Source organism: Triturus cristatus, chromosome 8, assembly GCF_964204655.1.
Source record: "Triturus cristatus chromosome 8, aTriCri1.1, whole genome shotgun sequence".
NCBI lineage: Eukaryota > Metazoa > Chordata > Amphibia > Caudata > Salamandridae > Triturus > Triturus cristatus.
The window spans coordinates 899,477,294-899,549,382 of NC_140591.1; positions in this window are offsets into that span (position 1 = coordinate 899,477,294).

Sequence of the window (72,089 nt, forward strand, 5' to 3'; positions counted from 1 at the left end):
AGGAGAAATTATATAATCAGCATCTACAAACATGTTAGAACCATTTACTAAAGTATACATACTAAGGTAGTGAAATAATAAATAGAAACAGCACTGGCAATGCCAAATGGTCTGGCTTGTAAATACAAGTGCCTCTTTAGTCAGTGGTGGATTCAGGGAGTTTTTAAGTCATCACACATGCACTTTTTCCCTCATCCCATTTATGAACCCAAAAGCCTCATTCTTGCTTTTACCCACTTACACAACCAGCATTAAACATACACAGGGCGTGTTTGCACACGTCACCTCAGGCCCCGCCCCCTTCCTTTACCATTGTACAAATATTCCTCTAAAATCAGCCGAACTACAAATTCCGTTTTACTCACCTGTTATCAGGAGAAAACCCAGGGCTGCATCTTTTAAACCAGCACTGACCCTGAAAAGTAATTCTAAGCATACTTACCAGTAACTTGTATTTTCTTCCATAGGAATCCATTGTGTGGTTTTCACCAGAAAAGTTTCTAAGTGTCCATTTTTGGAACGTACAACTATTCCTCTAAAATCAGCCGAACTACGAATTCCAATTTACTCACCTGTTATCAGGAGAGAACACAGGGCTGCATCTTTTAGCCCAGCACTGACCCTGAAAAATAATTCTAAGCGTACTTACCAGTAACTTGTATTTCCTTCCATAGGAATCCGTTGTGTGGTTTTCAACAGAAAAGTTTCAAAGTGTCCATTTCTGTCTATTTTCACAAACTAAAAATATTCCTAAAAAATCGTCTGTATGACTTAAACACATTCTTTCAACTGTTTACAGGAGATTCACCTGTGCTGGATCCAGGATCCACCACTGAGTAAGAAAAAGTAACGATAACACTACTTACCTGCTAAGTGAATTTTCTGCCATAGAATAACATTGGTGATTCTATGTGAAAAAATGTTCCAAGTGTCAACTTTTAAAATACAATAATAATCCTTAAAAATCACTACTGTATCCAAAACGCTTTTACTCAACTGTTTACAGGAGATGTCCAAGGACTGAATCTAGCATCCAGTCCTGTGGTTAGAAAAGTAATCCATAAAGTAACTAATTGCATTTGACTAGAAATTCACATTGAGCTCAATGTTGCTTTGTGTTTGGAATTGTGTTGCCCATTGCAACAACTGTAACTACTGTACTTAAAAGTCTATTGCCTATTTGCAAAGTATTTAAACTAAAGTAATTAATTCTGAGAAAGTATATTTTGTATTGTAATGGGAGGTGAGAAACGACAGCCTGGGGCAAGCCCACCTTCAACAGCCAGTCTTCGAGATAGGGGAAGACTGAAACCCCTGATCTGCGCAGATGAGCTGCGACCACTGACATCACTTTCGTGAACACCCGAAGGGCACTGGTAAGGTCAAAAGGGAGCACGGTGAACTGAAAATGCTCGTGGCCTACAGTGAACCGTAGGTAATGCCGATGGACAGGCAAGACAAGGATGTGAAAGTAAGCGTCCTACAAGTCCAGCGCTACCATCCAGTCTCCTGGGTCGAGGGCAGACAAGACCTGAGCCAAAGTCTAACATCTTGAACTCCTCCTTCCGGAGGAAGCGGTTGACATCCCTAAGGTTTAGGATAGGACGCAGGCCTTTGTTCTTCTTGGGCACCAGGAAGTAGTGGGAGTAACAGCCACGACCCACTTCTGGTACAGGGACGCGTTCTATAGCTCCCTTAGCCAAGAGAGCCGTAACTTCCTGGTGGAGAAGGGCCAAATGATCCTCCGACATGCGTTGGAGTGTAGGTGGCATGGAAGGGGGGGTAGTCTCGAAGGGGAGGGAGTAGCCCATTCGGACTATCTGCAAAACCCACCTGTCAGACGTGATTTTGTGCCAGTGGGGAGGTGATGGCGGATCCTGCCGCCCACTGGCAAATGGTGGCCCTGAAAAGTCAGACTAGGAAGGTTTGGAGGTTGCTGCGGGGGGGAGGCATTGGTGGACTGGCCCGCCCGCTGGCCCCCAGACCCACGACATTGGGTCCCACGTCCCCGGCCACGCAGATACTGTGCAGGCCTGTGGCTCTGGGTGGAGCACCCCTTACCTAGCCACGAAAGGGGCGAAAGGCAGATTGCATAGGGCGAGAGGAGGCAACGAGGCCCAACGATCTGGCCGTAGCCCTATAGTCCTTGAAACGCTTGAGCGCGTTGTCCTTCTTGTCGCCAAACAGACAATGGCCATCAAAGGGCATGTGCAAAAGGGTCGATTGAACATCCCCAGAGAAGCCAGTGGACCTCAGCCAGGCGTAGTGCCCCAGGGCTACTGACGTTAAAATCGTTCTACCCAGCGAGTTGGGCGTATCTACCCCACAACGGATGGCAAACTTTGCTGCATCTTTACCCTCTGCGACAGCTGGGGTGAGCATGGCCCAGGCCTCCTCCGTGCACTGCGGCAGCACTTGGGCAACCGTGTCCCACACAGAGTGTGTGTAGCGGCCCAAGAGACATGCGGTGTTCACCGACCGCAGTCCTAAGCTGGCGGAAGAAAACATCTTCTTCCCAAGATAGTCCAGATTCTTGGATTCCCTATCTGCTGGAGCAGTAGGGAACGCACCTTTTGATGTTGAGGCTTGGACCACCAAGTTCTCTGGGGTAGGGTGTTGGGAGAGGAAAAGTTGGTCGCCCGGGGCCGGGCGGTGGCGTCGGGCAACCATCCTATCCACAGGAGCCCCTGTGCTGTGTTTGGACCAAGTGCCCAGAAGGATGTCAGTGACGGCCTCATTAAAAGGCAGCAGGGGCTCCAAAGAAGTCGCTGCCAGCTGATGCATCTCAGACAGGAGGTTAGTCCTGACTGCCACCGTAGGAAGCTCAAGGCCAAAAAGCTCAGCCGCACTATGCAACACCACAGTGTAGGAGCCCCCTCCTCCGTAGCCACAGTAGGGAGAGAAAGCATACCAAGGTCTGGTGAGGTATCCAGCCACTGGCTCAACCAACTCCTCTCGCAAGTCTGGCTCCTCTAGTTGGTCTGCTAGAGGGTCACCAGACCCCTCCCAGTCTTCTTCACCCTCCTCTGTCTGCCAGTCAGGGCGGTAGGGACCCCAGGAATGAACAGTGATACAAAAGTACCGGTCGGCGCCGGTACCAGCACCGGTCGACGCTGGTACCAGCGCCGGTCGACGCTGGTCCGGCTCTGTGTCCAAGTCGGGGTTGAGGCTGGGGTCGATGTTGGTGTTGGGGTACATCCGGCACGGGAGAAGGTACCTTGAGGTCGACCGGCACCAATCCAGATCTGGATACTCGGGGGCCCTCTGGTGCAGGAGCCGAAGCCGAACCAGCCGGCCTCGAAGGCTCAGGTCCCCCAGCAGAGTTCGCTGGGCCCGAAGGCGCGCCGAAAGAGTCGAACAAGTTAATTCCCTTCGGTAACGATATATCTGTAAGAAACATAGGTTAGTTATAGATTCCTTACCGTAGAATTACCCCCAAGCGCCAGACTGGATCTGGAGAATTTTTGTCAGCAGTACCCCTGCACATCGGAAGGTGGCGTCGGTCGACTCCGCGTCCGTCGTTGGCATCGTGGTTGCCGGGATGATGTCGCGGTAGCTACATAGATGCTGCCCTCGCGCACTGACGTCAGTTCTGTACACGACTTTTCACGCCAGAAGAGCGGAGCCATGCAAGATCCTGACCACTGGTGCATAAAACTAACGCCCTGAAAGGAAGTCCTTAACCCTAAAAGTTCTGTTCGCAGAACGGGGAGGATGGTTGGGGCGGTAAGGAATCTATAACTAACCTATGTTTCATACAAATGCCCAAGTTACTTAACTTCGGTAACAATATATCTGTAAGAAACATTAGTTAGTTATAGATTCCTTACCTTAGAATTACCCCCAGGCGTCAGACTGGATTCGGAAAGATTTTTCGCCAGCAGTACCTCTGCGCGTCGGAAGGTGGCATCGGTCGGCTCTGCGTTTGTCGTCGTGGTCGCCGGTATGATGTCACAACAGCTACTTAGACGCCGCCCTCTCGCTGACATCAGTTCTGTACACGACTTTCCGCACCAGAAACGCAGAGCCATGCAAGACACTGACCATTGGTGCACAAAAACTAGGGCCTGGAAAGGATGTCCTTAACACTAGAAATCAGTTCGTAGAACGGGGAAGATGCGTGGGGCGGTAAGGAAACTATAACTAACTAATGTTTCTTACAGATATATCTTTACTGAAGGTAAGTAACTTGTGCATCTGAATGAAACACGTTAGTTAAAGATTCCTTACCTTAACATAGATACCCCAGCAATACCAACCCCAGAGGTGGGTCTGCGAACCAAAATCACACCAGAAAGTCCTGGAGAAAAGAACGGCCAAAAAAGCCGTCTCTCCGAACTTGGCTGTCCAGGCAGTAGTGTTCGGTAAATGTGTGCAGCGATGCCCACGTGGCTGCCTGACAGATGTCATTCAGAGGCACTCCTCTTCCCAAGGCAGTAGTGGCTGCAGTGGCCCTGGTGGAGTGAGCGTGTAGCCCGACTGTAGGCTCCTTTTTAGCCAGAGAGTAACAAGCCTTAATACACAACACGATCGAGAAATGGTGCGTTTGTGTACGGCCTACCCTTCTTTGAACCCACGTAGCCACCATCCACCCGGAACTGTTTTGTGCGATCCAGATAGAAGGAGAGCGCACGCTTTGGGTCCAGACGGTGGAGCCTCTCTTCTTCCTTTGAAAGATGCGGAGGCGGAAAGAAGGTGGGCAAAGTAATGGTCTGCCCAAAGTGGTAGGCAGTGACCACCTTAGGAAGAAAGGATGGACGGGTCCTGAGAACCACCTTGTCCGGAGGGACAGACAGGAAAGGAGGTTTGGAGGAAAGAGCCTGGAGCTCACTCACCCTACTAGCAGAAGTGATGGCTACCAGGAAAGCAGTCTTGAGAGTCAAGAGACGTAAAGGAAAGTTATGAAGCGGCTCAAAGGGAGCGCACATCAAATAAGTCAGCACAAGATTCAAGTCCCACTGAGGCATAATGAATGGAATTGAAGGAAAAAGATGCGTTAAGCCTTTCAAGAAACAGTTAACTATCGGGGACTTGAAAAGAAAAGGCTGATCTGGCAGCCGAAGGAAAGCAGAGATGGCAGAAAGGTAGCCCTTGAAAGTGCCCAGAGCAGAGCCCTGCTGGGCTAAAGAGAGAAGGAACAAGAGTACTTCAGAAAAAGGGTCCGAAAGAAGATCCGCAGCCTTTGCTGTGCACCATGCCACAAATGTGTTCCACCTGCAGGCGTATACTGTGTTTGTGGAGGGACGCCTGTCTGCAAAAATTACATCCCAAACTTCAGGAGGCAGGTCGAAAGACGTCAACTGCTGCCGCTCAATCTCCACAAAAGGAGGTGGGGACTGGACAGGTTCGGGTGGAGGACCATCCCCTGCTGCTGCGACAGAAGATCTTCCCGAAGAGGCAGTCTGATCGGAGGATCGATGGCCATGTTGAGCAGCTTGGGATAAAAGACTCTGTGCCCAATCCGGAGCCACCAGATTGACTTGGGCCTGGTTGCGCCTGATCTTCAGCACTCTGGGCAGAAGTGGTATAGGGGGAAAGGCGTACAACAGACCGCAACTCCACTCACGGCGAAGTGCCGCATAGGAAATTCCAACGCGCAGAATTGCTGACATTGCGCGTTCTCTTCGGTGGCGAATAAATCTAACCAAGGCTCTCCCCACTGTTGAAAAAGACCTTGCACCACCTCCGATTGAAGAGCCATTTGTGATCCATCATGCAGCTGCGGCTGAGTTCGTCCGCCCTGGTGTTCAGAGCACCTGCCAGGTGTTGAACCACCAAGGAAAATCCTTGATGTTCCAGCCATGTCCAGAGGCGAAGGGCTTCCTGACATAGGGTCCACGACCCAACCCCGCCTTGTTTGTTGCAATACCACACGGCAGTGGTGCTATCCGTGAACACCTTCATTACGCTTCCCCAGACAGAGAGAAGGAATGCCTTCAGTGCAAGACTTATCACCCAGAGCTCCAGAAGGTTGATGTGAAGCCCGGACTCCGCCGGAGACCAGAGGCCTCTGATCTCCGCCTCTCCCATATGGCCGCCCCATCCCAGAAGGGAGGCATCCGTCACCACAGTGTGGTCTGGTTGGGGAAAGGAGAGGGACCTGCCACTGACCCAATCCTGGTTTGTGAGCCACCACTGCAGTTGTTGAACAGTGTCCTCCAAGATCTCGATGCAATCGGACAGATTGCCCTGATGCTGTCTCCACTGGAACTTCAGGTCCCACTGCAGAGCCCGCTTATACCACCTGGCATGATCGATCAGGAGGGTGCAGGAGGCCTTTAGGCCCAGCAGCCTCAGTGTCATTCTGATTGAAACCCGGGACAAGGGCTGAAAGATCGGAATCATAGCCCGAATGTCCCGGACTCGCTATTCAGGAGGATAGACCCAAAAATGCATTGTGTCTAGAACCGCTCCGATAAAGAGGAGCTTCTGAGAGGGAATGAGGTGCGACTTCGGCACATTGATGGAGAACCCCAGCTGATGCAGGAGGTCGGCCATAGTCTGGCGGTGGGAGACGACTGCCTGGGGCGAGCCCGCCTTCAACAGCCAGTCGTTGAGATAGGGGCAGACAAACCCCTGACCTGCGCAGATGAGCTGCGACCACCGCCATCACTTTTGTGAACAACCGAGGAGTGCTGGTAAGGCCAAATGGGAGCACGGTAAACTGAAAGTGCTTGTGGCCTACCGTGAACCGCAGGTAACGCCGGTGGGCCGGGGATGTGAAAATAAGCGTCCTGCAAGTCCAACGCTGCCATCCAGTAATGTGCGTAGAGGGCAGACAAGACCTGAGCAAGCGTCAACATCTTGAACTTCTCCTTCCGGAGAAAGCGATTGACGTCCCTGAGGTCCAAGATAGGACGTAGGCCCTTGTTCTTTTTTGGAACCAGAAAGTGGAGGGAGTTGCAACCACAACCTACTTTTGGGACAGGAACGCGCTCAATGGCCCCCTTGGCCAAGAGAGCCGTAACTTCCTGCTGGAGAAGGGCCAGATGATCCTCCGACATGCGGTGGTAACGAGGTGGCATGGCTGGAGGGGTAGTCTCAAAGGGGAGTAGCCCCTTCGGACTATCTGCAAAACCCACCTGTCCGAAGTGATGGTGAGCCAGTGGGGGAGGTGATGGCAAATCCTGCCACCCACTGGCATTTGATGGGCCTGACAGTTCGGACTAGGAGGGTTCGGAGGCTGCTGCAGAGGGGGGTTGGTGGACTCACCCGCCTGCTCGCCCCCTGAACCACGAGGCTGGTTCCCATGTCTCTGACCGTGCGAAGGTTGGGTAACTTGCTGCGGCCTATAGCCCTGGGTGGGACGTAGTGGGGCACCCCTTCCATAGCCATGAAAAGGGTGAAAAGCAGACTGCGCCGGACGGGAGGAGAGACCTAAAGACTTGGTCGTAGCCCGTGAGTCCTTGAAGCGCTCTGGGGCTTTGTTTGCTTTGTCGCCAAAAAGGCAACAGCCATCAAAGGGCATGTCCATCAAGGTGTTCTGTACATCCCCCGAAAAGCCAGTGGACCTCATCCAGGCGTAGCGACGGAACTCTACCGACGTTGAAATGGTCCTGCCCAGGGTCGGCGGTGTCCAGCCCACAACGGATCGTAAACTTAGCTGCATCTCTCCCAGCGGCGACAGCCTGGGAGAGCACTGCCCGGGCCACTGAGGCAGCCCTTGCGCCACCATATCCCACACTGAGTGCGAATAATGTCCCAAGAGACATGCGGTGTTTACGGACCGCAGTCCTAAACTGGCAGAAGAGAAAGTCTTCATCCCAAGATGATCCAGCTTCTTGGATTCCCTTTCCGGTGAAGCGGTAGGGAAGGTGCTTTTGGAGGTGGAGGCTTGGACCACCAAGCTCTCCAGGGTGGGGTGTTGGGAGAGGAAAGTGGGGTCGCCCGGAGCCGGGCGGTTGCGTCGGGCGATCATCCTGTCCACGGGAGCCCCCGTGTTGGGCCTGACCACGTGCCCAAAAGGACGTCAGTGAGGGTCTCATTAAACGGCAGCAGTTGCTCCGAAGAACTCGCAGCTGGTTGAAGCACCTCAGTCAGGAGGTTAGTCCTGACCGCCACTGTAGGAAGCTCGAGGTTGAGAACCTCGGCCGCCCTACGCAACACCACAGCGTATGACGCTCCCTCCTCCGTAGCCAAGATAGGATGAGACAACATGCCAAGGTCGAGTGAAGTGTCAAGACCACTGGCATCCCCCAGTTCCTCTATACAGTCCTGCTCAGGCTCAAGCTGGTCAGTTAAAGGGTCACCTGACCCCTCTCAGTCCTCCTCATCTTCCTCTGGGTGCCACTGTGATTGAAAAGGGGCCCCAGGAGTGAACAGGGGCATGAAAACCCCACCCGGCGCCAGATCCGGCATCGGTTGATGCCGGTCCGGTCCCGTGTCCATGTCGGGAAGGAGGCTGGGGTCGACGTCGGCCAGGGGGCCAACCGGCGTTGGGCACGGTAGTGGTGCCATTGGAAGCGGCGTCGGTGAAGGTGTAATAAGGTCAACTGGCGCCGATCCGGATCCAGGCTTGGATCCAAGGGGGGCCTGCGGGCCTGAGGCCGGAGCCACTGGCAGCGAAGACCTAGGGCCCCCAACCGAGTCCGCGGGGCCCGAAGACACGCTGGCGGGGTCGGTGCACCCAAAGATGGCATGCATTGCCTCATAGAAAGTACGAAGGTGGGTGGGGGTCGCTCCGGGTCCCGGAAAAGGAGGGAAGCTCGGAGTTGACCCTTCAGGTACCTTGCGCGGAGCCGCAGGAGTGGTACTACCTGCACGCCTCCTCGAGTCGGCCGACCGACGAGGAGAAGGCAAAGAGCGACGATGCTTCTTCGACTTCTTCTTATGCTTTGACTTACCCGAGTGCGAAGACTTGGATAACTTCGAGACAGAATGATGGTGGCTCCACGACCGGTCCCTCAACCTCCCTCTCGACCGGGACCCCGAGCAGCGCGGAGCCGACTGCCGTCACCGACGCCAGTCGGTTACAGGAACCGCAGGCCTTAAAACCGGGCATCCCTTGTGCACCTATTCGGAGTCGGAAACTCAAAACAAGATGTCGACAAAAAGTCGAGAAACCGCTCTTCCTGGATCTGCGCTGGCTGGCGCGGAAAAAGAAAGAACTGACGTCAGCGCGCGAGGGCAGCGTCTAAGTAGCTGCTGCGACGTCATACCGGCGACCACGACGCCAACAACAAACGCAGAGCCGACCGACGCCACCTTCTGAAGCGCAGAGGTACTGATGACGAAAAATCTTTCTGGATCCAGTCTGGCGCCTGGGGGTAATTCTAAGGTAAGGAATCTATAACTAACGTGTTTCTTTCAGATTGATCTGTTAAAGGGTCTCCAGACCCATCCCAGCCCTCCTCAATACTGTCTACAGTATCAACAGGTAGGAAGAAATGAAGCGCTGGGAGAAGGATGTATACATGAGTACTGGGAATTACTGTACAGATTTAGATGCCGATATGGGGACACTGACATTTTTCGCAGCGGTTCTAACTGTAAAAGTATTTTAAGTGGATCTCTAGTTTGCAAAGACATTTTGCTTCACAGAGCTTGTAATGCTTTGGTTGCTAACTTGTCCTGTCATTTCAAGGGTTCCCCAACTGCCGTGATTCATCCGGTATTTGAACTGCTCTCGAATGGGAGATATCTGATGCTGAACGATCGAGGCTATTGTGGGATGGTACCAGGCATCGTATATCTAGTCACAGTAAGTTCCAGGGTTACTTGTTGTATGCAAGTATTGTTTCCACCAACCCACACAGTTAGGGAGGCAACACATTGGCCTTAATTGCATGTTTCTTTTATATGGTTTGATTCTCTGAGCAGACAGAAAACCCTGCTTTTACAGGTTGCTCCAGGTCTTTATCTGAGATACAGGCACTAGTCCGTACGAACTTCCCACTCCATTTCGAGGAAATGGTTCATCATATCTTTAAAATGTATGATACGAGAGGGATTGTGCACCTATTTAAAAACATAGGTTCTGGACTATTGAGCACCTCTCAGACAATCTTCGGAGTTATTCCAGCATTCATACACTCTGAATTGGGAAGCGTTTTTAGAGGGCTTCCACTGGTCCTAGTACTTGTAGTGGGTATCCTGGTTTTAATTTTCCTGCTTCGAAATGGATGGCCCGGTTCATTGAGGGATGAAAAAGGCACTGCTGGTGTGACATTGCCGTGAAAACATGGTACTCCATCTGGGCACACCTTGCCATCGGGAGCTAAGTGAGTATTGGTTCCTGTCGGTCAGACCAGTCTGGGTTGACTGCATCTTGCTTGTACTGCACTGCCTATTCTGCGAATATGAATGCGTGTTGGACATATTTCTAACCCATCCATCGGTTGCGCCACCGGACACAGACGTACGACTGGACTCCTTAAAGGCCCACGTGTATCAGTATCCTCAGCGTACTCCCATGTTGATGACAGCATTTTTAGAACCTCCACGGGATGCTTCAGCTCCTGTCAGAACGGACAACAGCTCTACAACAAGCTCACTGGTTTCGAGTTTGTCCTCAGCTGCTGCTGTGGGAACAGAAGAATATCACCTTTGCTCCATTGACCTGATACAAGAGGTGTTACAGGGACCGTAGTCTGTGAATGCAAGCAACAGTGATGTTGCGTCTCCCACACAGGACACAAACATTTGGCTCTCCGTGTGTTGAGGACAATTTGGCCCTTTTTTCCAAAACAAGCCAAATTGAAATGTGAAACATCGCTTGGTTTTATTTTTTCTGTTCACACTGAGCACCATGGCTTTTGGTGTGCTCAGTCAGTCTGATCATATATTGACTCTTTTAGTGGATTTATAGAACTTTTTTTTAATTTTAGCAAGATCGTTTCTACATATGACAATGTTTTTAGCTTTTTATCAGGCATATTTTAGCATTAGTTGACCTAATCAACATTCGGGTGAGGAGTGGGTGTTATGTACCCCAGTCTAGGCCTAAATAGCTAAATGTATCTCAAGAAAAAAGAGAGGGACCCAACAACCAAAGGAGATGGGTGCCAAAATAGACCTTAGTCTACAAAGGTCTATAAAGAAGACTTTGGGTAGATACACATACATATAACCACACTTGCAATAGACACACTATGTCACCAATGCATAAACCACAAACAAGAGAATTTAGAAATCAAATAGCTGATTCAAATAAAAATAGTCCAAATTTAATATGCAAATATATAGGCATTACAGTGTATCATGTTTACTCATAATAAAATATACATAGACAATTCATCATAAAACAATTTTAAAAAGTCCAATATGTGATCCAATATGGTTAATGCAATTAAAAAGACATGCATACAAATAATACCAGAAAAATAATAAAAAGGAGGAAAAGAAGAAATGGGAGAACAGGCAGGAAAATAATTCCTTTACTCAGAAGGAACTACTAGATATCAAATAGATCAGTTGTTAATTTATAAGAACATTATTAATCTTAACAGTTGTCTATATAGATTTAAAGTAGGTCTTCGTTAGATTGCATCAACGCGTTTCGGTGGGCAATATGTTTAAGCTGTCACCTCGCAATAACTCCCAAACACTAAAAAACGATTCTTAATATTGTTGATGAACTAGGCTAAAACAGCCTCAATTCAAACCACGAAGTACAAAACAAGTTCCTCTTTTTCTCTCTTACTCCTATATATGTCTTAGGAAAGATGTCGGTACAAATACCTAAGCGCGTCTCGCTTCAAGTATGCACATATGTTCAAATGCGATCCAATTTGTCATATTGATATGGCCAATACCTCTAATTATAAGGCCTTTTTGCAAGAGATAGATGGCTCGTATCATCTCTAAAATCCAGGGTTCCTAGATGGTCTAAAAAAGTCACTTCTGTTGTCCTCACATCCACTAGTGCAGTCCCGTCAGTTTTTCAGAATAGGCACTCCACCTCCGATGGTCTTGAGCGGCCTGCGGGGTATACACCTCCTTGAAACTAGCCTCATTTATTATGCAAGAGGATTTTTAGAAAAGTCTCTTGCACATGACTTACATAACAGGATTAACATACTTTGTGTAAAAGTCATGGTCATCTTCATCCTAGGGCGAAAGAACTACTTTGCAAAATTGCAGGTATTGATTTATGCTCATTTACATAATTGTACGCACAACATATCGATTGTGTTAGGAACCCCAAGGATACCTTTATGGTATGAAAGAACCATACCTTCACTAGATAGACAGAGGAGAAGCTTCCACGCTGACACAAGACACTGAGGTCCCAGCCTGCAGAAGTTCCAACACGCAGTGGTCTGAAATCCCTTGTGGGGTGTCTAACTCGAGACCAAAGACAGGGTCCTTCGCTCTCTCCCATCAGGTAATGGGGTTGGCTCTTTCCTAGGGATTCTTGGCTTCACACCCAGATACATGTTAGGTATACTTAGGTAGGGTTTGCATTGTAGGATAACGCTTGATTACTGTCATGTCTATATGCCTGCATATATTCACTGTTTTAACACCATGCTAAAATTCTACCTTTTATTTACTCTGTTGGTGCTTGTAATCGTATACATTTGCTACTGTCTAATGATTGTTGCAGCAGACATGTTTTATACTAGAATGTCGCTGGTTCAATAAATGCTTATTGAAAACATCCCCACCGTTTATTCTGTGCATCTTTCTGAGATCAAGTTAGCACGATTGACTGAGCGAAAAGTACTGTACTGTTTTCACGATCCCTGAAGGATCAAGGGTTGTCATGTTCAATAGTTGTCAGAAACGATTTGCTCCTTGGTAATGTTAGGGGGCTCACTGTGACACTGTGTGCTAGCTGGTCTAAAGGCTAACATATTCTATGGGGGTGTCTGGAATCAGTCTAGACACCAATCCCTTTATGTTGTCTAAACTTGCAGATCCTATGTATTTTTAGGAACTACACAACACCAGTGTGCAGAAAAGGGAGGTGGGAGGGCATAAAGGAATCTGTAAATAGAAAGGATATTTGCCAGAAAGAGGAATACAGAAGGTAAGTAACTTGCTTTTCTGATGGATACTTCTAACTGCAGCTTCCTCACTTGTGAATAGATACGAAAGCAGTACCTTTCAAGGTGGTGGATCTGTGGAATGGCTCAAACTATAAAGTCCTAAAGGACCAAACAGTCCTGACTATCTAGCCAGTACTGCTTCAACAACATGTGTGCGGATGCCCACATAGCCACCTGACAGCTATCCAAGACAGGCACTCCATGTGCCAATGCAGTGGCAGCAGCCTTGAGTCTGGTGAAGTGAGCCCTAATGCATTCTGGAGGCTGTATCTTAGCTAGCACATAACACCTCTTAAGCAGAAGACTATCCATCGAGTGACGGTCCATTTCTGCACTAGCTTGCCATTCTGTGCCCGAGAGAACCCCACAAAAAGCTGATGATCCAGCCAGTGTACTTTGGTACGATCAATGTAAAACCTTACTTCTGGTCCAACCGATAGAGTCTCTCTTTCTCTTTTGAGGGTTGAGGCAGAGCAAAGAAGGTTGGAAGCATGATGGCTTTTCCAATATGAAAAGGCATCATCAACTTTGGGAGAAGCCAAGCTAGAGTCACTAGTTTGTCCTTGTGGCTCACGGTGAACGGCAAGTAGCATTTGAAGAACTGCAAAATGGGGATGGGAAAATAAGCGCCCTACATGTTGAATACCACAATTCACTCTCCAGGGTCTGGGCATAAAGACCAAGGAGAGGACCCCTGAGAAAAAATGAATGTGGATCCAGGGGAATCTAGACCACAAACTGGAACAAAACCTCCTACCCCACACATTTACAATTGCATACTTCTATTAGGTATTAGTTTCAAACATCTATGTTGAGCTCAACATGTGATATGTATACACTTAATATATTTTTCATTTCCTTATTATTCATTATTTTTCTGAACACATATTTCTTTTGATGCATACACTTCTTGTATGTACAATAAATATTGCATAACAATATATATTCAAAGATTACTTCTACAAGGCTACACAAACCCTTCTCCACACAGCATAGTATTAAAAACTCAACCAGCATTCATACATGTACTCAGTCATGGATCAAGCATACTACAATCACATCCACCCATCAGAACCACAGAAAGGAACTTGTAGGTGGGGGTGAAAAAGAATGGCAGGGTGTAGCCCCTTTGGACAATCTGCAGGATTCATTTGTTGGCTGTAATTTGTTGCAACCCCTGCAGGAAGTAGCTAATTCTGCCTCCTACTGGATGGTTGTGTGCTGGCTTGACTCCCTGTCAAGAAGCGTTGTTTAACTCTACTGTACCATTAGGCTTTTGGGTATTGGATGCTGTGTTAGGAAATCTGGATCTCCTAAAGCAGGTCTATGGTTGCGGGTGACCTGTCGGTTGACTTGGGACCAGAACATGATTTAACCCAAGTGCCCAGCAGTGTGTCAGTGAAGGCTTCATTTAAGGGCAATAGAGGTTCAATCGGTGTCTGACTAGGGTGTAGGACCTCTGTCAAAAAGTTTGTGTTTATCTCCATAGAGGTGAGGTCAAGGTCCTCAGCAACTCTCTGGATGAGTTTGTAGCAAATGAAGTACGTTCCTCTGTAAGTGGCCCAGGGAGGAAACCAGTCCAGTATTGGGTAAGGTATCCAACCCACTAGCATTGTGTAGGTTCATGTACCGGTGCTCTCACACTTTCTCTGGAGAAAGAGAGTGACGAAAAGGGGCTGAATCCCACTTGGACTTCTTTTGTTACGTCTTCTACTTACCTGAAGACTTCGACAGCGAGGAAAAACTGCCTCTGGAACAACTTGCAGAATGGGGCAGGGGAAGCGAGTCCTCAACTACAGTTGAAGACGGACCAGCGTGGAGCTTTCCTTTTTTTAAATTTTTTTTTTTTATTAAGTCAGTAAACCGATACAGAACAATAAGACTTACCTTCGGTAACGATATATATGTAAGAGACATATATTAGTTATAGATTCCTCACCTTAGAATTACCCCCAGGCGTCAGATTGGATCCAGAGACATTTTCTTCAGCAATACCCCGGCGCGTCGGTAGGTTGCGTCGCTCGACCACAAACTGCTGCGACAATAGACTTTGAGGCATAAGATCGTTGGCGTTGTGGTCACCGGAATGACATCACGGTATCTACTTAGACGCCGTCCCTGCGCGCTGACGTCAGTTCTTTACACTACATTCCACGCCAGAAGAGCAGAGTCATGCAAGACACTGACCACTGGTGCACAAAATTAAGGCCCTGAAAGGGAGTCCCTTACCCTAGAAGTCAGTTCGCAGGACGGGGATGATGGGTGAGGCGGAGAGGAATCCATAACTAATATAGGTCTCTTACAGATATATTGTTACCAAAGGTAATTAACTTGTTCATCTGAAAGAGACTATTAGTTATGGATTCCTCACCTTAAAATTGATACCCCAGCAATACCAACCCAGGAGGTGGGTCTGCGAACTAAGTTCACACCAGAAAGTCCTGGAGAACTGAACGGCCAAAGAAGCCGTCTCTCTGGAGTTGGCTGTCCAGGCAGTAGTGTTTATTAAACATGTGCAATGAAGCCCACATAGCTTCCTGGCAGATGTCATGAAGGGAGACTCCATGTGGGGGCGTGGCTTGCCAGCCAACATGGCGGACGTGGATCTGTGAAGCCGGAGCCGTTAATCCCCCATTCCTGGCAATTTCTCCTGACATTATCAACAAATCACGCACCTGCCCGCTAAAAACCGGTGTCAAAAGCTCTCCTGCATCCAATAGGCTGTGCGCTGTGCTGTGTCTCTTGGACCGCTGGTGCCGCGGTGGTGAAGGTGGTGACCGTGCGGCCCTGCCGGCTACCCGCGCGCGCGCGCGGTGTCTCCTCCTCACAAGATGGACGCTCGCCCTTGAACACAGTTCCTAACGGCAGTGGCGGACTCGGGCCCTGAGAAACACCAGGCGGGCTGTGTGGCTGAAACGTCCCGATCGGCGGTGCACATCGGACCACGCTGCTCCCCCTTCCTGCAGTCCAGCCCGTGGCGGTGCACGGTCTGTAGCCCCGCCTGAGCAACGGAGTGCTCCATATGCCGACGGCAACACCGGAGGTGAGCGGGATCGACGCTTCCGCGGCCCTGGGTCCCCCCGGGAGGTGGAGGCGCTGCGTCTGACGGGTCCCAACCTACCCGCAGCAGTGGCGGTGAAGACTGTGTAGACCTGCCTGTTGCCAGCCTACTCATGGTGTCCCCACAACAGAAGATGGCTGCCCACGCCTGAATGCCTTGACTGGAGGCAGTAGAGGACTTCGGCCCCGTGCAGCACTAAGCGGGCTGTGCGGCAGCATCCTCCCGGTCGGCGGCACACATCAGACCAAGCTGCCCCCTCTGCACCAGGTGCGCAGAGTGCTTTCTGTGCTGGAGGCGTAATCGGAGGGGAGCGGGCGGTCCCTGGCGCCATCTCGGGTGCACCTGGGAGGTGGTGGCGTCGCGCCTGACGGGGCCCCACCTGCCTGCGCGGGCCCTACGGGGGTGCTGCAGCCTGGAGGCCAGGGGTCTGCCGCTGGTGGTGGCTGGCTGGGGCTGTGCCTGCCCGGATTGGACTGCGTGGTGCCGGCAAGAATTCGTACTGGAGGCTACTGACAACACATGAATTGCCTCTTGGAGCCCTGACGGTGGCATACCCGGCGAGCTACGCCTGCGGTGAGCGTGTGACCCTGAGGCTGAGGGTGAGATAGGCCACCCCACGTCGGACTGTGGCGTCAAAGGTAGCGGCCCTTGGTGAGAGCAGAGGTCAGCCGTGACTGCAGAGTGTTGCCTGGGGGTTCCCGCTGGGACGGTCCTGCTGTGACTCGACACCTGCCACCCTCAGTGGTCGCCCCCATATCGTCAGGTGCCCGGACATGTGACAACCCGGCACCGCGCCCGGTAAAGCTTGACAACATAGTGGACGCCCCCGTGGAATACAATTGGAGCGGACAGTAGTCGTTCTAGGCGCGTGTCAGCGATAACAAACACCTCGTGGACTGTACACTTGGGGCCAAATCACCAGTGAAGCGGCTGCCAGCACGGGCAGCAGCTCCCGGGGACCTACGCATCAACTGAACTGGCATATAGCTGTGTTTGCCGGCCGGTCACACGCCCCGGCCTCACGACCGACGTGGCCGGCTGCCACACCCTCGCCGAACAACTGAAATCGGAATCTACCTAAGGCCCCCGCGGGTCATCAGCTGGGCGCTGGCCGCAGCCAACAGGGTGCAGCCGCTACACTTTGCCTCACCAGACCACACTCACGTGCGCCTACCACAGGAGCGGCTTCCCCTGTCAGTAACCCCCTCGCTGTTATATCGCCTCGGCTGGTGCCCACCTGCGAATGCCCACGGCGCAGCAGCTCGTGATGGGTCATATGAGAGCCAAAATACAGCAGGGGCCCCTACGCGGGAATGCTCTGGACCCTTCGAATCCGGGTACTGGTGGCACATTGGAACCCACGTCCACGGCCCTAGCAGCCAAAATGGACTCTGTCCTTGCAGCGATGGAAAGGATAGGTGCCGCACTGGAGCACACCAGAACCTCCCAACAAGATCGCCTCAGACTTCACCCTCCTACACGCTGACCATCGTAAGCTGGCTGATAAAGTCACCGTGCAAGGCTAAACACTTAAGGAGCTCCAGCCTATCACGCAAAGCCACACTGCAGCATTGCAAGACCTAATGGATCGTGTTCATGAGCTGGAAGACAAAGCGGACGATGCGGAGGGTCGCTCCCGCCCCAACAATGTCCGCGTGGTGGGTGTGCCGGAAGGTGAAGAAGGTAGACATCCTGAGCAATTCATGGAACGGTGGCTTTGTGATCTTATGCCTCAAGGTCTATTGTCGCAGGGGGGCGCTAGGTGGCGCGCGACCAAGATGGCCGCACACCAGTAAGGCTCTTACCCGACCGGACGAGATAATATCCTTTCAGTGCATCCTGGACTGCTAATAAGCCCTGCAAATCGCACTGTGCAGTGTCGGAACCGCTGGGGATTGAAACGCGAGGCATCTTGGGCGTCCTCTGCTGCCTGAGCCGATCCTGGAGGCGGTGGAGGTTTCCTGCGGCTGGGCGTTTCGCTGACCCCAGGTGGGAGAGCTGCTGCCGCGTCTGCGCGAGGCCGGTGCTGTGCGGCCTCTCTGAGCAGTGGTGGAGGCCCGGCTTGGGTATCTGTGGTGCTGGCGAGGCTGTGCTGGCCGGTGGAGCAGCGTGGCGGCTGCGATCCACCCCGGCTGGAGCTCTCTGCAATCTGGACCTGTGAGCGGTGTGCACGGGGCCCGTCACTCGACGGCCGTGTGGCGGGCCGCACTTCCCCCGCGAAGGCCGCCGCCGGGACGAGTTGCAGGCCCCCCTGCTGTGGTTGCGCCTTGGCGGATGGTGGAGGAGTTACTTGGGTTGGTGAGACACCCCTGACGAGAGCGCCATTTGAGGAAAGTGCTGCCTGAACTCTGCTGCCATTTCGTGTCAGGAGGAGAGGAGAGGTCACTCCTGCAGAGACTTACCGGGCTACCTCTCGCTGTAGAATTGGAAGGTGTTCGGGGGCACCTGGCGCCGTGCACTGAACCCTCTCCTGGTGGATCTATGAGGGCGTCCTGGGAGAAAGCTGCCTGGATCTCTGGCCCAGCGTGGTGAGCGGCGGCCATTTTGCGGGGCCCCGGTGGGGAGTTGCTGAGGTGAAGGCCTATTCCTGTGACCTTACACGCGCGCAGCCTGGGGGATCTGCGGCTTTGTAGCACCACCGTGGTGGGAGTGTTGACTGGCTGAGGGGTATTGTCGTGTGGCCCCGAGACACCGACTGTGGGACTTTGCGGCCTGGAGAGGCCCGGGGCGCATCGCAGGCCGTCTAAGACTGCCCCAATACTTGGAGAGGTCTGTCGCAACTTCAAAATGGGCCGCACTGATGCCAAGCAGGCGAAATTGCCCTTCGAGGCAAGTAAATTCTCCAAGCCCAACTCAGCTGACCAAGCATTATGGACGTCCAGGAGGAGGATTGGAAGTCACTGCTGCTGGGAATGAAACAGAGTCTCACAACGATCGTAGAAAAGATAGACACTATGAATGCCCGCATGGACTCTGTTGTTAATAAGTTAGACCATCACGAGCAGCGGATCACAGAGGCAGAAACTAGGGTGTCTGATCTGGAGGACGGCGCTACAGCCCGCGGGGCGCAGCTCTCGCAGATGGAGCGGCTGCTCAAGGTAATTGTAGACAAAAATGAGGAGTTGGAAGCATGTTCCCGAAGGAACACTGTGCGCATTCTGGGTTTGGCGGAGTCGGCCAATACAGGGTGTATGGAGGACTTCGTCGAAAAATTGGTGGTGGAGCTGTTTGGCCGTGATTCCTTCTCAGCTCACCTAATGGTGGAACGCGCGCACAGATCTTTGGCCTCCTGCCCGCCACCAGGAGCCCCGCCACGCCCAGTGATCGCACACTTTCTTAATTACCGGGATAGGGATGCGGTGTTGCGTCTTGCTCGAGAGAAGAAGCAGGTACGCTACGAAAACACCACGTTGTCCTTCTTTACGGACTTTACACAATCAGTGCAGGAGGTGCGGCGCAAATGTACGTCCGTGAAGAAGAAACTACAGGCGCAATCGATTTCATACGCCATGCTGTACCCAGCAAAACTGAAAATCACGCACCAGGGTCGGCAACATTTTTTTCAGAACCCTCAACAAGTGGAAGACTTTCTAAAGAAGCATTGTACTAACACAACATCGGAAGCGGGAGCACGTTCTCGGTCTGGATCACGGTCTCCTCTGTCAAATCCGCATTGACCTGCGCACTTGCGACTACACGTACATGGCACTTGATGACCGATGTGCACAGTGCTGTTGGATTTTGGTGATGTACTCAGATTTTTATAGCATGCATACTGTCCTCGTCTGGGCTCTCTCCTCCCTCCTGCTAAAGCTTCCTGCGCGTATAGCGGAGTAGGGGGTGGGTGCAAAAGTGGAGGAGAGTGGGGAAGGTGCGTGCCCCTAGTGTTTTTCCCACATGGGTGTTCCCCCAAACCTCCTACTGGGAGGAATAGTGTTTGACGGGTTGATGCCTTTTCAGGGGGGGTGGGTGCTAGTTCCCGGCGAGTTGGGGGTGCCGGAGTGGGGGGGGGGGTGGTTTGTGTTTCTTGGTGTACAGTTTTGTTACTCACCCAGATGGTCAGCAGGGAGCAGCTAGTATCTCAGTCCGCATATCATAGCTGTGAAAATGGTGAAGGGCACACGCGACATTAACGACCTGAAAGTTCTCACTTGGAACGTTCGGGGTCTGAATAACCCTAGGAAAAAACGGCAGGTCCTTAATTATCTTGACAGGCACCGGGTAGCCATTGCCATGCTCCAGGAAACACATTTGCGCGCTGGCGCGGATCCCCCCTTTGCAGCGAAGTGGGCCTCACATCGTTACTTCGCGTCCTATTCTGGATACTCTAGAGGGGTGGCCATACTTATTAAACGTGGGGTGGGGTTTGTACCGAGTGGGTCGGCAGTGGACAGTGACCGGCGGTTCTGCCTGGTGTGGAGGAAGCTTAACTCACATGAGGTGACTTTTGACACTTTCTACGGCCCTAATTCGGATGATTCCCAACCCTTTCTCTCCGTATGGGTCAAAATTCAGATGCTAGGCCCTACGTATGTCATTTGGGGGGGGGGGACTTCAACATGGTGGTGCAGCCCCAGGTGGATCGTTCTTGTGACTTGCCTGCGCATTACACGCGCACGCAGCGAGCATTGAAGGTGGTGATGGACGCTAGTGTCCTTTTGGACGCATGGCGGTACACACATCCGACGCAGAGAGAAGGCACGCATTAGTTCATGCATCCTGGGCCTGACTGGATTACCTCCTGGTATCGGTGGGGATAGCGCATTGGCTCTCGGACGTTGTACACCTGTCGCACACCTACTCTGATCACTCCCCTGTGATGATGACCATGCAGTCCCCGGCTCCACATGGCCTGTATCGCAGTTGGCTTCTTAACCCCTTGCACCTCTAGGACACAGTTTTTCGCAACGATCTGGAGCAGGACATCAAAGAATTCTTCGAGCGAAATGTGTGCTCTGTCGCGAGCCTCACTACTGTTTGGGATTTATTTAAAGTTACGGCCAGGGGCTGGTGCATTTCCAAAGGAGGGGTTGTCCTTAAGGCACTACGAAGGGACATTCAAAGGCTAGAGGGCGAACTTAAAATATTGGAAACGACACTCCAAGCATCTCCGGACGATGGGGCATGCCGAGCCTGGCTGAGGGAGACACTCACAGAATATGAGGAAGCAGCGAGCAGAGAGAGTAGATTCCGGGGGAAACCATACCTGGCCAGAGCCTGCGGGGAAGGGGATCGCCCTGGGAAAATGTTAGCGCAGCTGACTAGACCCCCTAAGTTTTCCAATTACGTCACGGAGGTGGTGGATCCCTAGGGTAAGGTACATCGTAACCTCACTGACCAACTGGAGGTGTTCCGAAGTTATTATAGCGCACTCTATACCTCGCACAGGGGGGACCCGTTGGATCTGCCGGTATACACGGCTCTGGCATGGTTGGGACCCACACAACAAAAGTTCTTAAATTGGACTTAGAAGTGGATGAGATCGTTGAGGCCATAATGACTATGAAGTCAGGGAGAGCTCCGGGCTCTGATGGCCTACCAATAGAATTTTATAAAGCATATGCGCCAATGTTAGCGCCAATTTTGAAAGACGTGTTTTATGCGGCACTAGAGGAAGGTACGCTGCCGACGACCATGCGGGAGGCCCAAATTATCTCGCTGTTAAAGCTTGGCAAGTCCCAAGATCCCTCATACCGTCCATTATCCCTACTGAATTGCGACACTAAAATCCTCGCAAAAGTTTTAGCAATTCGTCTCAGTCTTTTAATTGAGCGCCTGGTGCTACCAGACCAGGCGGGCTTTATTCCAAATCGAGCCACGGCCCACAACCTTCGCACCTTATTCGCAGTCCTGCAGGACATAGATCCTAAGTGCTCTGCAGTGGCGGTCTTTCTAGACGCCACTAAATCATTTGATTCGGTGGAGTGGAATTACCTGATAGATACTCTGCAATATATGGGAATGCCGTTTTCCCTCCTGAATTGGGTTAAACTGCTGTACACGAAACTGTTGGCGACGGTACTGATGAAGGGCGCACGCTCCACTCCCTTTCAGGTATCTAGAGACACGAGGCAGGGATGCCCACTCTCCCCGATCTTATTTGCTCTAGCCATCGAACCTTTGGCTGCGAAGCTTCGGCAGCACCACAAGGAGCGCTCTTTGGTATATCCCGCCAGGCAATTACTTATCTCATTGTATGCGGTCGATATGACCTTGTATATTAAAAAGCCGATGGAAAACCTCAATCGAGTGTTGCGTGAGGTTACCAAATTTGGTGCCATATCGGGCATGCAAATAAATTGGGCTAAGTCTGCGGTGTTCTCCCTCACGCCTAATACCCAACAATTCCCAATGGACAACCCCTTAGTCTGGGAGAATGAGGAGTTAAAATACTTGGGGGGTACAGATAACAAGGGAAAGAGATGCATTGATGCGTGCCAATTATGAAGTGGCGCTAGACGGGGTTACCGACAAGATTGCCAGGTGGATCCGCCTCCCAATGTCGATGGAGGGGAGAATTTCCCTTATAAAGATGGTCCTGCTCCCTAAATTTGTGTATCTCTTTGTTAATATCCCTTATCATCCAGGGCGCTTCTTCTTTAATGCATTAAATTCACAAATTATACGACTTATATGGGGGGGGGGAGCAGGCGTGCCTGAGCCTTGCCACGATTATGTTATCGTATCAGCAGGGGGGGTATGATGTTCCCAACTTTGAATGCTACTACTATTGCGCGCAGGCACACTTCACAGTTTACTGGTTTCATCCGCCTCCCTACATGCCACACTTAGCAGTGGAAGATGGCTACATGTCCCCGACACCACCAGAGGGGTACCTCTTCACCAGGGTGGCGAGGCGAGAGCGCGACCCTTCCACGGTGGATTGTACGATCGCTGCGTGGGACCATATTGTGCGCAGGCTGGGTGCCCCCATGATGTATTACCCCAAAATACGTCTGCTGCGTAACCCCTTATTACAGGTCACTTATGAAGGGTTGTGCCGCAACTTACTGGATAGGCTGCACTACACCACCTGGGGAGATCTCTATGTAGGGGGGCAATTCCGAACCCAAGCGCAATTCTTTGATGGCCGTTGTGAGAAGTTGGCCTGATATATGATGTCACTAATTCTAGTGTACACCTTGTATCAGTCAAAACAACCCTTAGGGTGATTGGTTGTAAAGTCAACCTTATAGACCAGCTATCCTAGTGGTAGCATGGACAAGAGCAGTCTTAGGCTAAACTCTGTATGGCATGTGAAGCCAGCTGTTATACCATTTGTAACCCCTTGAAGATCAAATGAAAGGACACCACAACAGATATATAAAAATAGAATGTATTTATTCTAAGTCAAAACACCCTCAGCACTCTTTATGAGATTTGAGGTAAGTACAACACAATCTTATTCAAGCATACATAAGTCACACAGGTAAGTAATACAATTAGGCCCTAGTGGCCACGCAAACCATATACTAAGTAAGTGGTATAAGAACCACTGTCACAAACACAGGATAGGCCTAGGCCTAGGCAATCGCTGGGGCTACACTACACTACCAGGAATTAGGAAGTAGGAGGCCCACGGGATTCAGGTGCAGAGTGGAAACACTCACGCGTAATGCGTAAAAGTCGATAGAAATAGTGATAGTTAGAAATTAAGAGTTTTAGGACACTTCTGAAGTAGCTAGGAGTTCGAGACTTGGAAACTAGACCCTAGGATAGTCAATACCCTTGTAAGCACCGGAGTACTCAAGTTAACTAGCCCACGGGCTGCGGGTGCACAGGTGTGAACTTGCGTCGGGTTTCGTCGTTGACTCCTATGGATGCCTGAAGAAAAGTTGCTGACAGGCAGCAAGTGAAGAGTGTCCGGTGGATTCCGGGGATGGAATCAAGAAGAAGGAGTCCTGCAAGAAGAAGGGACAGAGTCTAGGCCACCAGCCCGGGACCAGGAGGGAACCAGGAAGGAGCCAGGCGATGTCGTGAAGATGCAGGTGGAGAGGTGAAGCTTGTCTCAGCAGCCACGGGTACCAGGAGGCATCGAGGATGACCAGAACCAGGAGGCGAGCTGTCCCACGAAGGCTCTTGCTGTCGGCGGCGTCGATGTCGAGTTAGGACCCAACAAGCCTTGGCAAGCGTAACCCACGCAGGATGGAGGACTTGCTTCTGTTGCAGACCAGGAAGGTCTGGAGTGCTTCCCTTTCACAGGGGAGCGAGTGCCAGTCTGGAGGAGCCGAACCAGCAAAGCAAAATAGCAGGTTCGTCGTCACAGAGATCACTAGCCAACGGGCCAGAAACCGGACAACGCGTCGAGCAGCTCAGGTGCAGAAGGACCCCACGCAGAACAGGTGAAGTGTGGGGAGCTGATCTTCTTTGCAGATGGTGCTCGGGAGTGGGGCTTCTCAATTCCCCAAGCACAACCTCGAGGGAGCCTCAGAAGTCGCGCTAGTCAGTTACTAGCCATTTTTCCGAAGTCGCCGGTCCCACGTCCCTCGTCGCCTCCACGTGTCTCAGCTTTGCTGTAGATGTGGATCTGGTTCAGAGGTGTCTGGAAGTCATGGCGCTGGTCAGTCTCTGCAGTCGTTCCTCATGGATCAGTCACAAAGCAAGCAGCGGTCGCTGGATGGTGCCTGGTTGCCCAGGGTGGTCACTCCTTGGCCACAAGGGAGATTCTTCAGTCTTCTTCCTGAGGTCGAATGTCGAAGGTCCAGAGTTTCTGTACAAGTTGCAGATTTTCAGGGTAATCTCATTCTGCAGGGCTCAGCTACCTCCTAATATACTAGGCTAACGGGCTTGGCTACCTGCAAGGTCCCTCCTATGGGTGGGACTAGGAGGGGAAGTGGCTACACCCCCTTTCCTTTGTCCAGTTTCACGCCAGAGCTGAGGCTGGAGTGCCCCAGGACCGGTTTGAACTGGGCTATGCATGGGACACCTTGTGTGCCCCAGGCAGTGTCTCGTTTCTTTCAGCCCTCCCTGGCCCAATACACTAAAGTCTGTCTGGGGAGGTACTAGCACCTCCCCAAGCAGGACACCTATTGTCCAGGCCTCCCTGGCTGGGAGGGCTCCCAGCTGCAGGAGGTCAGACTCGTGTCTGTGGCAGCAGCATCCATTTTGTGATGCTGAGGCTTTGGTTAGAGTTAAACAGCAAAGTAGGATTTTAACATGTCTCTCCCTCTAGATGGGAGGAATAATAACCTCATCACCAGAAATGGTATGGGGTATTATTCCAAAGTGTTAGACACCTTACACACGACATGTTTTGATAAAGCCAAACCATAGTTACCATAACTGAAGTACTGGGAATTTTAAGCCCAGCGGTGCAGGGGAACACACCCTATGACTTCGGGTTCTTCCTGTTTCAGACCTACAGAAACACAGAGTCTTCTGGGTGAAGTCAAAGATCAGTTTATTGGCTGCAGACCAATCACAGGTATCCTAGAAGTACAACAGCGTGTATGTTCTCAGGAGACTGCTAAAAATCACAGAAACGGGCTTCTCCTTAAATACAAAATATCCTGCTTCAGGCATACATTCCTAGTTTTATGGCATGGTCATTTGGATGTATACATTTCAAACGAAAAGGCAGAGTCATGATGACCATCCCACATTCCAGTTAAGCCAGCCCGCAATTATTTACCCAGCAAGGCTCAGATCCCACATCAGATATCGATAGGCCCCAATAAACATGAGCATCTCCTGTTTGGAAAACAAGCCATAAAGCAGGAACAGTCAGGTGAGAGAGATTAGCTGGAGGCTCGTGTTTAATGTAAAGGCTTTATGGTGTGTCAAGCCCTGATGCTAATCACAGGTGGCCAGAGGACGGGGAACTCGTGAGACCGGACTGACCTGGGGCAGCGGAGCCAAGCTGCCCAGGTCACAGAAAAGTCAAAGAAAGGCACATGTGCTCTAAAAGGCCCGTATTTGCTTCATGCTATGTAGCCTATGTGAGGGCAACCATAAGATGGCCACCGCTCTAAAATGGAACCCACGTAGTGATGTATAATAGCGTATACACAGTGCATTCATAGCTAAAACGTTACACAAAGCACTTGTACATACCGCTTTAACCATTCGCGGTTCACTAATACCGGGATAGACAGGGGTTGGGCCCTGCCTCCTACGCGGTCCGAAATTCTAAAGTACGACATAACCGTTTAAGATTATAAGGCACTTAAGAATATATGATAGGCGATATCATAGAACAGCTATAAGGACATGGATCCGAAAGCTGCAGACAGGCTCAGCTCATGCTAGAGCACCATCTCACATGTTACCAAGCACTCTGCCTCCAGGATTGTTAAGGCCTGCCATAGGAGTGGCTCACAGGTACCCATGTGTCTATTTTAAGTGTAGATACAGGTATACTATATCTAAGCAAGGGGTGATTACACGACCTTGCCCCAGCTGAGTGATCAGCCAGTTGTGTCTGATTGTGAGGCCAGGCCAGGGGTGGCATAATACATGCTGCAGCCCTTGTAGGCCTAGGGTACACCTATGCCCTGGGTACCTATGGTACACTGTACAGGGGCTGATAAGGTGATCCCTCCCAATTGTGTATGTACCTAGGGTACATGGAGTCCATTTTAATGAGAGAGCAGACAGCCTGAATGGCAGGATCTCAGGCCAACTAAGTTGAAAAACCAGCTAGACACTAGGCAAAAACTTGGGGGACACTATAGTCAGATATTCACCTTCCTACAGCCGTGAGCCTTCCACTATGGATCGGTTCATGTACACCAGGCTCCGGCAAAGTGTGAAGGCGGTCACCCCAGCATTTCCGGATCAACCCGACAAGTTCCCTCCCCTGCATGACCTGCTGCGAGTGGGAGCCCCACGACATGTGGTGTCAACCCTGTATAAACACATTAGTAAAGGGTCTTCCTCCTGCCACCCAAGGGCTTGATGGGAGTGGGACAAGGACTTAGATACCCCGCTGACGGATGAGCAATGGGAGCTAGGTTGCAGGCAAACTGTGGAGGTTACCGGTAACAGTAGACTTCGCCTCATACACTTTAAGTATTTACATAGTTTGTACCATACCCCTATTAAACTACACACACTGAGATTGAGGGAGCATGATCACTGTGCGTGATGTGGGCAGCAGGGGGCGGACTTCCTACATTTAGCATGGTGCTACCCCCGAGTGACCACATACTGGGTACAAGTCTTCGAAGGGCTATCCTCTATGATCGGAGTGCATATGGTCCCGGACCCGCTTGTGGCGCTCTTGGGTCTTATCCAGGGCATCAAAACAGTACATAAGAAATTCCTGGCGCTGGCACTGTTCTTGGCAAAACGGCAACTAGCTTGTAGGTGGGGACGGGGCCGAGCTCAAAAATTCAAAGACTGGGTAAATGAGATGGCTACGTAGCAAGGCCACCTGCATGATTATGCGGAACTGTTACCTATGAAATCTCGCCCGAAGGATATATGGGGACCATTGACTGCCTTTCTTCTGGACTCTGGAGTATCCTGCGGTGCAACATTGAAGGGAAAGGAGGTGGGCCCCGTTGAGGAGGGAGCCGAGGGCACTCAATTGTGATACTCCCAGATGAGGGATAAGTGCTTGGGGAGCTGCGGGGCGGAGTCTATACAAGGCTGATGAGGCATATGTGGTGTATGGGGGGTCATGCCTGGTGCTTGCTCTAGAGGCGGGCGCAGCCATCTGGCAGCTGTCATTCATACGGGGATGCCCTGCATTGAGCGGTTGTTTGGAGAATCTGACTTTATAGGGACTGTGTTGCTCTTCATACACTGTACCATTGAGTTATCCTATGACCGGTGGGTGGACTTTTCAACAAGTCGGGGGGAGGGGAAGAGGGATGTTTATACGTAGAGAATCTGCACGGGAAGGTGTAAATCATTGTCGTAATAATTCAGCAATGCCATGGATGATTGTCATTACGCTGATGTACTGTGCAGATCTTTAATAAAGTTGTTTTGAAACAAAAAAAAACTCCAAAAAAAAGTATTCTTAAGTTGAACGCTTCTCTTGGAAAATAATTATATGGTCTGGACACCCAAATAAAAAACAACTACTCTGAAAAAAAAAAAAAAAGGTCTATTGTCGCAGCAGTTTGTGGCCGAGAGAGCCCACCGCATCCCGGCACAGAAACCTCAGCCGGGAGCCAGACCACGGCCATTCCTCTTTAAGCTACTCAACTATAGAGACTGTGATGTGGTTCTCCATGAAACACACAAGATGGAAGATCTTAAGGTGGGCAGTAGCTCAGTCATGCTCTTCCCCGACTATTCAGCCCGGGTGCAAAAACGTAGGAGTAACTACACTGCGGTGAAACAGCAACTCCGCGCCCTAGAGATACCATATTCATTGTTGTTTCCAGCCCGCCTGCGCGTTGTAACTAAGGAGGACTCACTTCTTTGACTCCCCCAGAGGTCACACACACACCATCTCATGGAGTTGGGGTGAACTTGAGGGGCGTTGCGGTTCCCCAGCCCACCAACCCGACTCACAGTCCGATGGTCCCACATGGTGACACCGGAGCTTACACTGTTGACGCACATCATATGCAGGAGCAAGGGGGATGGCTACAGCATGGCATAGCTGGCGCGCACACCCTCACAGGCACCCCACTGACCTAGTTTACGCCACTTCATAGTTATAAAAGTTTGGACGGATATCACACAATATCTGCCCCGGATGTTGATGAGGGGGTTCCTCTGGACAGGGGCCCAGTAAGGGTCCACTGACCTCCCTGACGTCTGCAGCCCTGGGCTGACTGAGGCAGGGTAGAGAGGGGCAGGATACCTGCTCCAGACTGGGTACCACCTTGGAAGGGTCCCCTGCCATCAGAGAGGTGGGCAGGCCAGGCCTGTCCACTTCTGGGGCAGTTACCTCACAAGGGGCAGGATCAGTTCCCTGAGAAACTTGACCCTTACCTGTAGTCTGGTGGGGGGAGGACTGTTCCTCTTCCCCTATGCTCTCTGTTTGGGTAGAGTTTCAGGCTTCACTCTTTCTATTTCCTCCTGGGGTGGAGGTGAGGCCCTCAGGGTCTCATCCACTCTCTCAGGGATTCCTACCATTTTCAAATGGGCCTTGTGGTCAACCTCAGCCCAGGCTGAGATTTCCAGATCATTCCCCAGTAGACAATCTACAGGCAAGTTTGGGGACACTGCCACTCTCTTTGGGCCAGTGACCCCTCCCCAGCTGAGATTTACTACTGCCATGGGATGGTCTGTCCTGATTCCATCTATGTTGGTCACCTGGTAGCTAAACCCAGGTAAAAGCTGATCTAGGGGCACTAGCCTCTTGGTCACCATGGTGACACTGGCCCCTCTGTCCTTATAGGCCACAGCCTTCTGGCCATTGATTATTGGTTCTTGTCTGTACCTGCCCAAAATATTGGGGCTCATGGTAAAGTTGGCAAACCCCATGCCACCATCACAGACCATAGTTGCTTGAGTAGGGGACCTGGATAGGCCAGAGTCCCCCTGAGTTCCCCAAGAAATCCCAACTAAATTTTTGGGTGCACTCCCACCGCCTGGGGGATTACTACTAGTAGTAACAGGAGGTGTTGGAGCTGGTTTTGGAGGAACATTCTCTTTATTGCCATTCTTTGGACAGCTGGAGTCAGTTTTCCAGTGGCCAGGTTGCTTACACACATGGCAATATGGTTTCTTGTTATTAGAGGAAGTATTTTGGGACCCACCCCAGCACTGGGTTTTTGGGGCCCTTCAGAGGACTTTTCTTGTTTATCATCCCCACCTTTCTCTTTGGGCTTAGTGGAATCCTTCTTCTGGTCACCAACTTGGTTCTTAGGCCTAATCCTGGTTCTGACCCATTTGTCTGCCTTCTTTCCTAATTCTTGGGGAGAGGTCAGATCAGAGTCCACCAGGTGCTGGTGTAAAAGTTGGTTCTGACAATTATTAAGAATCTGCTCCCTCATTATGAGATTATACAATCCTTGATAATCATTAACTTTACTGCCATTTAACCAACCTTCCAGTGCCTTGGTTGCACAATCCACAAAGTCTACCCAATCTTGATTCTGTGCTTTCTCGGTGTCTCTGAACTTAAGTCTGTATTGATCAGTGGTTAAGCCAAACCCATCTATTAAAGCAGCTTTCAAGATATAATAATCATCAGCATCCTCTTCTCTTACAGAGAGGAGCTTGTCTCTACCTTTATCTGAAAAGGAGAGCCACAGGATTGCTGCCCACTGCTCTACTGGGACCCTCTGTACTCTACAGGCCCTTTCAAGAGCAGATATCCATTTGTGGATATCATCCCCATTCTGATAGGGGGGCACAATCTTGTGGAGGTTCCTATTGTCAGGGACTTTCTCTCTAACTCTAGGGGTTTCATCACTGCCACCAGGGGTCTCTAGACCCCACTTCTTTGAAGCTTTCTGAAGCTCCAGGGCTTCCCTGTCCAAAGCTAACTGTTCTCTTTTAAGCTGAAGCTTAGCCTGCTCAAATTTGATCAGTCTGCATTTCCTCTCATGAGAGGATTCTCTTCTCTGAGAAGAGGCAGAGGACCCTTTGGATCTCTCAGAATGGTTGGATCCCACTGAGGGGGATCTGTTCCTTCTGGGATCCACCACTCTCCTTTTAAGGATGGAGGGAGTGCCTCTTGGGCCATCACCTCCAGTTTGTGAGTGGTTTGTTTCTTCCAGGTCAGGACTTTCATCCTCTTCCTGGTCCTCCTCAGAGTCCACTCTGGGAGTGTCCTCTTCTGATGGATGCCCACCCACTCTGTCTGTCCCTCTGGACCCTATGGACTCCATAAAGTCTGCTATGAGCAGGATTTCCCTGAGACGTTGGGTTTTGGCACCTTTGTTTGTCTTCAGTTTTCTAAGGGTGCACATCTCCCTGAGCTCTGCAAAGGAGAGATGATCATACTTATCAACTGGGACCCTTTGGGGTCCTTCCATAGCCTTAGTGGCACCTTTACCTGAAGACATGTTTAGTGTAGTGATAGTGGTGTATCTACCTACACTAAGTGTGGCCAACTGAACCCTCTCTTGAGTTGTAGTCAAGGTGTGCTAAACCCCCTACACACAACTCTAAGTTCAGTAGAACTTATTGTATTCTAGCTTGAATTTATATGTACCTTTGGTACCTTGTGGCTTTCACTTTAGAAATTCAATTTGTTATCTGGTAAAACAATGGCAAGCTTGAATCCCACCGCTGCACACCAATGTGAGAAGTTGGCCTGGCATATGCTGTTCCTAGTTATAGGGACACCTTGCACCAGTCCAATTCGACTCTTATTGATGATAGGTTTAAGACAACCTTTAAAGAAAGCTATCCTAGTGGTAGCTGTGGAGAGCAGCCTTCAGGCTAAGTCTTGAAGGAGTGTTAAGCTTATTGTTTTACCACAATAACCTCTTGAATATCCAAATGAAAGAGTAGCCCACACAGGTATATATATAAAATATATGTATTTATTCTAGACAGAATCCCACAGTCACTTTATGTGGCTAGTGGCAAAGTTACATTTCAAACAAGCATTTATAAACACAATAAATAGCACAGAAATCAATGGGCCCCAGGGGGGGACCAAACCATATACTAAAATAGTGGTATAAGAACCACGACAATTCTACAGGCAATGCCTAGGGCATTCAGGATCGCTTGCCCCTTCAGAATCCACCCACAGTTAAGAGGAAGGGGACCCACGGGAGGCGTGTGCAGTGCGAGAAGCTGCTATCGGGATCGCAATGTTAGCCTATGGAGAATGTCGCGGTTGAATAATTAAGGTTTAAGGACACTTCTAACAACAGTACAAAGTTAAGGCTTGAGACTTAAGGCTTTGGAGAGCCCACCACCACGGGAGTACCAAAGTACCACTGTTACCTGCCCCAGGGAAGCCGGGTGCATAGGTCGATTCTGGTGTCGGGTCGCGGGCTGATTTTCTATGGAAAAGTAGTCCAAACTGCTGCTAGCTGGAAGCGTCGTTGAAGTCGTGAAGATTAAAGTTGAAGAGAAGATAAAGGTGAACCTGAAAGCAGAGGGGACAGAGTCTGGGTCACAGCACAGTGACCAGGGAGCTCACAGGAAGGAGCTCGTGGATGTCGGGTGCTTCAGATGTGGAAGGTACAGCTGGGCTCTGCAGTCACGGGCTCCGGGAGGCTTCAAGGAAGGCCAGCTTCTGGAGGGCGACTGTCCCACGTCGGCTGAGGGTCGCTGCGGTGTTAGTGTCCCGATTGGATCCACTAAGCATTGGCAACCGCAACCCACGCAAGATGAACAAAGCAGCAGCTGGTGCAGACCCACGAGGTCTGAGGGTGCTCTCCTTTGCAGGGAGCGTAGAGCAGGCGTGGAGCAACCAGGGGAACTCTTGGAAAGATAGGTTTTCCTCCGTCAGGGCCCACAAGTCGAGAGACAAGGGACCGCGGAGGGCAGCAAAATGGAGTGCGTAAAAGGGCTCCCACGGGCCACCGGAGTGGACTAGGGGGCTGAGCTTTGGCACGGATGCTTCTTGAAGGTTGGCTCAGAAATGGGCCAAAGCACAACTTCCCCACTGGTCGGGGTCGTGTGCTATGCAAGAGGTAGCCGGGGTCTCGGGGTATGCAGGGATCTCGGCACCCACGTGGTCCACGGTGCTCAGACTTGCTGGGCACGCTCACAGGACTCTGGGATGCACTGGAGACCCACCTCAAGGTTGATGGAAGGCGTCGAAGTTTGTGAGAGCAGCGAAGTTCCAACCGGGTATCTTGCAGTCTTTTAGGTGCCTGCCAAGCAGGGGGATAACTCCTTTATCCCAAGGGAGATTTCTTCAGTCAGCTGGGCAGCAGCTCGTCAAAGGTCAGTTCTGTGAAGTCCTGTACGAATCTAAGGCTCTAGGGCAAAGTTATTCCCATATATCCCCAAGATTAGGGGATGGTCCAAAATAGAGCCTACCAATCAGAGTAGAGGCGGGAAAGGGTGGCTACACCCACTCCCCTTTGTGTGTTTCCCGCCTGGGCGAGGGGCAGGATGCCCCTGAACCGGTTCCAGGCGGTGTATGCAGAATTGGGGCTCTGCAGCTGCCTACGTGCAACTCTGAAAGGACATTTGGTGCACCCACCCTGTTCCAATCCACATATCCTGTCTGGGGAGGTGCTGGCACCTCCCTGCCACAGGAGCCCTATTGTCCAGATGGCGAGGCTGGGGTTTTCCCCAGCAACAGCCAGCCAGAGTCGTGTAGGTGGCGGACAGTAGCCATTTTGTGGTACATGTGCACTTTTAAATTGGTGTCTAAATTCTACCGCTTTTCCCATATCACCCTCCTAGCAAGGGGGAATCATGCCCCCATGCCCATGGCTGGACTGGGGGTATGATTCCTTCATGTTTGACACCAAACACGATATGGTTCTGTGTAGCCATTCCCAAGTTACAGCGATGACGCAATAACTTATAATGCGGTTAAGAGTATATGGTATGGCTACACTACAAACAACCCAGTAACGATTTTACGAAGGTTGCAGAGAGGTCCTACTCACGTAGGGGTCCCCTCTCACACATACCTCAGCACCCAGCTCTGTAGGATTACCAGGGCCTGCCATAGGGGTGACCTATGAGAGTATATGTGTTGTAATGGTATGGGACATAGGGTACCTACATCCCTGTAAGGGGTGCTAGCACCACCTTACCCAGACTACAGTAGTGGTCTGGTGGTGTCAGTTTGGGTGGCTGTCCCAGGGTGGCACAATAAGTGCTGCAGCCCTGGTAGGCCTACTGGGGGACCCATGCCCTGGGTACCTAGGGTACCATCTACAAGGGACTGGTAGGGCATGCCCAGCATCCAATTATGTTTGTACCTAGAGTACTCACAACAGTTTTAGGGAGAAAGCAGATAGGCTGGGGTCCTGGATAGCAGGATCCCAGCCAGACTAGTCAAAAACCACTTAAATACCAGGCAAAAAGTTGGGGGCAACCATTAGTCAGATTCCACTCTCCTACATAAGGTCTTAGACTCATACTCTGGCCTAATGGTTAAGGTCTTAACTCTTACTCTGGCCTACTGGTTAAGGTCTTAACTCTTACTCTGGCCTAATAGCTATGGTCTTAGACTCGTACTCTGGCCTAATGGTTAAGGTCTTAACTCTTACTCTGGCCTACTGGTTAAGGTCTTAACTCTTAGTGAGGCCTAATAGCTAAGGTCTTAACTCTTACTCTGGCCTAATAGCAAATGTCTTAGACTCATACTCTGGCCTAATAGCTAAGGTCTTAGACTCGTACTCTGGCCTAATGGTTAAGGTCTTAACTCTTACTCTGGCCTAATAGCTAAGGTCTTAACTCTTACTCTGGCCTACTGGTTAAGGTCTTAACTCTTACTCTGGCCTAATAGCTAAGGTCTTAGACTCGTACTCTGGCCTAATAGCTAAGGTCTTAACTCTTACTCTGGCCTAATAGCTAAGGTCTTAGACTCGTACTCTGGCCTACTGGTTAAGGTCTTAACTCTTACTCTGGCCTAATAGCTAAGGTCTTAGACTCGTACTCTGGCCTAATAGCTAAGGTCTTAGGCTCGTACTCTGGCCTAATGGTTAAGGTCTTAACTCTTACTCTAGCCTAATATCTAAGGTCTTAGACTCGTACTCTGGCCTAATGGTTAAGGTCTTAACTCTTACTCTGGCCTAATAGCTAAGGTCTTAGACTCATACTCTGGCCTACTGGTTAAGGTCTTAACTCTTACTTTGGCCTACTGGATAAGGTCTTAACTCTTACTCTGGCCTAATAGCTAAGGTCTTAGACTCATACTCTGGCCTAATGGTTAAGGTCTTTAACTCTTACTCTGGCCTACTGGTTAAGGTCTTAACTCTTACTCTGGCCTAATAGCTAAGGTCTTAACTCTTACTCTGGCCTAATAGCAAAGGTCTTAGACTTGTAATCTGGCCTAATAGCTAAGGTCTTAACTCTTACTCTGGCCTAATAGCTAAGATCTTAGACTCGTACTCTGGCCTAATGGTTAAGGTCTTAACTCTTACTCTGGCCTACTGGTTAAGGTCTTAGACTCGTACTCTGGCCTAATAGCTAAGGTCTTAGACTCGTACTCTGGCCTAATGGTTAAGGTCTTAACTCTTACTCTGGCCTACTGGTTAAGGTCTTAACTCTTACTCTGGCCTACTGGTTAAGGTCTTAACTCTTACTCTGGCCTAATAGCTACGGTCTTAACACTTACTCTGGCCTAATAGCTAAGGTCTTAGACTCGTACTCTGGCGTAATGGTTAAGGTCTTAACTCTTACTCTGGCCTAATAGCTAAGGTCTTAACTCTTACTCTGGCCTAATAGCTAAGGTCTTAGACTCATACTCTGGCCTAATAGCTAAGGTCCTAGACTCGTACTCTGGCCTAATGGTTAAGGTCTTAACTCTTACTCTGGCCTAATAGCTAAGGTCTTAGACTCGTACTCTGGCCTAATGGTTAAGGTCTTAACTTTTACTCTGGCCTAATAGCTAAGGTCTTAACTCTTACTCTGGCCTAATAGCTAAGGTCTTAGCTTCGTACTCTGGCCTACTGGTTAAGGTCTTAACTCGTACTCTGGCCTAATAGTTAAGGTCTTAACGCTTACTCTGCTCTAATAGCTAAGGTCTTAGACTCGTACTCTGGCCTAATAGCTAAGGTCTTAGACTCGTACTCTCTCCTAATGGTTAAGGTCTTAACTCTTACTCTGGCCTAATAGCTAAGGTCTTAGACTCGTACTGTGGCCTAATGGTTAAGGTCTTAACTTTTACTCAGGCCTAATAGCTAAGGTTTTAACTCTTACTCTGGCCTAATAGCTAAGGTCTTAGACTCGTACCCTGGCCTAATGGTTAAGGTCTTAACTCTTACTCTGGCCTAATGGTTAAGGTCTTAACTCTTACTCGGGCCTTCTGGTTAAGGTCTTAACTCTTACTCTGGCCTAATAGCTAAGGTCTTAGACTCGTACTCTGGCCTAATGGTTAAGGTCTTAACTCTTACTCTGGCCTACTGGTTAAGGTCTTAACTCTTACTCTGGCATAATAGCTAAGGTCTTAGACTCGTACTCTGGCCTAATAGCTAAGGTCTTAACTCTTACTCAGGCCTAATAGCTAATGTCTTAACTCTTACTCTGGCCTAATAGCTAAGGTCTTAACTCTTACTCTGGCCTACTGGTTAAGGTCTTAACTCTTACTCTGGCCTAATAGCTAAGGTATTAGACTCGTATTCTGGCCTAATAGCTAAGGTCTTAGACTCGTACTCTGGCCTGCAGGTTAAGGTCTTAACTCTTACTCGGGCCTTCTGGTTAAGGTCTTAACTCTTACTCTGGCCTAATAGCTAAGGTCTTGAACTCGTACTCTGGCCTAATGGTTAAGGTCTTAACTCTTACTCTGGCCTACTGGTTAAGGTCTTAACTCTTACTCTGGCCTAATAGCTGAGGTCTTAACTCTTACTCTGGCCTACTGGTTAAGGTCTTAGACTCGTACTCTGGCGTAATGGTTAAGGTCTTAACTCTTACTCTGGCCTAATGGGTAAGGTCTTAACTCTTACTCTGGCCTACTGGTTAAGGTCTTTAACTCTTACTCTGGCCTACTGGTTAAGGTCTTAACTCTTACTCTGGCCTTATAGCTAATGTCTTAACTCTTACTCTGGCCTAATAGCAAAGGTCTTAGACTCGTAATCTGGCCTAATAGCTAAGGTTTTAACTCTTACTCTGGCCTAATAGCTAAGATCTTAGACTCGTACTCTGGCCTAATGGTTAAGGTCTTAACTCTTACTCTGGCCTACTGGTTAATGTCTTAACTCTTACTCTGGCCTACTGGTTAAGGTCTTAACTCTTACTCTGGCCTAATAGCTAAGGTCTTAACTTTTACTCTGGCCTAATAGCTAAGGTCTTAGACTCGTACTCTGGCCTAATAGCTAAGGTCCTAGACTCGTACTCTGGCCTAATGGTTAAGGTCTTAACTCTTACTCTGGCCTAATAGCTAAGGTCTTAGACTCGTACTCTGGCCTAATGGTTAAGGTCTTAACTTTTACTCTGGCCTAATAGCTAAGGTCTTAACTCTTACTCTGGCCTAATAGTTAAGGTCTTAGCTTCGTACTCTGGCCTACTGGTTAAGGTCTTAACTCGTACTGTGGCCTAATAGTTAAGGTCTTAACGCTTACTCTGCTGTAATAGCTAAGGTCTTAGACTCGTACTCTGGCCTAATAGCTAAGGTCTTAGACTCATACTCTCTCCTAATGGTTAAGGTCTTATCTTTTACTCTGGCCTAATAGCTAAGGTCTTAGACTCGTACTGTGGCCTAATATCTAAGGTCTTAACCTTTACTCTGGCCTAATAGCTAAGGTTTTAACTCTTACTCTGGCCTAATAGCTAAGGTCTTGAACTCGTACTCTGGCCTAATGGTTAAGGTCTTAACTCGTACTCTGGCCTAATAGTTAAGGTCTTAACGCTTACTCTGCTCTAATAGCTAAGGTCTTAGACTCGTACTCTGGCCTAATAGCTAAGGTCTTAGACTCATACTCTCTCCTAATGGTTAAGGTCTTAACTTTTACTCTGGCCTAATAGCTAAGGTCTTAGACTCGTACTGTGGCCTAATGGTTAAGGTCTTAACTCTTACTCGGGCCTTCTGGTTAAGGTCTTAACTCTTACTCTGGCCTAATAGCTAAGGTCTTGAACTCGTACTCTGGCCTAATGGTTAAGGTCTTAACTCTTACTCTGGCCTACTGGTTAAGGTCTTAACTCTTACTCTGGCCTAATAGCTGAGGTCTTAACTCTTACTCTGGCCTACTGGTTAAGGTCTTAGACTCGTACTCTGGCGTAATGGTTAAGGTCTTAACTCTTACTCTGGCCTAATGGGTAAGGTCTTAACTCTTACTCTGGCCTACTGGTTAAGGTCTTTAACTCTTACTCTGGCCTACTGGTTAAGGTCTTAACTCTTACTCTGGCCTTATAGCTAAGGTCTTAACTCTTACTCTGGCCTAATAGCAAAGGTCTTAGACTCGTAATCTGGCCTAATAGCTAAGGTCTTAACTCTTACTCTGGCCTAATAGCTAAGATCTTAGACTCGTACTCTGGCCTAATGGTTAAGGTCTTAACTCTTACTCTGGCCTACTGGTTAAGGTCTTAACTCTTACTCTGGCCTACTGGTTAAGGTCTTAACTCTTACTCTGGCCTAATAGCTAAGGTCTTAACTCTTACTCTGGCCTAATAGCTAAGGTCTTAGACTCGTACTCTGGCCTAATAGCTAAGGTCCTAGACTCATACTCTGGCCTAATGGTTAAGGTCTTAACTCTTACTCTGGCCTAATAGCTAAGGTCTTAGACTCGTACTCTGGCCTAATGGTTAAGGTCTTAACTTTTACTCTGGCCTAATAGCTAAGGTCTTAACTCTTACTCTGGCCTAATAGCTAAGGTCTTAGCTTCGTACTCTGGCCTACTGGTTAAGGTCTTAACTCGTACTCTGGCCTAATAGTTAAGGTCTTAACGCTTACTCTGCTCTAATAGCTAAGGTCTTAGACTCGTACTCTGGCCTAATAGCTAAGGTCTTAGACTCATACTCTCTCCTAATGGTTAAGGTCTTAACTTTTACTCTGGCCTAATAGCTAAGGTCTTAGACTCGTACTGTGGTCTAATGGTTAAGGTCTTAACTTTTACTCTGGCCTAATAGCTAAGGTTTTAACTCTTACTCTGGCCTAATGGTTAAGGTCTTGGACTCTTACTCTGGCCTCATAGCTACTGTCTTAACTCTTACTCTGGCCTAATGGTTAAGGTCTTAACTCTTACTCGGGCCTTCTGGTTAAGGTCTTAACTCTTACTCTGGCCTAATAGCTAAGGTCTTAGACTCGTACTCTGGCCTAATGGTTAAGGTCTTAACTCTTACTCTGGCCTACTGGTTAAGGTCTTAACTCTTACTCTGGCATAATAGCTAAGGTCTTAGACTCGTACTCTGGCCTAATAGCTAAGGTCTTAACTCTTACTCAGGCCTAATAGCTAATGTCTTAACTCTTACTCTGGCCTAATAGCTAAGGTCTTAACTCTTACTCTGGCCTACTGGTTAAGGTCTTAACTCTTACTCTGGCCTAATAGCTAAGGTATTAGACTCGTATTCTGGCCTAATAGCTAAGGTCTTAGACTCGTACTCTGGCCTGCAGGTTAAGGTCTTAACTCTTACTCGGGCCTTCTGGTTAAGGTCTTAACTCTTACTCTGGCCTAATAGCTAAGGTCTTGAACTCGTACTCTGGCCTAATGGTTAAGGTCTTAACTCTTACTCTGGCCTACTGGTTAAGGTCTTAACTCTTACTCTGGCCTAATAGCTGAGGTCTTAACTCTTACTCTGGCCTACTGGTTAAGGTCTTAGACTCGTACTCTGGCGTAATGGTTAAGGTCTTAACTCTTACTCTGGCCTAATGGGTAAGGTCTTAACTCTTACTCTGGCCTACTGGTTAAGGTCTTTAACTCTTACTCTGGCCTACTGGTTAAGGTCTTAACTCTTACTCTGGCCTTATAGCTAATGTCTTAACTCTTACTCTGGCCTAATAGCAAAGGTCTTAGACTCGTAATCTGGCCTAATAGCTAAGGTTTTAACTCTTACTCTGGCCTAATAGCTAAGATCTTAGACTCGTACTCTGGCCTAATGGTTAAGGTCTTAACTCTTACTCTGGCCTACTGGTTAAGGTCTTAACTCTTACTCTGGCCTACTGGTTAAGGTCTTAACTCTTACTCTGGCCTAATAGCTAAGGTCTTAACTCTTACTCTGGCCTAATAGCTAAGGTCTTAGACTCGTACTCTGGCCTAATAGCTAAGGTCCTAGACTCGTACTCTGGCCTAATGGTTAAGGTCTTAACTCTTACTCTGGCCTAATAGCTAAGGTCTTAGACTCGTACTCTGGCCTAATGGTTAAGGTCTTAACTTTTACTCTGGCCTAATAGCTAAGGTCTTAACTCTTACTCTGGCCTAATAGTTAAGGTCTTAGCTTCGTACTCTGGCCTACTGGTTAAGGTCTTAACTCGTACTGTGGCCTAATAGTTAAGGTCTTAACGCTTACTCTGCTGTAATAGCTAAGGTCTTAGACTCGTACTCTGGCCTAATAGCTAAGGTCTTAGACTCATACTCTCTCCTAATGGTTAAGGTCTTATCTTTTACTCTGGCCTAATAGCTAAGGTCTTAGACTCGTACTGTGGCCTAATATCTAAGGTCTTAACCTTTACTCTGGCCTAATAGCTAAGGTTTTAACTCTTACTCTGGCCTAATAGCTAAGGTCTTGAACTCGTACTCTGGCCTAATGGTTAAGGTCTTAACTCGTACTCTGGCCTAATAGTTAAGGTCTTAACGCTTACTCTGCTCTAATAGCTAAGGTCTTAGACTCGTACTCTGGCCTAATAGCTAAGGTCTTAGACTTATACTCTCTCCTAATGGTTAAGGTCTTAACTTTTACTCTGGCCTAATAGCTAAGGTCTTAGACTCGTACTGTGGCCTAATGGTTAAGGTCTTAACTCTTACTCGGGCCTTCTGGTTAAGGTCTTAACTCTTACTCTGGCCTAATAGCTAAGGTCTTGAACTCGTACTCTGGCCTAATGGTTAAGGTCTTAACTCTTACTCTGGCCTACTGGTTAAGGTCTTAACTCTTACTCTGGCCTAATAGCTGAGGTCTTAACTCTTACTCTGGCCTACTGGTTAAGGTCTTAGACTCGTACTCTGGCGTAATGGTTAAGGTCTTAACTCTTACTCTGGCCTAATGGGTAAGGTCTTAACTCTTACTCTGGCCTACTGGTTAAGGTCTTTAACTCTTACTCTGGCCTACTGGTTAAGGTCTTAACTCTTACTCTGGCCTTATAGCTAAGGTCTTAACTCTTACTCTGGCCTAATAGCAAAGGTCTTAGACTCGTAATCTGGCCTAATAGCTAAGGTCTTAACTCTTACTCTGGCCTAATAGCTAAGATCTTAGACTCGTACTCTGGCCTAATGGTTAAGGTCTTAACTCTTACTCTGGCCTACTGGTTAAGGTCTTAACTCTTACTCTGGCCTACTGGTTAAGGTCTTAACTCTTACTCTGGCCTAATAGCTAAGGTCTTAACTCTTACTCTGGCCTAATAGCTAAGGTCTTAGACTCGTACTCTGGCCTAATAGCTAAGGTCCTAGACTCGTACTCTGGCCTAATGGTTAAGGTCTTAACTCTTACTCTGGCCTAATAGCTAAGGTCTTAGACTCGTACTCTGGCCTAATGGTTAAGGTCTTAACTTTTACTCTGGCCTAATAGCTAAGGTCTTAACTCTTACTCTGGCCTAATAGCTAAGGTCTTAGCTTCGTACTCTGGCCTACTGGTTAAGGTCTTAACTCGTACTCTGGCCTAATAGTTAAGGTCTTAACGCTTACTCTGCTCTAATAGCTAAGGTCTTAGACTCGTACTCTGGCCTAATAGCTAAGGTCTTAGACTCATACTCTCTCCTAATGGTTAAGGTCTTAACTTTTACTCTGGCCTAATAGCTAAGGTCTTAGACTCGTACTGTGGTCTAATGGTTAAGGTCTTAACTTTTACTCTGGCCTAATAGCTAAGGTTTTAACTCTTACTCTGGCCTAATGGTTAAGGTCTTGGACTCTTACTCTGGCCTCATAGCTACTGTCTTAACTCTTACTCTGGTCTAATGGTTAAGGTCTTGGACTCTTACTCTGGCCTAATAGCTACTGTCTTAACTCTTACTCTGGCCTCATAGCTACTGTCTTAACTCTTACTCTGGCCTAATAGCTACTGTCTTACCTCTTACTCTGGCCTAATAGCTACTGTCTTAACTCTTACTCTGGCCTAATGGTTAAGGTCTTGGACTCTTACTCTGGCCTCATAGCTACTGTCTTAATTCTTACTCTGGCCTCATAGCTACTGTCTTAACTCTTACTCTGGCCTCATAGCTACTGTCTTAACTCTTACTCTGGCCTAATGGTTAACGTCTTGGACTCTTACTCTGGCCTCATAGCTACTATCTTAACTCTTACTCTGGCCTCATAGCTACTGTCTTAACTCTTACTCTGGCCTAATAGCTACTGTATTAACTATAACTCTCGCCTAATGGTTAAGGTCTTGGACTCTTACTCTGGCCTCATAGCTACTGTCTTAACTCTTACTCTGGCCTCATAGCTACTGTCTTAACTCTTACTCTGGCATCATAGCTACTGTCTTAACTCTTACTCTGGCCTAATAGCTACTGTCTTAACTCTTACTCTGGCCTCATAGCTACTGTCTTAACTCTTACTCTGGTCTAATGGTTAAGGTCTTGGACTCTTACTCTGGCCTAATAGCTACTGTCTTAACTCTTACTCTGGCCTCATAGCTAATTTCTTAACTCTTACTCTGGCTTAATGGTTAAGGTCTTGGACTCTTACTCTGGCCTCATAGCTACTGTCTTAACTCTTACTCTGGCCTCATAGCTACTGTCTTAACTCTTACTCTGGCCTAATAGCTACTGTCTTAACTCTTACTCTGGCCTAATGGTTAAGGTCTTGGACTCTTACTCTGGCCTAATAGCTACTGTCTTAACTGTTACTCTGGCCTCGTAGCTACTGTCTTAACTCTTACTCTGGCCTCATAGCTACTGTCTTAACTCTTACCCTGGCCTCATAGCTACTGTCTTAACTCTTACTCTGGCCTAATAGCTACTGTCTTAACTCTTACTCTGGCCTAATAGCTACTGTCTTAACTCTTACTCTGGCCTAATGGTTAAGGTCTTGGATTCTTACTCTGGCCTCATAGCTACTGTCTTAACTCTTACTCTGGCCTCATAGCTACTGTCTTAACTCTTACTCTGGCCTCATAGCTACTGTCTTAATTCTTACTCTGGCCTAATGGTTAAGGTCTTGGACTCTTACTCTGGCCTCATAGCTACTGTCTTAACTCTTACTCTGGCCTCATAGCTACTGTCTTAACTCTTACTCTGGCCTCATAGCTACTGTCTTAACTCTTACTCTGGCCTAATAGCTACTGTCTTAATTCTTACTCTGGCCTCATAGCTACTGTCCTAACTCTTACTCTGACCTAATAGCTACTGTCTTAACTCTTACTCTGGCCTAATGGTTAATGTCTTGTACTCTTACTCTGGCCTCATAGCTACTTTCTTAACTCTTAATCTGGCCTCATAGCTACTGTCTTAACTCTTACTCTGGCCTCATAGCTACTGTCTTAACTCTTACTCTGGCCTAATAGCTACTGTCTTAAATCTTACTCTGGCCTAATGGTTAAGGTCTTGGACTCTTACTCTGGCCTCATAGCTACTGTCTTAACTCTTACTCTGGCCTCATAGCTACTGTCTTAACTCTTACTCTGGCCTAATGGTTAAGGTCTTGGACTCTTACTCTGGCCTCATAGCTACTGTCTTAACTCTTACTCTGGCCTAATGGTTAAGGTCTTAACTCTTACTCTGGCCTAATAGCTACTGTCTTAACTCTTACTCTGGCCTAATGGTTAAGGTCTTGGACTCTTACTCTGGCCTCATAGCTACTGTCTTAACTCTTACTCTGGCCTCATAGCTACTGTCTTAACTCTTCCTCTGGCCTCATAGCTACTGTCTTAACTCTTACTCTGGCCTCATAGCTACTGTCTTAACTCTTACTCTGGCATTATAGCTACTGTCTTAACTCTTACTCTGGCCTAATAGGTACTGTCTTAACTCTTACTCTGGCCTCATAGCTACTGTCTTAACTCCTACTCTGGCCTAATGGTTAAGGTCTTGGACTCTTACTCTGGCCTCATAGCTACTGTCTTAACTCTTACTCTGGCCTCATAGCTACTGTCTTAACTCTTACTCTGGCCTAATGGTTAAGGTCTTGGACTCTTACTCTGGCCTCATAGCTACTGTCTTAACTCTTACTCTGGCCTCAAAGCTACTGTCTTAACTCTTACTCTGGCCTCATAGCTACTGTCTTAACTCTTACTCTGGCCTAATAGCTACTGTCTTAACTCTTACTCTGGCCTCATAGCTACTGTCTTAACTCTTACTCTGGCCTCATAGCTTCTGTCTTAACTCTTACTCTGGCCTAATAGCTACTGTCTTAACTCTTACTCTGGCCTAATGGTTAAGGTCTTGGACTCTTACTCTGGCCTCATAGCTACTGTCTTAACTCTTACTCTGGCCTAATAGCTACTGTCTTAACTCTTACTCTGGCCTAATGGTTAAGGTCTTGGACTCTTACTCTGGCCTCATAGCTACTGTCCTAACTCTTCCTCTGGCCGCATAGCTACTGTCTTAATTCTTACTCTGGCCTAATGGTTAAGGTCTTGGACTCTTACTCTGGCCTCATAGCTACTGTCTTAACTCTTACTCTGGCCTCATAGCTACTGTCTTAACTCTTACTCTGGCCTCATAGCTACTGTCTTAACTCTTACTCTGGCCTAATAGCTACTGTCTTAACTCTTACTCTGGCCTCATAGCTACTGTCTTAACTCTTACTCTGGCCTAATAGCTACTGTCTTAACTCTTACTCTGGCCTAATGGTTAAGGTCTTGTACTCTTACTCTGGCCTCATAGCTACTTTCTTAACTCTTACTCTGGCCTCATAGCTACTGTCTTAACTCTTACTCTGGCCTCATAGCTACTGTCTTAACTCTTACTCTGGCCTAATAGCTACTGTCTTAACTCTTACTCTGGCCTAATGGTTAAGGTCTTGGACTCTTACTCTGGCCTCATAGCTACTGTCTTAACTCTTACTCTGGCCTCATAGCTACTGTCTTAACTCTTACTCTGGGCTAATGGTTAAGGTCTTGGACTCTTACTCTGGCCTCATAGCTACTGTCTTAACTCTTACTCTGGCCTCATAGCTACTGTCTTAACTCTTACTCTGGCCTCATAGCTACTGTCTTAACTCTTACTCTGGCCTAATAGCTACTGTCTTAACTCTTACTCTGGCCTCATAGCTACTGTCTTAACTCTTACTCTGGCCTAATAGCTACTGTCTTAACTCTTACTCTGGCCTAATGGTTAAGGTCTTGTACTCTTACTCTGGCCTCATAGCTACTGTCTTAACTCTTACTCTGGCCTCATAACTACTGTCTTAACTCTTACTCTGGCCTAATGGCTACTGTCTTAACTCTTACTCTGGCGTAATAGCTACTGTCTTAACTCTTACTCTGGCCTAATGGTTAAGGTCTTGGACTCTTACTCTGGCCTCATAGCTACTGTCTTAACTCTTACTCTGGCCGCATAGCTACTGTCTTAACTCTTCCTCTGGCCTCATAGCTACTGTCTTAACTCTTACTCTGGCCTAATGGTTAAGGTCTTGGACTCTTACTCTGGCCTCATAGCTACTGTCTTAACTCTTACTCTGGCATTATAGCTACTGTCTTAACTCTTACTCTGGCCTTATAGCTACTGTCTTAACTCTTACTCTGGCCTCATAGCTACTGTCTTAACTCCTACTCTGGCCTAATGGTTAAGGTCTTGGACTCTTACTCTGGCCTCATAGCTACTGTCTTAACTCTTACTCTGGCCTCATAGCTACTGTCTTAACTCTTACTCTGGCCTAATGGTTAAGGTCTTGGACTCTTACTCTGGCCTCATAGCTACTGTCTTAACTCTTACTCTGGCCTCATAGCTACTGTCTTAACTCTTACTCTGGCCTAATGGTTAAGGTCTTGGACTCTTACTCTGGCCTCATAGCTACTGTCTTAACTCTTACTCTGGCCTAATGGTTAAGGTCTTAACTCTTACTCTGGCCTAATAGCTACTGTCTTAACTCTTACTCTGGCCTAATGGTTAAGGTCTTGGACTCTTACTCTGGCCTCATAGCTACTGTCTTAACTCTTACTCTGGCCTCATAGCTACTGTCTTAACTCTTCCTCTGGCCTCATAGCTACTGTCTTAACTCTTACTCTGGCCTCATAGCTACTGTCTTAACTCTTACTCTGGCATTATAGCTACTGTCTTAACTCTTACTCTGGCCTAATAGCTACTGTCTTAACTCTTACTCTGGCCTCATAGCTACTGTCTTAACTCCTACTCTGGCCTAATGGTTAAGGTCTTGGACTCTTACTCTGGCCTCATAGCTACTGTCTTAACTCTTACTCTGGCCTAATGGTTAAGGTCTTGGACTCTTACTCTGGCCTCATAGCTACTGTCTTAACTCTTACTCTGGCCTCAAAGCTACTGTCTTAACTCTTACTCTGGCCTCATAGCTACTGTCTTAACTCTTACTCTGGCCTAATAGCTACTGTCTTAACTCTTACTCTGGCCTCATAGCTACTGTCTTAACTCTTACTCTGGCCTCATAGCTTCTGTCTTAACTCTTACTCTGGCCTAATAGCTACTGTCTTAACTCTTACTCTGGCCTAATGGTTAAGGTCTTGGACTCTTACTCTGGCCTCATAGCTACTGTCTTAACTCTTACTCTGGCCTAATAGCTACTGTCTTAACTCTTACTCTGGCCTAATGGTTAAGGTCTTGGACTCTTACTCTGGCCTCATAGCTACTGTCCTAACTCTTCCTCTGGCCGCATAGCTACTGACTTAATTCTTACTCTGGCCTAATGGTTAAGGTCTTGGACTCTTACTCTGGCCTCATAGCTACTGTCTTAACTCTTACTCTGGCCTCATAGCTACTGTCTTAACTCTTACTCTGGCCTCATAGCTACTGTCTTAACTCTTACTCTGGCCTAATAGCTACTGTCTTAACTCTTACTCTGGCCTCATAGCTACTGTCTTAACTCTTACTCTGGCCTAATAGCTACTGTCTTAACTCTTACTCTGGCCTAATGGTTATGGTCTTGTACTCTTACTCTGGCCTCATAGCTACTTTCTTAACTCTTACTCTGGCCTCATAGCTACTGTCTTAACTCTTACTCTGGCCTCATAGCTACTGTCTTAACTCTTACTCTGGCCTAATAGCTACTGTCTTAACTCTTACTCTGGCCTAATGGTTAAGGTCTTGGACTCTTACTCTGGCCTCATAGCTACTGTCTTAACTCTTACTCTGGCCTCATAGCTACTGTCTTAACTCTTACTCTGGGCTAATGGTTAAGGTCTTGGACTCTTACTCTGGCCTCATAGCTACTGTCTTAACTCTTACTCTGGCCTCATAGCTACTGTCTTAACTCTTACTCTGGCCTAATGGTTAAGGTCTTGGACTCTTACTCTGGCCTCATAGCTACTGTCTTAACTCTTACTCTGGCCTCATAACTACTGTCTTAACTCTTACTCTGGCCTAATGGCTACTGTCTTAACTCTTACTCTGGCGTAATAGCTACTGTCTTAACTCTTACTCTGGCCTAATGGTTAAGGTCTTGGACTCTTACTCTGGCCTCATAGCTACTGTCTTAACTCTTACTCTGGCCGCATAGCTACTGTCTTAACTCTTCCTCTGGCCTCATAGCTACTGTCTTAACTCTTACTCTGGCCTAATGGTTAAGGTCTTGGACTCTTACTCTGGCCTCATAGCTACTGTCTTAACTCTTACTCTGGCATTATAGCTACTGTCTTAACTCTTACTCTGGCCTTATAGCTACTGTCTTAACTCTTACTCTGGCCTCATAGCTACTGTCTTAACTCCTACTCTGGCCTAATGGTTAAGGTCTTGGACTCTTACTCTGGCCTCATAGCTACTGTCTTAACTCTTACTCTGGCCTCATAGCTACTGTCTTAACTCTTACTCTGGCCTAATGGTTAAGGTCTTGGACTCTTACTCTGGCCTCATAGCTACTGTCTTAACTCTTACTCTGGCCTCAAAGCTACTGTCTTAACTCTTACTCTGGCCTCATAGCTACTGTCTTAACTCTTACTCTGGCCTAATGGTTAAGGTCTTGGACTCTTACTCTTGCCTCATAGCTACTGTCTTAACTCTTACTCTGGCCTAATGGTTAAGGTCTTGGACTCTTACTCTGGCCTAATAGCTACTGTCTTAACTCTTACTCTGGCTTCATAGCTACTGTTTTAACTCTTACTCTGGACGAATGGTTAAGGTATTGGACTCTTACTCTGGCCTCATAGCTACTGTCTTAACTCTTACTCTGGCCTCATAGCCACTGTCTTAACTCTTACTCTGGCCTAATAGCTACTGTCTTAACTCTTACTCTGGCCTCATAGCTACTGTCTTAACTCTTACTCTGGCCTCATAGCTACTGTCTTAACTCTTACTCTGGCCTTATAGCTACTGTCTTAACTCTTACTCTGGCCTAATGGTTAAGGTCTTGGACTCTTACTCTGGCCTCATAGCTACTGTCTTAACTCTTACTCTGGCCTCATAGCTACTGTCTTAACTCTTACTCTGGCCTAATAGCTACTGTCTTAACTATTACTCTGGCCTAATGGTTAAGGTCTTGGACTCTTACTCTGGCCTCATAGCTACTGTCTTAACTCTTACTCTGGCCTCATAGCTACTGTCTTAGCTCTTACTCTGGCATCATAGCTACTGTCTTAACTCTTACTCTGGCCTCATAGCTACTGTCTTAATTCTTACTCTGGCCTAATGGTTAAGGTCTTGGACTCTTACTATGGCCTCATAGCTACTGTCTTAACTCTTACTCTGGCCTCATAGCTACTGTCTTAACTCTTACTCTGGCCTAATGGTTAAGGTCTTGGACTCCTACTCTGGCCTCATAGCTACTGTCTTAACTCTTACTCTGGCCTAATGGTTAAGGTCTTGGACTCTTACTCTGGCCTCATAGATACTGTCGTAACTCTTACTCTGGCCTAATAGCTACTGTCGTAACTCTTACTCTGGCCTCATAGCTACTGTCTTAACTCTTACTCTGGCCTCATAGCTACTGTCTTAACTCTTACTCTGGCCTAATAGCTACTGTCTTAACTCTTACTCTGGCCTAATGGTTAAGGTCTTGTACTCTTACTCTGGCCTCATAGCTACTTTCTTAACTCTTACTCTAGCCTCATAGCTACTGTCTTAACTCTTACTCTGGCCTCATAGCTACTGTCTTAACTCTTACTCTGGCCTAATAGCTACTGTCTTAACTCTTACTCTGGCCTAATGGTTAAGGTCTTGGACTCTTACTCTGGCCTCATAGCTACTGTCTTAACTCTTACTCTGGCCTCATAGCTACTGTCTTAACTCTTACTCTGGCCTAATGGTTAAGGTCTTGGACTCTTACTCTGGCCTCATAGCTACTGTCTTAACTCTTACTCTGGGCTCATAGCTACTGTCTTAACTCTTACTCTGGCCTAATGGTTAAGGTCTTGGACTCTTACTCTGGCCTCATACCTACTGTCTTAACTCTTACTCTGGCCTCATAACTACTGTCTTAACTCTTACTCTGGCCTAATGGCTACTGTCTTAACTCTTACTCTGGCGTAATAGCTACTGTCTTAACTCTTACTCTGGCCTAAGGGTTAAGGTCTTGGACTCTTACTCTGGCCTCATAGCTACTGTCTTAACTCTTACTCTGGCCGCATAGCTACTGTCTTAACTCTTCCTCTGGCCTCATAGCTACTGTCTTAACTCTTACTCTGGCCTAATGGTTAAGGTCTTGGACTCTTACTCTGGCCTCATAGCTACTGTCTTAACTCTTACTCTGGCATTATAGCTACTGTCTTAACTCTTACTCTGGCCTAATAGCTACTGTTTTAACTCTTACTCTGGCCTCATAGCTACTGTCTTAACTCCTACTCTGGCCTAATGGTTAAGGTCTTAGACTCTTACTCTGGCCTCATAGCTACTGTCTTAACTCTTACTCTGGCCTCATAGCTACTGTCTTAACTCTTACTCTGGCCTCATAGATACTGTTGTAACTCTTACTCTGGCCTAATAGCTACTTTCTTAACTCTTACTCTGGCCTCATAGCTACTGTCTTAACTCTTACTCTGGCCTCATAGCTACTGTCTTAACTCTTACTCTGGCCTAATAGCTACTGTCTTAACTCTTACTCTGGCCTAATGGTTAAGGTCTTGGACTCTTACTCTGGCCTCATAGCTACTGTCTTAACTCTTACTCTGGCCTCATAGCTACTGTCTTAACTCTTACTCTGGCCTAATGGTTAAGGTCTTGGACTCTTACTCTGGCCTCATAGCTACTGTCTTAACTCTTACTCTGGCCTCATAGCTACTGTCTTAACTCTTACTCTGGCCTAATGGTTAAGGTCTTGGACTCTTACTCTGGCCTCATAGCTACTATTTTAACTCTTACTCTGGCCTCATAACTACTGTCTTAACTCTTACTCTGGCCTAATGGCTACTGTCTTAACTCTTACTCTGGCGTAATAGCTACTGTCTTAACTCTTACTCTGGCCTAATGGTTAAGGTCTTGGACTCTTACTCTGGCCTCATAGCTACTGTCTTAACTCTTACTCTGGCCGCATAGCTACTGTCTTAACTCTTCCTCTGGCCTCATAGCTACTGTCTTAACTCTTACTCTGGCCTAATGGTTAAGGTCTTGGACTCTTACTCTGGCCTCATAGCTACTGTCTTAACTCTTACTCTGGCCTCATAGCTACTGTCTTAACTCTTACTCTGGCCTAATGGTTAAGGTCTTGGACTCTTACTCTGGCCTCATAGCTACTGTCTTAACTCTTACTCTGGCCTCATAGCTACTATCTTAACTCTTACTCTGGCCTAATAGCTACTGTCTTAACTATTACTCTGGCCTAATGGTTAAGGTCTTGGACTCTTACTCTGGCCTCATAGCTACTGTCTTAACTCTTACTCTGGCCTCATAGCTACTGTCTTAGCTCTTACTCTGGCATCATAGCTACTGTCTTAACTCTTACTCTGGCCTCATAGCTACTGTCTTAATTCTTACTCTGGCCTAATGGTTAAGGTCTTGGACTCTTACTCTGGCCTCATAGCTACTGTCTTAACTCTTACTCTGGCCTCATAGCTACTGTCTTAACTCTTACTCTGGCCTAATGGTTAAGGTCTTGGACTCCTACTCTGGCCTCATAGCTACTGTCTTAACTCTTACTCTGGCCTAATGGTTAAGGTCTTGGACTCTTACTCTGGCCTCATAGATACTGTCGTAACTCTTACTCTGGCCTAATAGCTACTGTCGTAACTCTTACTCTGGCCTCATAGCTACTGTCTTAACTCTTACTCTGGCCTCATAGCCACTGTCTTAACTCTTACTCTGGCCTAATAGCTACTGTCTTAACTCTTACTCTGGCCTAATGGTTAAGGTCTTGTACTCTTACTCTGGCCTCATAGCTACTTTCTTAACTCTTACTCTGGCCTCATAGCTACTGTCTTAACTCTTACTCTGGCCTCATAGCTACTGTCTTAACTCTTACTCTGGCCTAATAGCTACTGTCTTAACTCTTACTCTGGCCTAATGGTTAAGGTCTTGGACTCTTACTCTGGCCTCATAGCTACTGTCTTAACTCTTACTCTGGCCTCATAGCTACTGTCTTAACTCTTACTCTGGCCTAATGGTTAAGGTCTTGGACTCTTACTCTGGCCTCATAGCTACTGTCTTAACTCTTACTCTGGCCTCATAACTACTGTCTTAACTCTTACTCTGGCCTAATGGCTACTGTCTTAACTCTTACTCTGGCGTAATAGCTACTGTCTTAACTCTTACTCTGGCCTAATGGTTAAGGTCTTGGACTCTTACTCTGGCCTCATAGCTACTGTCTTAACTCTTACTCTGGCCGCATAGCTACTGTCTTAACTCTTCCTCTGGCCTCATAGCTACTGTCTTAACTCTTACTCTGGCCTAATGGTTAAGGTCTTGGACTCTTACTCTGGCCTCATAGCTACTGTCTTAACTCTTACTCTGGCATTATAGCTACTGTCTTAACTCTTACTCTGGCCTAATAGCTACTGTCTTAACTCTTACTCTGGCCTCATAGCTACTGTCTTAACTCCTACTCTGGCCTAATGGTTAAGGTCTTGGACTCTTACTCTGGCCTCATAGCTACTGTCTTAACTCTTACTCTGGCCTCATAGCTACTGTCTTAACTCTTACTCTGGCCTAATGGTTAAGGTCTTGGACTCTTACTCTGGCCTCATAGCTACTGTCTTAACTCTTACTCTGGCCTCAAAGCTACTGTCTTAACTCTTACTCTTGCCTCATAGCTACTGTCTTAACTCTTACTCTGGCCTAATGGTTAAGGTCTTGGACTCTTACTCTGGCCTAATAGCTACTGTCTTAACTCTTTCTCTGGCTTCATAGCTACTGTTTTAACTCTTACTCTGGCCTAATGGTTAAGGTATTGGACTCTTACTCTGGCCTCATAGCTACTGTCTTAACTCTTACTCTGGCCTCATAGCCACTGTCTTAACTCTTACTCTGGCCTAATAGCTACTGTCTTAACTCTTACTCTGGCCTCATAGCTACTGTCTTAACTCTTACTCTGGCCTCATATCTACTGTCTTAACTCTTACTCTGGCCTTATAGCTACTGTCTTAACTCTTACTCTGGCCTAATGGTTAAGGTCTTGGAGTCTTACTCTGGCCTCATAGCTACTGTCTTAACTCTTACTCTGGCCTCATAGCTACTGTCTTAACTCTTACTCTGGCCTAATAGCTACTGTCTTAACTATTACTCTGGCCTAATGGTTAAGGTCTTGGACTCTTACTCTGGCCTCATAGCTACTGTCTTAGCTCTTACTCTGGCATCATAGCTACTGTCTTAACTCTTACTCTGGCCTCATAGCTACTGTCTTAATTCTTACTCTGGCCTAATGGTTAAGGTCTTGGACTCTTACTCTGGCCTCATAGCTACTGTCTTCACTCTTACTCTGGCCTCATAGCTACTGTCTTAACTCTTACTCTGGCCTAATGGTTAAGGTCTTGGACTCTTACTCTGGCCTCATAGCTACTGTCTTAACTCTTACTCTGGCCTAATGGTTAAGGTCTTGGACTCTTACTCTGGCCTCATAGATACTGTCGTAACTCTTACTCTGGCCTAATAGCTACTGTCGTAACTCTTACTCTGGCCTCATAGCTACTGTCTTAACTCTTACTCTGGCCTAATAGCTACTGTCTTAACTCTTACTCTGGCCTAATGGTTAAGGTCTTGTACTCTTACTCTGGCCTCATAGCTACTTTCTTAACTCTTACTCTGGCCTCATAGCTACTGTCTTAACTCTTACTCTGGCCTCATAGCTACTGTCTTAACTCTTACTCTGGCCTAATAGCTACTGTCTTAACTCCTACTCTGGCCTAATGGTTAAGGTCTTGGACTCTTACTCTGGCTTCATAGCTACTGTCTTAACTCTTACTCTGGCCTCATAGCTACTGTCTTAACTCTTACTCTGGCCTAATGGTTTAGGTCTTGGACTCTTACTCTGGCCTCATACCTACTGTCTTAACTCTTACTCTGGCCTCATAACTACTGTCTTAACTCTTACTCTGGCCTAATGGCTACTGTCTTAACTCTTACTCTGGCGTAATAGCTACTGTCTTAACTCTTACTCTGGCCTAAGGGTTAAGGTCTTGGACTCTTACTCTGGCCTCATAGCTACTGTCTTAACTCTTACTCTGGCCGCATAGCTACTGTCTTAACTCTTCCTCTGGCCTCATAGCTACTGTCTTAACTCTTACTCTGGCCTAATGGTTAAGGTCTTGGACTCTTACCCTGGCCTCATAGCTACTGTCTTAACTCTTACTCTGGCATTATAGCTACTGTCTTAACTCTTACTCTGGCCTAATAGCTACTGTCTTAACTCTTACTCTGGCCTCATAGCTACTGTCTTAACTCCTACTCTGGCCTAATGGTTAAGGTCTTAGACTCTTACTCTGGCCTCATAGCTACTGTCTTAACTCTTACTCTGGCCTCATAGCTACTGTCTTAACTCTTACTCTGGCCTCATAGATACTGTCGTAACTCTTACTCTGGCCTAATAGCTACTGTCATAACTCTTACTCTGGCCTCATAGCTACTGTCTTAACTCTTACTCTGGCCTCATAGCTACTGTCTTAACTCTTACTCTGGCCTAATAGCTACTGTCTTAACTCTTACTCTGGCCTAATGGTTAAGGTCTTGTACTCTTACTCTGGCCTCATAGCTACTTTCTTAACTCTTACTATGGCCTCATAGCTACTGTCTTAACTCTTACTCTGGCCTCATAGCTACTGTCTTAACTCTTACTCTGGCCTAATAGCTACTGTCTTAACTCTTACTCTGGCCTAATGGTTAAGGTCTTGGACTCTTACTCTGGCCTCATAGCTACTGTCTTAACTCTTACTCTGGCCTCATAGCTACTGTCTTAACTCTTACTCTGGCCTAATGGTTAAGGTCTTGGACTCTTACTCTGGCCTCATAGCTACTGTCTTAACTCTTACTCTGGCCTCATAGCTACTGTCTTAACTCTTACTCTGGCCTAATGGTTAAGGTCTTGGACTCTTACTCTGGCCTCATAGCTACTGTCTTAACTCTTACTCTGGCCTCATAACTACTGTCTTAACTCTTACTCTGGCCTAATGGCTACTGTCTTAACTCTTACTCTGGCGTAATAGCTACTGTCTTAACTCTTACTCTGGCCTAATGGTTAAGGTCTTGGACTCTTACTCTGGCCTCATAGCTACTGTCTTAACTCTTACTCTGGCCGCATAGCTACTGTCTTAACTCTTCCTCTGGCCTCATAGCTACTGTTTTAATTCTTACTCTGGCCTAATGGTTAAGGTCTTGGACTCTTACTCTGGCCTCATAGCTACTGTCTTAACTCTTACTCTGGCATTATAGCTACTGTCTTAACTCTTACTCTGGCCTAATAGCTACTGTCTTAACTCTTACTCTGGCCTCATAGCTACTGTCTTAACTCCTACTCTGGCCTAATGGTTAAGGTCTTGGACTCTTACTCTGGCCTCATAGCTACTGTCTTAACTCTTACTCTGGCCTCATAGCTACTGTCTTAACTCTTACTCTGGCCTAATGGTTAAGGTCTTGGACTCTTACTCTGGCCTCATAGCTACTGTCTTAACTCTTACTCTGGCCTCAAAGCTACTGTCTTAACTCTTACTCTTGCCTCATAGCTACTGTCTTAACTCTTACTCTGGCCTAATGGTTAAGGTCTTGGACTCTTACTCTGGCCTTATAGCTACTGTCTTAACTCTTACTCTGGCTTCATAGCTACTGTTTTAACTCTTACTCTGGCCTAATGGTTAAGGTATTGGACTCTTACTCTGGCCTCATAGCTACTGTCTTAACTCTTACTCTGGCCTCATAGCCACTGTCTTAACTCTTACTCTGGCCTAATAGCTACTGTCTTAACTCTTACTCTGGCCTCATAGCTACTGTCTTAACTCTTACTCTGGCCTCATAGCTACTGTCTTAACTCTTACTCTGGCCTTATAGCTACTGTCTTAACTCTTACTCTGGCCTAATGGTTAAGGTCTTGGACTCTTACTCTGGCCTCATAGCTACTGTCTTAACTCTTACTCTGGCCTCATAGCTACTGTCTTAACTCTTACTCTGGCCTAATAGCTACTGTCTTAACTATTACTCTGGCCTAATGGTTAAGGTCTTGGACTCTTACTCTGGCCTCATAGCTACTGTCTTAACTCTTACTCTGGCCTCATAGCTACTGTCTTAGCTCTTACTCTGGCATCATAGCTACTGTCTTAACTCTTACTCTGGCCTCATAGCTACTGTCTTAATTCTTACTCTGGCCTAATGGTTAAGGTCTTGGACTCTTACTCTGGCCTCATAGCTACTGTCTTCACTCTTACTCTGGCCTCATAGCTACTGTCTTAACTCTTACTCTGGCCTAATGGTTAAGGTCTTGGACTCTTACTCTGGCCTCATAGCTACTGTCTTAACTCTTACTCTGGCATCATAGCTACTGTCTTAACTCTTACTCTGGCCTAATAGCTACTGTCTTAACTATTACTCTCGCCTAATGGTTAAGGTCTTGGACTCTTACTCTGGCCTTATAGCTACTGTCTTAACTCTTACTCTGGCATCATAGCTACTGTCTTAACTCTTACTCTGGCCTAATAGCTACTGTCTTAACTCTTACTCTGGCCTCATAGCTACTGTCTTAACTCTTACTCTGGTCTAATGGTTAAGGTCTTGGACTCTTACTCTGGCCTCATAGCTACTGTCTTAACTCTTACTCTGGCCTCATAGCTACTGTCTTAACTCTTACTCTGGCCTAATGGTTAAGGTCTTGGACTCTTACTCTGGCCTCATAGCTACTGTCTTAACTCTTACTCTGGCCTCATAGCTACTGTCTTAACTCTTACTCTGGCCTAATGGTTAATGTCTTGGACTCTTACTCTGGCCTCATAGCTACTGTCTTAACTCTTACTCTGGCCTCATAGCTACTGTCTTAACTCTTACTCTGGCCTAATAGCTACTGTCTTAAATCTTACTCTGGCCTAATGGTTAAGGTCTTGGACTCTTACTCTGGCCTAATAGCTACTGTCTTAACTGTTACTCTGGCCTCATAGCTACTGTCTTAACTCTTACTCTGGCCTCATAGCTACTGTCTTAACTCTTACTCTGGCCTAATAGCTACTGTCTTAACTCTTACTCTGGCCTAATGGTTAAGGTCTTGGACTCTTACTCTGGCCTAATAGCTACTGTCTTAAGTGTTACTCTGGCCTCATAGCTACTGTCTTAACTCTTACTCTGGCCTCATAGCTACTGTCTTAACTCTTACTCTGGCCTAATAGCTACTGTCTTACCTCTTACTCTGGCCTAATAGCTACTGTCTTAACTCTTACTCTGGCCTAATGGTTAAGGTCTTGGACTCTTACTCTGGCCTCATAGCTACTGTCTTAACTCTTACTCTGGCCTAATAGCTACTGTCTTAACTCTTACTCTGGCCTCATAGCTACTGTCTTAACTCTTACTCTGGCCTAATGGTTAAGGTCTAGGACTCTTACTCTGGCCTCATAGCTACTGTCTTAACTCTTACTCTGGCCTCATAGCTACTGTCTTAACTCTTACTCTGGCCTCATAGCTACTGTCTTAACTCTTACTCTGGCCTAATGGTTAAGGTATTGGACTCTTACTCTGGCCTCATAGCTACTGTCTTAACTCTTACTCTGGCCTCATAGCCACTGTCTTAACTCTTACTCTGGCCTAATAGCTACTGTCTTAACTCTTACTCTGGCCTCATAGCTACTGTCTTAACTCTTACTCTGGCCTCATAGCTACTGTCTTAACTCTTACTCTGGCCTTATAGCTACTGTCTTAACTCTTACTCTGGCCTAATGGTTAAGGTCTTGGACTCTTACTCTGGCCTCATAGCTACTGTCTTAACTCTTACTCTGGCCTCATAGCTACTGTCTTAACTCTTACTCTGGCCTAATAGCTACTGTCTTAACTATTACTCTGGCCTAATGGTTAAGGTCTTGGACTCTTACTCTGGCCTCATAGCTACTGTCTTAACTCTTACTCTGGCCTCATAGCTACTGTCTTAGCTCTTACTCTGGCATCATAGCTAATGTCTTAACTCTTACTCTGGCCTCATAGCTACTGTCTTAATTCTTACTCTGGCCTAATGGTTAAGGTCTTGGACTCTTACTCTGGCCTCATAGCTACTGTCTTAACTCTTACTCTGGCCTCATAGCTACTGTCTTAACTCTTACTCTGGCCTAATGGTTAAGGTCTTGGACTCTTACTCTGGCCTCATAGCTACTGTCTTAACTCTTACTCTGGCCTAATGGTTAAGGTCTTGGACTCTTACTCTGGCCTCATAGATACTGTCGTAACTCTTACTCTGGCCTAATAGCTACTGTCATAACTCTTACTCTGGCCTCATAGCTACTGTCTTAACTCTTACTCTGGCCTCATAGCTACTGTCTTAACTCTTACTCTGGCCTCATAGCTACTGTCTTAACTCTTACTCTGGCCTCATAGCTACTGTCTTAACTTTTCCACTGGCCTCATAGCTACTGTCTTAACTCTTACTCTGGCCTAATGGTTAAGGTCTTGGACTCTTACTCTGGCCTCATAGCTACTGTCTTAACTCTTACTGTGGCCTCATAGCTACTGTCTTAACTCTTACTCTGGCCTCATAGCTACTGTCTTAACTCTTACTCTGGCCTAATGGTTAAGGTCTTGGACCCTTACTCTGGCCTCATAGCTACTGTCTTAACTCTTACTCTGGCCTCATAGCTACTGTCTTAACTCTTACTCTGGCCTAATAGCTACTGTCTTAACTATTACTCTGGCCTAATGGTTAAGGTCTTGGACTCTTACTCTGGCCTCATAGCTACTGTCTTAACTCTTACTCTGGCCTCATAGCTACTGTCTTAACACTTACTCTGGCCTAATGGTTAAGGTCTTGGACTCTTACTCTGGCCTAATGGTTAAGGTCTTGGAGTCTTACTCTGGCCTAATAGCTACTGTCTTAACTCTTACTCTGGCCTCATAGCTAATGTCTTAACTCTTACTCTGGCCTAATGGTTAAGGTATTGGACTCTTACTCTGGCCTCATAGCTACTGTCTTAACTCTTACTCTGGCCTCATAGCCACTGTCTTAACTCTTACTCTGGCCTAATAGCTACTGTCTTAACTCTTACACTGGCCTCATAGCTACTGTCTTAACTCTTACTCTGGCCTAATAGCTACTGTCTTAACTATTACTCTCGCCTAATGGTTAAGGTCTTGGACTCTTACTCTGGCCTTATAGCTACTGTCTTAACTCTTACTCTGGCATCCAAGCTACTGTCTTAACTCTTACTCTGGCCTAATAGCTACTGTCTTAACTCTTACTCTGGTCTCATAGCTACTGTCTTAACTCTTACTCTGGTCTAATGGTTAAGGTCTTGGACTCTTACTCTGGCCTCATAGCTACTGTCTTAACTCTTACTCTGGCATCATAGCTACTGTCTTAACTCTTACTCTGGCCTAATAGCTACTGTCTTAACTATTACTCTCGCCTAATGGTTAAGGTCTTGGACTCTTACTCTGGCCTTATAGCTACTGTCTTAACTCTTACTCTGGCATCCAAGCTACTGTCTTAACTCTTACTCTGGCCTAATAGCTACTGTCTTAACTCTTACTCTGGTCTCATAGCTACTGTCTTAACTCTTACACTGGTCTAATGGTTAAGGTCTTGGACTCTTACTCTGGCCTCATAGCTACTGTCTTAACTCTTACTCTGGCCTAATGGTTAAGGTCTTGGACTCTTACTCTGGCCTCATAGCTACTGTCTTAACTCTTACTCTGGCCTCATAGCTACTGTCTTAACTCTTACTCTGGCCTAATGGTTAAGGTCTTGGACTCTTACTCTGGCCTCATAGCTACTGTCTTAACTCTTACTCTGGCCTCATAGCTACTGTCTTAACTCTTACTCTGGCCTAATAGCTACTGTCTTAAATCTTACTCTGGCCTAATGGTTAAGGTCTTGGACTCTTACTCTGGCCTAATAGCTACTGTCTTAACTGTTACTCTGGCCTCATAGCTACTGTCTTAACTCTTACTCTGGCCTCATAGCTACTGTCTTAACTCTTACTCTGGCCTAATAGCTACTGTCTTAACTCTTACTCTGGCCTAATGGTTAAGGTCTTGGACTCTTACTCTGGCCTAATAGCTACTGTCTTAAGTGTTACTCTGGCCTCATAGCTACTGTCTTAACTCTTACTCTGGCCTCATAGCTACTGTCTTAACTCTTACTCTGGCCTAATAGCTACTGTCTTAACTCTTACTCTGGCCTAATGGTTAAGGTCTTGGACTCTTACTCTGGCCTCATAGCTACTGTCTTAACTCTTATTCTGGCCTAATAGCTACTGTCTTAACTCTTACTCTGGCCTAATGGTTAAGGTCTTGGACTGTTACTCTGGCCTCATAGCTGCTGTCTAAACTCATACCCTGGCCTCATAGCTACTGTCTTAACTCTTACTCTGGCCTCATAGCTACTGTCTTAACTCTTACTCTGGCCTAATGGTTAAGGTCTTGGACTCTTACTCTGGCCTCATAGCTACTGTCTTAACTCTTACTCTGGCCTCATAGCTACTGTCTTAACTCTTACTCTGGCCTTATAGCTACTGTCTTAACTCTTACTCTGGCCTAATGGTTAAGGTCTTGGACTCTTACTCTGGCCTCATAGCTACTGTCTTAACTCTTACTCTGGCCTCATAGCTACTGTCTTAACTCTTACTCTGGCCTAATAGCTACTGTCTTAACTATTACTCTGGCCTAATGGTTAAGGTCTTGGACTCTTACTCTGGCCTCATAGCTACTGTCTTAACTCTTACTCTGGCCTCATAGCTACTGTCTTAGCTCTTACTCTGGCATCATAGCTACTGTCTTAACTCTTACTCTGGCCTCATAGCTACTGTCTTAATTCTTACTCTGGCCTAATGGTTAAGGTCTTGGACTCTTACTCTGGCCTCATAGCTACTGTCTTCACTCTTACTCTGGCCTCATAGCTACTGTCTTAACTCTTACTCTGGCCTAATGGTTAAGGTCTTGGACTCTTACTCTGGCCTCATAGCTACTGTCTTAACTCTTACTCTGGCATCATAGCTACTGTCTTAACTCTTACTCTGGCCTAATAGCTACTGTCTTAACTATTACTCTCGCCTAATGGTTAAGGTCTTGGACTCTTACTCTGGCCTTATAGCTACTGTCTTAACTCTTACTCTGGCATCATAGCTACTGTCTTAACTCTTACTCTGGCCTAATAGCTACTGTCTTAACTCTTACTCTGGCCTCATAGCTACTGTCTTAACTCTTACTCTGGTCTAATGGTTAAGGTCTTGGACTCTTACTCTGGCCTCATAGCTACTGTCTTAACTCTTACTCTGGCCTCATAGCTACTGTCTTAACTCTTACTCTGGCCTAATGGTTAAGGTCTTGGACTCTTACTCTGGCCTCATAGCTACTGTCTTAACTCTTACTCTGGCCTCATAGCTACTGTCTTAACTCTTACTCTGGCCTAATGGTTAATGTCTTGGACTCTTACTCTGGCCTCATAGCTACTGTCTTAACTCTTACTCTGGCCTCATAGCTACTGTCTTAACTCTTACTCTGGCCTAATAGCTACTGTCTTAAATCTTACTCTGGCCTAATGGTTAAGGTCTTGGACTCTTACTCTGGCCTAATAGCTACTGTCTTAACTGTTACTCTGGCCTCATAGCTACTGTCTTAACTCTTACTCTGGCCTCATAGCTACTGTCTTAACTCTTACTCTGGCCTAATAGCTACTGTCTTAACTCTTACTCTGGCCTAATGGTTAAGGTCTTGGACTCTTACTCTGGCCTAATAGCTACTGTCTTAAGTGTTACTCTGGCCTCATAGCTACTGTCTTAACTCTTACTCTGGCCTCATAGCTACTGTCTTAACTCTTACTCTGGCCTAATAGCTACTGTCTTACCTCTTACTCTGGCCTAATAGCTACTGTCTTAACTCTTACTCTGGCCTAATGGTTAAGGTCTTGGACTCTTACTCTGGCCTCATAGCTACTGTCTTAACTCTTACTCTGGCCTAATAGCTACTGTCTTAACTCTTACTCTGGCCTCATAGCTACTGTCTTAACTCTTACTCTGGCCTAATGGTTAAGGTCTTGGACTCTTACTCTGGCCTCATAGCTACTGTCTTAACTCTTACTCTGGCCTCATAGCTACTGTCTTAACTCTTACTCTGGCCTCATAGCTACTGTCTTAACTCTTACTCTGGCCTAATGGTTAAGGTATTGGACTCTTACTCTGGCCTCATAGCTACTGTCTTAACTCTTACTCTGGCCTCATAGCCACTGTCTTAACTCTTACTCTGGCCTAATAGCTACTGTCTTAACTCTTACTCTGGCCTCATAGCTACTGTCTTAACTCTTACTCTGGCCTCATAGCTACTGTCTTAACTCTTACTCTGGCCTTATAGCTACTGTCTTAACTCTTACTCTGGCCTAATGGTTAAGGTCTTGGACTCTTACTCTGGCCTCATAGCTACTGTCTTAACTCTTACTCTGGCCTCATAGCTACTGTCTTAACTCTTACTCTGGCCTAATAGCTACTGTCTTAACTATTACTCTGGCCTAATGGTTAAGGTCTTGGACTCTTACTCTGGCCTCATAGCTACTGTCTTAACTCTTACTCTGGCCTCATAGCTACTGTCTTAGCTCTTACTCTGGCATCATAGCTAATGTCTTAACTCTTACTCTGGCCTCATAGCTACTGTCTTAATTCTTACTCTGGCCTAATGGTTAAGGTCTTGGACTCTTACTCTGGCCTCATAGCTACTGTCTTAACTCTTACTCTGGCCTCATAGCTACTGTCTTAACTCTTACTCTGGCCTAATGGTTAAGGTCTTGGACTCTTACTCTGGCCTCATAGCTACTGTCTTAACTCTTACTCTGGCCTAATGGTTAAGGTCTTGGACTCTTACTCTGGCCTCATAGATAATGTCGTAACTCTTACTCTGGCCTAATAGCTACTGTCATAACTCTTACTCTGGCCTCATAGCTACTGTCTTAACTCTTACTCTGGCCTCATAGCTACTGTCTTAACTCTTACTCTGGCCTCATAGCTACTGTCTTAACTCTTACTCTGGCCTCATAGCTACTGTCTTAACTTTTCCACTGGCCTCATAGCTACTGTCTTAACTCTTACTCTGGCCTAATGGTTAAGGTCTTGGACTCTTACTCTGGCCTCATAGCTACTGTCTTAACTCTTACTGTGGCCTCATAGCTACTGTCTTAACTCTTACTCTGGCCTCATAGCTACTGTCTTAACTCTTACTCTGGCCTAATGGTTAAGGTCTTGGACCCTTACTCTGGCCTCATAGCTACTGTCTTAACTCTTACTCTGGCCTCATAGCTACTGTCTTAACTCTTACTCTGGCCTAATAGCTACTGTCTTAACTATTACTCTGGCCTAATGGTTAAGGTCTTGGACTCTTACTCTGGCCTCATAGCTACTGTCTTAACTCTTACTCTGGCCTCATAGCTACTGTCTTAACACTTACTCTGGCCTAATGGTTAAGGTCTTGGACTCTTACTCTGGCCTAATGGTTAAGGTCTTGGAGTCTTACTCTGGCCTAATAGCTACTGTCTTAACTCTTACTCTGGCCTCATAGCTAATGTCTTAACTCTTACTCTGGCCTAATGGTTAAGGTATTGGACTCTTACTCTGGCCTCATAGCTACTGTCTTAACTCTTACTCTGGCCTCATAGCCACTGTCTTAACTCTTACTCTGGCCTAATAGCTACTGTCTTAACTCTTACACTGGCCTCATAGCTACTGTCTTAACTCTTACTCTGGCCTAATAGCTACTGTCTTAACTATTACTCTCGCCTAATGGTTAAGGTCTTGGACTCTTACTCTGGCCTTATAGCTACTGTCTTAACTCTTACTCTGGCATCCAAGCTACTGTCTTAACTCTTACTCTGGCCTAATAGCTACTGTCTTAACTCTTACTCTGGTCTCATAGCTACTGTCTTAACTCTTACTCTGGTCTAATGGTTAAGGTCTTGGACTCTTACTCCTGCGTCATAGCTACTGTCTTAACTCTTACTCTGGCATCATAGCTACTGTCTTAACTCTTACTCTGGCCTAATAGCTACTGTCTTAACTATTACTCTCGCCTAATGGTTAAGGTCTTGGACTCTTACTCTGGCCTTATAGCTACTGTCTTAACTCTTACTCTGGCATCCAAGCTACTGTCTTAACTCTTACTCTGGCCTAATAGCTACTGTCTTAACTCTTACTCTGGTCTCATAGCTACTGTCTTAACTCTTACTCTGGTCTAATGGTTAAGGTCTTGGACTCTTACTCTGGCCTCATAGCTACTGTCTTAACTCTTACTCTGGCCTAATGGTTAAGGTCTTGGACTCTTACTCTGGCCTCATAGCTACTGTCTTAACTCTTACTCTGGCCTCATAGCTACTGTCTTAACTCTTACTCTGGCCTAATGGTTAAGGTCTTGGACTCTTACTCTGGCCTCATAGCTACTGTCTTAACTCTTACTCTGGCCTCATAGCTACTGTCTTAACTCTTACTCTGGCCTAATAGCTACTGTCTTAAATCTTACTCTGGCCTAATGGTTAAGGTCTTGGACTCTTACTCTGGCCTAATAGCTACTGTCTTAACTGTTACTCTGGCCTCATAGCTACTGTCTTAACTCTTACTCTGGCCTCATAGCTACTGTCTTAACTCTTACTCTGGCCTAATAGCTACTGTCTTAACTCTTACTCTGGCCTAATGGTTAAGGTCTTGGACTCTTACTCTGGCCTAATAGCTACTGTCTTAAGTGTTACTCTGGCCTCATAGCTACTGTCTTAACTCTTACTCTGGCCTCATAGCTACTGTCTTAACTCTTACTCTGGCCTAATAGCTACTGTCTTAACTCTTACTCTGGCCTAATGGGTAAGGTCTTGGACTCTTACTCTGGCCTCATAGCTACTGTCTTAACTCTTATTCTGGCCTAATAGCTACTGTCTTAACTCTTACTCTGGCCTAATGGTTAAGGTCTTGGACTGTTACTCTGGCCTCATAGCTGCTGTCTAAACTCATACCCTGGCCTCATAGCTACTGTCTTAACTCTTACTCTGGCCTCATAGCTACTGTCTTAACTCTTACTCTGGCCTAATGGTTAAGGTCTTGGACTCTTACTCTGGCCTCATAGCTACTGTCTTAACTCTTACTCTGGCCTCATAGCTACTGTCTTAACTCTTACTCTGGCCTAATAGCTACTGTCTTAACTCTAACTCTGGCCTCATAGCTACTGTCTTAACTCTTACTCTGGCCTCATAGCTACTGTCTTAACTCTTACTCTGGCCTAATGGTTAAGGTCTTGGACTCTTACTCTGGCCTCAAATCTACTGTCTTAACTCTAACTCTGGCCTAATAGCTACTGTCTTAACTCGTACTCTGGCCTAATGGTTAAGGTCTTGGACTCTTACTCTGGCCTCATAGCTAATGTCTTAAGTAATACTCTGGCCTCATAGATACTGTCTAAACTCTTACTCTGGCCTCATAGCTACTGTCTTAACTCTTTCTGTGGCCTAATAGCTACTGTCTTAACTCTTACTCTGGCCTAATGGTTAAGGTCTTGGACTCTTACTCTGGCCTCATAGCTACTGTCTTAACTCTTACTCTGGCCTAATAGCTACTGTCTTAACTCTTACTCTGACCTCATAGCTACTGTCTTAACTCTTACTCTGGCCTAATAGCTACTGTCTTAACTCTTACTCTGGCCTCATAGCTACTGTCTTAACTCTTACTCTGGCCTAATAGCTACTGTCTTAACTCTTACTCTGGCCTAATGGTTAAGGTCTTGGACCCTTACTCTGGCCTCATAGCTGCTGTCTTAACTCATACTCTGGCCTCATAGCTACTGTCTTAACTCTTACTCTGGCCTCATATCTACTGTCTTAACTCTTACTCTGGCCTAATAGCTACTGTCTTAACTCTTACTCTGGCCTAATGGTTAAGGTCTTGGACTCTTACTCTGGCCTCATAGCTACTGTCTTAACTCTTACTCTGGCCTAATAGCTACTGTCTTAACTCTTTCTCTGGCCTCATAGCTACTGTCTTAACTCTTACTCTGGCCTCATAGCTACTGTCTTAACTCTTACTCTGGCCTAATGGTTAAGGTCTTGGACTCTTACTCTGGCCTCATAGCTACTGTCTTAACTCTTACTCTGGCCTAATGGTTAAGGTCTTGGACTCTTACTCTGGCCTCATAGCTACTGTCTTAACTCTTACTCTGGCCTCATAGCTACTGTCTTAACTCTTACTCTGGCCTAATAGCTACTGTCTTAACTCTTACTCTGGCCTAATGGTTAAGGTCTTGTACTCTCATTCTGGCCTCATATCTACTGTCTTAACTCTTACTCTGGCCTCATAGCTACTGTCTTAACTCTTACTCTGGCCTCATAGCTACTGTCTTAACTCTTACTCTGGCCTTATGGTTAAGGTCTTGGACTCTTACTCTGGCCTCATAGCTACTGTCATAACTCTTACTCTGGCCTCATAGCTACTGTCTTAACTCTTTCTCTGGCCTAATGGTTAAGGTCTTGGACTCTTACTCTGGCCTCATAGCTACTGTCTTAACTCTTACTCTGGCCTCATAGCTACTGTCTTAACTCTTACTCTGGCCTAATGGTTAAGGTCTTGGACTCTTACTCTGGCCTCATAGCTACTGTCTTAACGCTTACTCTGGCCTAATAGCTACTGTCTTAACTCTTACTCTGGCCTCATAGCTACTGTCTTAACTCTTACTCTGGCCTAATAGCTACTGTCTTAACACATACTCTGGCCTCATAGCTACTGTCTTAACTCTTACTCTGGCCTAATAGCTACTGTCTTAACTCTTACTCTGGCCTAATGGTTAAGGTCTTGGACTCTTACTCTGGCCTCATAGCTACTGTCTTAACTCTTACTCTGGCCTCATAGCTACTGTCTTAACTCTTACTCTGGCCTAATGGTTAAGGTCTTGGACTCTTACTCTGGCCTCATAGCTACTGTCTTAAATCTTACTCTGGGCTCATAGCTACTGTCTTAACTCTTACTCTGGCCTAATGGTTAAGGTCTTGGACTCTTACTCTGGCCTCATACCTACTGTCTTAACTCTTACTCTGGCCTCATAACTACTGTCTTAACTCTTACTCTGGCCTAATGGCTACTGTCTTAACTCTTACTCTGGCGTAATAGCTACTGTCTTAACTCTTACTCTGGCCTAAGGGTTAAGGTCTTGGACTCTTACTCTGGCCTCATAGCTACTGTCTTAACTCTTACTCTGGCCGCATAGCTACTGTCTTAACTCTTCCTCTGGCCTCATAGCTACTGTCTTAACTCTTACTCTGGCCTAATGGTTAAGGTCTTGGACTCTTACTCTGGCCTCATAGCTACTGTCTTAACTCTTACTCTGGCATTATAGCTACTGTCTTAACTCTTACTCTGGCCTAATAGCTACTGTCTTAACTCTTACTCTGGCCTCATAGCTACTGTCTTACCTCCTACTCTGGCCTAATGGTTAAGGTCTTAGACTCTTACTCTGGCCTCATAGCTACTGTCTTAACTCTTACTCTGGCCTCATAGCTACTATCTTAACTCTTACTCTGGCCTCATAGATACTGTCGTAACTCTTACTCTGGCCTAATAGCTACTGTCGTAACTCTTACTCTGGCCTCATAGCTACTGTCTTAACTCTTACTCTGGCCTCATAGCTACTGTCTTAACTCTTACTCTGGCCTAATAGCTACTGTCTTAACTCTTACTCTGGCCTAATGGTTAAGGTCTTGTACTCTTACTCTGGCCTCATAGCTACTTTCTTAACTCTTACTCTGGCCTCATAGCTACTGTCTTAACTCTTACTCTGGCCTCATAGCTACTGTCTTAACTCTTACTCTGGCCTAATAGCTACTGTCTTAACTCTTACTCTGGCCTAATGGTTAAGGTCTTGGACTCTTACTCTGGCCTCATAGCTACTGTCTTAACTCTTACTCTGGCCTAATGGTTAAGGTCTTGGACTCTTACTCTGGCCTCATAGCTACTGTTTTAACTCTTACTCTGGCCTCATAGCTACTGTCTTAACTCTTACTCTGGCCTAATGGTTAAGGTCTTGGACTCTTACTCTGGCCTCATAACTACTGTCTTAACTCTTACTCTGGCCTAATGGCTACTGTCTTAACTCTTACTCTGGCGTAAAAGCTACTGTCTTAACTCTTACTCTGGCCTAATGGTTAAGGTCTTGGACTCTTACTCTGGCCTCATAGCTACTGTCTTAACTCTTACTCTGGCCGCATAGCTACTGTCTTAACTCTTCCTCTGGCCTCATAGCTACTGTTTTAACTCTTACTCTGGCCTAATGGTTAAGGTCTTGGACTCTTACTCTGGCCTCATAGCTACTGTCTTAACTCTTACTCTGGCATTATAGCTACTGTCTTAACTCTTACTCTGGCCTCATAGCTACTGTCTTAACTCCTACTCTGGCCTAATGGTTAAGGTCTTGGACTCTTACTCTGGCCTCATAGCTACTGTCTTAACTCTTACTCTGGCCTCATCGCTACTGTCTTAACTCTTACTCTGGCCTAATGGTTAAGGTCTTGGACTCTTACTCTGGCCTCATAGCTACTGTCTTAACTCTTACTCTGGACTCAAAGCTACTGTCTTAACTCTTACTCTTGCCTCATAGCTACTGTCTTAACTCTTACTCTGGCCTAATGGTTAAGGTCTTGGACTCTTACTCTGGCCTAATAGCTACTGTCTTAACTCTTACTCTGGCTTCATAGCTACTGTTTTAACTCTTACTCTGGCCTAATGGTTAAGGTATTGGACTCTTACTCTGGCCTAATAGCTACTGTCTTAACTCTTACTCTGGCCTCATAGCTACTGTCTTAACTCTTACTCTGGCCTAATGGTTAAGGTCTTGGACTCTTACTCTGGCCTCATAGCTACTGTCTTAAATCTTACTCTGGGCTCATAGCTACTGTCTTAACTCTTACTCTGGCCTAATGGTTAAGGTCTTGGACTCTTACTCTGGCCTCATACCTACTGTCTTAACTCTTATTCTGGCCTCATAACTACTGTCTTAACTCTTACTCTGGCCTAATGGCTACTGTCTTAACTCTTACTCTGGCGTAATAGCTACTGTCTTAACTCTTACTCTGGCCTAAGGGTTAAGGTCTTGGACTCTTACTCTGGCCTCATAGCTACTGTCTTAACTCTTACTCTGGCCGCATAGCTACTGTCTTAACTCTTCCTCTGGCCTCATAGCTACTGTCTTAACTCTTACTCTGGCCTAATGGTTAAGGTCTTGGACTCTTACTCTGGCCTCATAGCTACTGTCTTAACTCTTACTCTGGCATTATAGCTACTGTCTTAACTCTTACTCTGGCCTAATAGCTACTGTCTTAACTCTTACTCTGGCCTCATAGCTACTGTCTTACCTCCTACTCTGGCCTAATGGTTAAGGTCTTAGACTCTTACTCTGGCCTCATAGCTACTATCTTAACTCTTACTCTGGCCTCATAGATACTGTCTTAACTCTTACTCTGGCCTCATAGCTACTGTCTTAACTCTTACTCTGGCCTCATAGCTACTGTCTTAACTCTTACTCTGGCATCATAGCTACTGTCTTAACTCTTACTCTGGCCTAATAGCTACTGTCTTAACTATTACTCTCGCCTAATGGTTAAGGTCTTGGACTCTTACTCTGGCCTTATAGCTACTGTCTTAACTCTTACTCTGGCATCCAAGCTACTGTCTTAACTCTTACTCTGGCCTAATAGCTACTGTCTTAACTCTTACTCTGGTCTCATAGCTACTGTCTTAACTCTTACTCTGGTCTAATGGTTAAGGTCTTGGACTCTTACTCTGGCCTCATAGCTACTGTCTTAACTCTTACTCTGGCCTAATGGTTAAGGTCTTGGACTCTTACTCTGGCCTCATAGCTACTGTCTTAACTCTTACTCTGGCCTCATAGCTACTGTCTTAACTCTTACTCTGGCCTAATGGTTAAGGTCTTGGACTCTTACTCTGGCCTCATAGCTACTGTCTTAACTCTTACTCTGGCCTCATAGCTACTGTCTTAACTCTTACTCTGGCCTAATAGCTACTGTCTTAAATCTTACTCTGGCCTAATGGTTAAGGTCTTGGACTCTTACTCTGGCCTAATAGCTACTGTCTTAACTGTTACTCTGGCCTCATAGCTACTGTCTTAACTCTTACTCTGGCCTCATAGCTACTGTCTTAACTCTTACTCTGGCCTAATAGCTACTGTCTTAACTCTTACTCTGGCCTAATGGTTAAGGTCTTGGACTCTTACTCTGGCCTAATAGCTACTGTCTTAAGTGTTACTCTGGCCTCATAGCTACTGTCTTAACTCTTACTCTGGCCTCATAGCTACTGTCTTAACTCTTACTCTGGCCTAATAGCTACTGTCTTAACTCTTACTCTGGCCTAATGGTTAAGGTCTTGGACTCTTACTCTGGCCTCATAGCTACTGTCTTAACTCTTATTCTGGCCTAATAGCTACTGTCTTAACTCTTACTCTGGCCTAATGGTTAAGGTCTTGGACTGTTACTCTGGCCTCATAGCTGCTGTCTAAACTCATACCCTGGCCTCATAGCTACTGTCTTAACTCTTACTCTGGCCTCATAGCTACTGTCTTAACTCTTACTCTGGCCTAATGGTTAAGGTCTTGGACTCTTACTCTGGCCTCATAGCTACTGTCTTAACTCTTACTCTGGCCTCATAGCTACTGTCTTAACTCTTACTCTGGCCTTATAGCTACTGTCTTAACTCTTACTCTGGCCTAATGGTTAAGGTCTTGGACTCTTACTCTGGCCTCATAGCTACTGTCTTAACTCTTACTCTGGCCTCATAGCTACTGTCTTAACTCTTACTCTGGCCTAATAGCTACTGTCTTAACTATTACTCTGGCCTAATGGTTAAGGTCTTGGACTCTTACTCTGGCCTCATAGCTACTGTCTTAACTCTTACTCTGGCCTCATAGCTACTGTCTTAGCTCTTACTCTGGCATCATAGCTACTGTCTTAACTCTTACTCTGGCCTCATAGCTACTGTCTTAATTCTTACTCTGGCCTAATGGTTAAGGTCTTGGACTCTTACTCTGGCCTCATAGCTACTGTCTTCACTCTTACTCTGGCCTCATAGCTACTGTCTTAACTCTTACTCTGGCCTAATGGTTAAGGTCTTGGACTCTTACTCTGGCCTCATAGCTACTGTCTTAACTCTTACTCTGGCATCATAGCTACTGTCTTAACTCTTACTCTGGCCTAATAGCTACTGTCTTAACTATTACTCTCGCCTAATGGTTAAGGTCTTGGACTCTTACTCTGGCCTTATAGCTACTGTCTTAACTCTTACTCTGGCATCATAGCTACTGTCTTAACTCTTACTCTGGCCTAATAGCTACTGTCTTAACTCTTACTCTGGCCTCATAGCTACTGTCTTAACTCTTACTCTGGTCTAATGGTTAAGGTCTTGGACTCTTACTCTGGCCTCATAGCTACTGTCTTAACTCTTACTCTGGCCTCATAGCTACTGTCTTAACTCTTACTCTGGCCTAATGGTTAAGGTCTTGGACTCTTACTCTGGCCTCATAGCTACTGTCTTAACTCTTACTCTGGCCTCATAGCTACTGTCTTAACTCTTACTCTGGCCTAATGGTTAATGTCTTGGACTCTTACTCTGGCCTCATAGCTACTGTCTTAACTCTTACTCTGGCCTCATAGCTACTGTCTTAACTCTTACTCTGGCCTAATAGCTACTGTCTTAAATCTTACTCTGGCCTAATGGTTAAGGTCTTGGACTCTTACTCTGGCCTAATAGCTACTGTCTTAACTGTTACTCTGGCCTCATAGCTACTGTCTTAACTCTTACTCTGGCCTCATAGCTACTGTCTTAACTCTTACTCTGGCCTAATAGCTACTGTCTTAACTCTTACTCTGGCCTAATGGTTAAGGTCTTGGACTCTTACTCTGGCCTAATAGCTACTGTCTTAAGTGTTACTCTGGCCTCATAGCTACTGTCTTAACTCTTACTCTGGCCTCATAGCTACTGTCTTAACTCTTACTCTGGCCTAATAGCTACTGTCTTACCTCTTACTCTGGCCTAATAGCTACTGTCTTAACTCTTACTCTGGCCTAATGGTTAACGTCTTGGACTCTTACTCTGGCCTCATAGCTACTGTCTTAACTCTTACTCTGGCCTAATAGCTACTGTCTTAACTCTTACTCTGGCCTCATAGCTACTGTCTTAACTCTTACTCTGGCCTAATGGTTAAGGTCTTGGACTCTTACTCTGGCCTCATAGCTACTGTCTTAACTCTTACTCTGGCCTCATAGCTACTGTCTTAACTCTTACTCTGGCCTCATAGCTACTGTCTTAACTCTTACTCTGGCCTAATGGTTAATGTATTGGACTCTTACTCTGGCCTCATAGCTACTGTCTTAACTCTTACTCTGGCCTCATAGCCACTGTCTTAACTCTTACTCTGGCCTAATAGCTACTGTCTTAACTCTTACTCTGGCCTCATAGCTACTGTCTTAACTCTTACTCTGGCCTCATAGCTACTGTCTTAACTCTTACTCTGGCCTTATAGCTACTGTCTTAACTCTTACTCTGGCCTAATGGTTAAGGTCTTGGACTCTTACTCTGGCCTCATAGCTACTGTCTTAACTCTTACTCTGGCCTCATAGCTACTGTCTTAACTCTTACTCTGGCCTAATAGCTACTGTCTTAACTATTACTCTGGCCTAATGGTTAAGGTCTTGGACTCTTACTCTGGCCTCATAGCTACTGTCTTAACTCTTACTCTGGCCTCATAGCTACTGTCTTAGCTCTTACTCTGGCATCAT